The sequence below is a fragment of the Leptosomus discolor genome, chromosome 3 (genome assembly GCF_034619465.1).
Source record: "Leptosomus discolor isolate bLepDis1 chromosome 3, bLepDis1.hap2, whole genome shotgun sequence".
Classification (NCBI taxonomy): domain Eukaryota; kingdom Metazoa; phylum Chordata; class Aves; order Leptosomiformes; family Leptosomidae; genus Leptosomus; species Leptosomus discolor.
The window spans coordinates 14,958,692-15,030,780 of record NC_141393.1 but is presented as its reverse complement, the minus strand read 5'-3'; the positions used below and the strand labels follow the sequence as shown (position 1 = coordinate 15,030,780).

Here is a 72,089-nt window from a genome sequence, read left to right as displayed (position 1 = left end):
TGCCTGCTTAGTCAGGCCTCATGCCTATGGCTGCAGCTAAATCAAACTATATATGAAAGCATGACTTTAAAGGGACTGGACCCAATCACATGACACGTTTTTGTCCAAGTTCCACTATCATGTGACAATCTACAGTAGATTTATGAAATTAAGCACAGATGGCTACTTTGTTTTTGTTCTTTGAACTGACAGCTGCTGGTGTAAAAATAAATTAAATTAAATTTCATATAAGTCAGACTTTGAGATTATTTTTTTTGGTTAAATAATCTTTAAGGTCCCCCCCCCGCACACACACACACACATACATTTTAATGTTTTACTGGTTCTCGCCTCTCACCCCACGCTCCTGGCATACCCCCAGGAGCCTTCCCCAGCCACCCTGACAGTGACCTGCCTCCTCCTCTGGGCACACACCTCCCAAGGGACACCAGACATCCAGTCCCCATCCCTGAACAGATACTGAGTGACAGTGGGGACAATCCGTGCCATGCATGGCCAGTAGGCATAGCTGAGGTGGGGCCATTTAAAGCCACTTTCCACCAGGAAACCCAGCTAAAGAAGGGAAAACCCCATGAATTCTCCACCCTGCAAGCCTGTGGGAGAGTATTCTTAAGCCCTTAGGAACTGTCAGCTCTGAAAGGCTGCATCTGCCAACAAAAGTGGGAGGATTGTTATTAACCGAGCTGCTAATAATCCAATGTATAAGGAACATGAAGGAAGTCACTTCTAGGTAAGGAAAGTAATGGCAGGTGCATAAAAGAGAATGAGCTGACTTTTTAAGAATACAATGTTTCAGGATTAGCCAAAGGGTTCGCCTGTATTCACAAATCTCCATGGAGCACTTTAAAGTCTTCTCTGTTTGTATCACTTAAAGTGCTGCTATTTTAGGTCAGTGTAAATAAGTCATGTGTGCCGTCAGCCTTGTACAAGTGCTTTCTGCTGCTTAATAATACATGTGCTTGTCCATTATAGGGGCTACACTGGTATGTGTTGGGATCTAGAGGCAGTCATGCAAAGATCCTGTCTTTGGCATGGCTGCTTAAATGCTTTGAGTGAGGGCACAGGGTATATACTTGTGATGACCTAGAGCAGGGCAGAGGCTAAACCTAGCTCTGATCACAGCACCAAATAAATCATTCATAAGAAACCATCCCATGGTATCACTGCTTTCCTCCCCAGGTATGCCAACAATCCAGCACTATTACCTTTCATTTTATTTATACACAGATATCAGAGTTTGAGGCAGCAGGGTGTTAATTGACCACATCAGAATTCTGTTATTTCAATTGCATTTCAGCAGTTTGTTGTGATTTGGTGTATGTTTGGGAATTATAATGTCTCAGGTTCGCTCATGGAGGTGCTTGGCAGAAATGATGCTGCTCAGATGCAGCACCCTATAGGACACAGCAAGCAGAGCACCTCAGGCCTAACATTCCCTTTGAATACACATAGATGCTGAGCTCCAATCTCAGCTATGGTGTGGGCATCCAACAGACTCCCACCCCTTCGAAAGCTATTCAGATGATTGGCCTCAAGTGGGAGCAGGACATTCTGAAGCCGAGATCCCCACTGACCCGATATTCGCGGCTCCTGTATTGTTCACTCCCTTTTGTGTCCCTGCTCTCTCTGGGTCTCTTTTTCCATTTATATAATGGATTCGTCAGTATGGGGACTCTCATTATGTGCTTATCCAGAAATTAGCACAACGGGGTCTTGTTCTCCACGGCCCTCTAGGCAGAACAGCAGCAAAAACAATTAGTTTCACTAAGGGTCTGAATTGCACAATAGTGTCATGCAGTAGTCTGAGTACAGGATAGAGAGTGTGAACTTTCTAGCTCTCAATCATTTGATCATTTTGCAAAGTTACAGTGAAATGCAGAAGTGATGGTGAAAAAGTAGGCCTGTCCATGTTGCATACTGAGTTAGTGCTGAAAAAGCACTCAGGTGTTGGGAACCGCGAAGTCCTGTTAGGAAGTCACTGTGCCACATTTTCTTCAATCCCTCTGCATGTTGCTGCATCCAACCAGGCAGCCATCACCTTGAATTACAGGCAGGTTCTCATATTCTGAGCCAGCAGCTTTACCTTGGAGTTTGTGGGGAGAAAATGGGTTAAAGTGCCTGTTTTTCCTGCTGGGCATCTGCGAGAGTTAATCAGGTGATACTTGTAAAGGATTTTGCCTTGTGCTCCTCTGATTTCGCTCCCAGAGAAGACAATTCAGATTTGCCATTCCTCTAACAGAGGGAAAATTCAACCAATAAAAGAGCAAACTATCGTACTGGAAAAGCCACATCTCTGAGTCTGACTTGCTGGGAGGGAGATGCCAAAATACCTTTACAAATCTGCCTTAGTACCAGTGTCAGGTTTGCAAGGTGCAAGCACCATGCTTCTGAGAAAAAAAACAAAGAGCGTTTTGCTAGCAAAAGGATTGCCCAATCACACGTCAACAGACCTCTGCAGGCTATTGAAACTGAGCACAATGTCTGTGAAATTAATAGCAGAAGAGTAATTTGGTAAAAGAAAATGGTGAAAAGAAAAAAAAAATAGTTTAAAATGGTCCTTTTCTTTCCCCTTCAAATGTTACAGATCTGATTTCTTTGACAGAAAAATAAGTATGTGTGTGCGCCTATATGCTGAGTTTTAAGGAGAGGTTTAGAAACAAGATTTTTAATAGAAAACAAAGGCACGTCAGTTAATAAGCATGCATTAATGTTGAAAAAGCCCCGTAATAGTGTTTCTTGTGCATATGTGGGAGTGAGGGATTGTAAGAACAAGTGGTGGCTGGTTGCCTGGGTTTATCAAAGCCCAGTAGGGCAGGATCACCTCTTTGTCTTTGCTGTGCTCAGAGTCATCAATCCCTCCTGTTCCTTCTGGAGCTGTGAAAATGTCAAGGGAGAAACTCCTCCTCCTCTAACAAACCCCAAGTGCCGTGAAAGCCCCAGCTCCAGGCGAACACCCACCGTGCTGCGCGGCTTGACGGGGCCTGGGGGAGCCCAGCTGGCCGGGTCCTGCCGGCTCTGCGGGGCAGAGGGGATGGGCAGAGCTCCTGGCTGGTGGGATCCCACAGCCCGGCGGCTGGGCTCCCTCCGGGGCTCGCAGCCCGCTGCAAAGCAAGCAGGGGCAGGCCTGGCCTGGGCACCATGGGAAGAAGAGGGACTTTATGTTACCCCTGAGCAGGGGCTGGCCACATTTCCATGCCCTGACAGGGCAGTGCTGGAGGCAGTTTTGCTTTATGCTTGTGCTCGCACCTGAAACCACAGCTCCCAAACAGCCTCGAGCCCCGAGCGCGCCCTGCTCCTCAGGGTTCCTGCCCCTTGCTCCCCTTCCCACCGCCTCACCCACTCAATCACAGACCCCAAAGTCTCCCCCTTTTTAACAAGCCAACCCCCCACCTGTCCACCCTGCCTCCCCCAACTCCCGAACAAAATCCTGCTGGGGGGGAACACGCTGCTGAACTCCAGCTCCCTGAGACTGCTTCGGTGCTCATGGAGCCCCCGGGGAGTTACAAGCCACCTCAAATACAGCAGGAGGGAAACGGCCCTTGCTGCTGCTGGGGACCAGCACCCCGTGGAGAGCTGTAGGTGACTGCCCTGGTCATTCTGCAGAAAGGCACAGTCTGACAGATGCCGTGGTCGGCAACAAACAGGGCAGACAGAGAGGAATGCAGACAGGGGAGCGGGGATGGCTGGAGGGGCGTAGAGGAAGCATGAGGGTGGCCCAGGGTGGGAGGAGAGAGGAAAGGCTGGAGGACAGGGAGGAGGGTGGAGAGGGCGATGAGGTGCAGGATGACGTGGGAGATGTAATCTAAGGCAGAGCTGTCCAGAGCCTCCAGGCTGGGAACCAGGTGACTGAACGTGATCTGGGGGAAACAGATGCCTTCACAGCACCTGGGGCGCAGCCCCCACCCAGAGGTAACAGAGCTCATTAGCTCGCTGCCAAAGCGCTCGGAATCAATGCAGCCCACCTGTGAAAGGCTGAACACCAAAGGAAGAAGTTCACACAAGCGTTGCTCTGTGCAGTAGTGTTGACAAGCTGGAACCAGACACTTTCTCTTCTTCCTTACCTGGTGCGATGCTGGGACAGCATGGCAGTGGGGCGGGGGGATCCCCAGCAGGACCAGGGCCTGAGCCGGTGGCTGGGAGGATGCTAGTCCCTTGCCACGGTATGAAAGAGTGATAGATTGCAAAGGCATTTGTGCAGCTCTGTAGCCTTCTTCCCGCATTCAGGTAGGGGCTGTGGGCAGAAGAGTATTTTCCCAAGTGTGCCCAGCCTGAGAACTCAAATATTTCTCTGCCCTCCATCATTTTATTGCAAAATGATTCTACCAAAAACATCCAGCCCAGGAAGTGATTTCATGAGGAAACAGCCAAAGACGAGAATCTGAACCTGGTAAAACCCCAGATCAGTCACACAGGATTAAGCATAGGATTTGCCCCAGCTTGATAGTGTTACTGTGGTTGTAATTAAAAGTCTCTTTTTTTTCTGATTGCAAAGATAACCTTCTAAGTGTTGCCGACCATAATCCAAATCAGCCTCATATACTCAAGCCCGCACATATCCTGGAACAACAAATACCTCTGAGAAACAGATATCATCCTATTGCTGTCAACAAAGCATCATTGCTAATCGCAACAATTCACTGTTTCATTGTTCAGCTCATGTTTTTCCTTTGCTGCTGCTGGACATCGTGGCAGACACCATGGTGGTAAACTTTTCAGTGTGGTGCTGTCTTAGCCAGGAGAGCTCATGACCCTCAAATATTTTAGATCACATGAAATCATGTGTTAGGGACAGAGAAAAAGGATTCCTACTTCTCTGTAAATGCTACTTCCTAAAATTTCAAAATCTGACATTACCTCCTGCATCACCTACATTGCCCAGATCCCCTCCTCTCATTTCAAAGCAACCAATGGCTCACAGCACACACACACCACACCCCCCACCCCACCCCCCCACCCGCTTTGTCACTACGAGTATTGACAGTATAGCTTAGGAAGAAACAGAGAGTATTTACAAAGTAAAATATAAAGTTTCTACAATGCCAACTGAGGAACCAAGTGAGTTAAATGTATCTCTTGAGGTGCATCCCATACTAAGGAATAGGGCCATGTCACACTTTCTTCCCAAGGGATACTGTTAGACACTGCACCTGCTATGCTTAACATGGCCCATCAATCCTAAGGATCTCATCTTTGAGAAAAAGAGCCGTATCACCATATTGCCTTCAGCATTTGCAGGGAGAGCGGACAGGGAGCCACTCTGAAGGGCAAGTCAATAACTGCCTCACCACACAAGCAGAGATAGGGAAGATAACCTTGGTAGGTGGCTCAACAACAGCCAGGACTGGCCCACATCCCTTCTCCCTGCCCCTGTGCATGCTCTTGGCTGCCTTTGTCAGCCCCTGTTTCTTCCTCTTGTGCCAACCACCTCCGAGCAGGCAGGGGAATAGGTCAACCCAGTTTCCTAGAATAGAGACGTATATTTCTCCTTCTGCACCACGACTAGCTGCTGCTGCCTTTGGGAGTTGTTATCCTCCCTACACAGGAAAAATACAGTGAAAGGAAGAGGCTCATGTCCCACACAGGTTTAGGAAGGAGCTGTCTTCTAGCCCAGGGGAGCAGAATGTGAGCCCCACTGTCTCCAATGGCAACCCCAGCTCAAGAAAGCAAAACCTGTAATGCTACTGCTGATTTCATTGCCTTCAACAGCTACTGATAAGCTGTTAAAAGCTACTTCAAATAAATCAAACTAAAAAATAGCCCTAGATTGGCTCATAGCTTCAATACACATTAAGAATTTATGCCTGCCAGCCCAAAGTTTGTAGTAAGAGATGTTTCTTAGTGACCTGGGAGTAGGTATGTAAATAGTGAATTAGCAAAATGTCCGGATGACACAGAATTTTTTAGGTTACTCAAGACTATGGGGAGCTACGACATGTTCCAGAAAGACTTGACCAGACAGCATGATGGAAGATGAAATTCAGCATAGACATGTGCAAGCTAATGCACACTTGCAGGAAATAATTCAAGCTTTCATACACGCCAAGGGACTGTGAATTAGTGATGAGAGGCATTATGGTGGACACACAATGACTTCAGTGAAGCTGGCTGCTCAAAGTGTAGCCCCAGTCAGAAAACGAACGAGGGAAAATTCAGCTATCTAAAGGTCAGTGCGCTGATACTTACATTGGAGAAACCTTCTGGGTCAGGCTGGAATATAATTTAAAGCTATCTGGGAATGAGGAAGCTCTGGAATCAGTTCTCTCTCTTTGCCTCAGCCTTGTCTTCCAGAACTCACGTTTTATACATCAAGAAGGTCAGAATTAGTTGTCAAGCTGTGTAAAAGGACTGGACCTCAATGAATTCTTTATCCATCCATGAAGTCCTTAAAAATGATAGATATCCTGACAAAGGCTCAAACTTGGCGATTAAATTCCCATGAGCTGGAATTAGAAAAGGTGTCCCACTTACATGAATCGATTGCATAAATTGTATTTGGAGATAGTTTCAACAAGACAGGTTCTCTGGGTGTTGCTGTGAATGAGCTAAGCGCTCCTTCAACATAAGGCGCTATTGCAGTATCACCAAAAACAAGTCCCCCTTACAGTGTGGAGTGGGAAACAGATGACCTTTTTTTTTTTCTCTTTAAGACAAGGGGCATAAAACAATGGCTGGGAATGAAAGCTCTGTAAATTAATTTGTATTATAATTTCTGCAACGCCTTTGTATATAAATGGAAGTTATGTGCATAATTTATGGAGGATGGTATATGTGAATTAGAGTCTTGAACCCCCTCAAACACACTCGCTCAAGCGTGATGTGTAGAACACTAACACTCTCAGACAGTGTGCAGATTGCAATAGTAAAAAAAAAAAAAAACACTCTAATACTGTGCATTACAATAATGCAGGAATTAGAGGGTTTTTACCCCTCTGTAAATAAATTATGCATATGTAGTTTTAAATTAACCAAATTAAATGATTAAAGACACTCCATTCCTTCATAAACTTGTCTCATGAGTAAGGAATGCAGCATACACGCAGAGGTCTCTTGTTCCTCTGAGCCTCGCTGTTTCATTTGAAGCAGTCTGAGATGCACTTCCCTTTCCTCCCAGCTTTGCAAGGATAGAAGGCGTTTTATTTTCCCTTCAGCTTATTATTTTCAGATAAATGCAAGTGTTGAGACTAGAAGCACCACTTTTGTTTTCATCCCCTCGGTGGGGTGTTGCTGGTGCTGAAGAAGTACTGCATGGCTCCTCAGAAGTCAGCCTGCCCACAGCCACCAGTTCCAACATTTCTGCCTCTGGATATAACCAAGGGAGTCAAATAGGTGCAGCTCTTCTGGCCTGGGCTGGCAGAGTAAGTGGACGACATTCCTGAAATGCAGGTCTGCACGAAGTACCGCTGTGCTATTTTGTCAGTGATGACACAGTTTGTCGTGGTACATGGCACCATGGTACACGGTACCATGATTCACACTTGGTTACAAACATTGTTGCCCATTTTAATGTGGGAGAGAGTTTAGGCCATAGCTCAACAGACTCATTTCTTACTCATTTTGTGAAATGGCACTGTAGCCTTAAGCCTAAACTCACCAGACGCAAGGAAAAGAAACTGCAGAGATTTGAAGAGTGTCTCTTTCCCAGTATTACCAGTGCTGTCCTACCACCGTATTACCAAACAGGGCTTGACCCTGCTACATCCTGGGTACTGAATATGTCCAGGGAATCTCTGGACAGTATCTGTTACTCTCAAAGCACTTAGCTCAAAATGTCTTTTTACAGGCGGAGAAGCAGGCACAGAAAAACAGAGCACCTTTCTCGAGATCACAGGGTAGGGCAGTGGGAGAGCTTGGACACTTGGTTCTCGATGTTTCTCCTACTCCTGGGCAGCACCACCTCCACACACTGTGGTCATTTAATCAGCTGAGCCACTGAAAGATGTTGTTTAAACTTTGCCCAACAACCCTGACCAACTTGGTTCCTAGACAGCTCAAGCATTTACAGAGGTTAGAACTTCCAAAGGCTGTATTACCAGAAGGGTCTACTGAAATCTGCCTATTAAAAAAAAAAAAATCAGGAATGTCCACATAATATAACTTTCAACTGGGCTTTATGTGTCTCTGCTAATGAAGAGTACACAAGCTTGTCACTGTAAAAATGTGTGTTTTAGTGCAACTCTCTCCACACAAATCAGCTCAAATGTGATGCTTGAAGCAGTGTGAAAGCAGAAGGAATTTAAGTGAAGGCAGTGCAGGTACGTCACAGTTCACAGAGCTTGCTAGTATTTCTTCTTTGATTGCACCTGTAAGTACAGTGTGCTGATATATGCTTTCATTCACTTCATTTTGACCGTGTTTTCCCTTCTTGCTATGAAACCAGCCTCAGACTTAAGAAGTAGCATGTAAGATGCCAATATCTCTCAAATCATTCTTGGAGTTTTGGAGAAGAAGCCCCTTTTCAACAGCAGAAGAAATGGACTCTTCACAACCACATCACAGGGCTTCGGGAAGCAGCTCCTGTGTACAGGCAGTGGGATCAAGAAACATACTGGTTTTAAACTGTAACTTCATGAGTTTACGAATGGATTATGAATAAATATGAAAACTAGTAGCTTCAGGGAGCCAGACTTAGTAATAGTGCCCATCCTTGGTGCAGTAAGCATGCCACCCATCTTGGGAATCAGGGTAGCTATTCCAAGGTAAATAAATATTAAGATTTCCATGATTCAGACATTAGGTAGTTATAACGGACTCAAGTCAAAATGAAAAGAGTTATTTTCAATTTTTTTTTTTAAAAAAGTATTTTTTTCATTTAGTTTAAGCTTTGGAGGAAAGTAGGGAGCAATTTTCATCTCAGAGTGCCAATAATGATTCTGCTTGATTCTAAGCAAACAAGGTTCAAAATTCTTCCAGATTATTTCCTTAAATGCCATATAAATCTATCATTGAGATCTTCACTGCAAGTTTCTGAGTACAAATACAGCCTCATGGTGAAACGAAGATTATTAGCTCATTTTGTTCATAGAATGAACCAGGCGTTTTGGATATTAATGGGGCATATACACTGAAAAGAGTTTAGAAATATTTCATTTAGAAATCTTCTCTTCCAGAGCTTTACACCTCTCACTATCTGACTTGTCATTAGGATTTGGAACAGTGGAATGTAACGTTCACACAAAGCAATGACAGCCCATTAGGCTACGAGATCTTTGGAATTTGTTTCTAGTGTGATGGGTCAGCAATCTGCCTGTGGCCTCCAGCATCAGTACAGTACAAATAATTAGCATTACATTTTCCTTTTCCCAGCTGTTTGCAAAACTTACTAGTACGCATTTTCACAAGAAGCTGCTACAAGCTGGCATGTGAATCATATGGCTGTAAAAACCAAGAAATACTTCACACTTTTAAATCACCTAGGTTCTTGGGTTTGTGTTTGGATTCTGTGTGGGATGTGTGTGAAGGATGTATGTGAAGGACAAAGACTACAGCATCTGTGATGGCAGGTACACAACGGGGTGGCTGGAAGAAAATGCAGGAGGACATGAGAAAAAAATGTCTGAAAAACAGAGGACATGAAAAGCATGGCTCAGGATGGAGAGGGGTGGTAGGGCTGCACCTTTGCTCCACACGTGTGTGGTTTGACAGTATCCCACTCAGATCAGATCCCACGCTTACTTACATGACTTCGGATCACTCATGGCCATGGTCTTTTCTGCAGGTGAGCTTCAGGCAATAACACAGGGGGTTATCCACCCCTAGAGTTAATAAGGAACTAAATGTGGATGGGCTGAGCTTAATGCTCACCTTCAGTGGAAGGTAAACAGGGCCTAGTCCCACTTTTTGTGTCACTTCACAATGTGTTAGGAAGTATTGGAAACTGATGGCCAAGGGAAGACAGATAATAATCCAGGGCAAACTACTTTCAGCAAACACATACAAGAAAACTTCTGTTTAAAATTCATCTAAATATTCTATAACATTGATAGAAAACAGAGAATATAAAGGCTTTCCTCACTTATCAGAGCTTTCCCATTCTCCTTTTCATGGTCTCTGCCCATTTCCCACTCCCCCAGGGAATGCTTCTGCAGTGCAACTTCAGCCCAGAAATGGCTTTAGGTGAGCAGCTCCTAACGTCCTTCCAGAAGTTCCCAGTTGTTAAAATGAGTGCTGACTTAGCCTTCTTCTGTCACCAAGGGCCTGCCACCCAGCAGTCCTTCATACGAGCATGTTTAAAACCTGCATACATTTGAGATTTGTAAGTCAATTTGAAGGTGCAATTTGCCTTTGAGAGCCCAATCACTCTTCTCTGTTGTGAAGGCTTGCACAGTCCCTGGCAAGAAACCATACAACTCTGACACAGCTTGTGAATGTCTCTGCCCTGACACAGCCTGACTGAGCAGAGGCTTTTCTTTCAGACCATTTCTATAAACACCCATGCTGTGCAGTCCTTGTCCACAGTAAAAAGTGAACGTACCTGGAAAGACAAGTTCTGCTTCAACCCACTATTGGGAAAACTGAATTTGGAGCTGAACTTCACAGACTTTGCAAGCAGTTCTGTACTGTTGTTTTTCTACAACTAAAAATGAAAAGTGTGGAGTTTAGCAATCTCTGTTCCAAAAAAATGTACTGGAGAACATGTCCCTATTTTTATCTACGTAAGTAAAAATACTCCAGAAGACATTAAGCTTGACTATAGAGCTTCTTGTCAGAACATGGCATGCAGCACACGAACTTGGGAAGATTAAAAAAAACCCAACACTGGACTTTCACAGAAATAAGAAAATTCATCTGAAGAAAGAATTGAAGAAGACATAACAATTTCAGGCATGATAAGTGAAGATAATCATGGAGTTCTTACATTCTGGTCCAACGTTCTTGCTAAGATGGGATCATGAAACCTTAGAACTTTTTAATGCACCTGAATTCAAAGCCAGATGTCTAGAAATCAGAATGTATGCTCCACCTGCGAACTGTGGAACCTGTCTCATCAATAGTAGTGATTCAAATGATGAGCATGGAGCTCAATGGGAACTTCAAAGAAGCACTTAGACAAAGAGGACAACTGAAACACTTTGGTATTTCAGCAGACAAAATGGCAATTAAAAACAGAAATACCAACATAAACAAGCTTGGTATTACAAATTCCAACATATACTCCAGTGGAGGAATCTTTAAGAGTGCTGAAAAATTAGAAGAACACAGAGGGGACACCCCAAAATGACTCTAAGGATGGAGGAAACAGCTTACAATGGGAGGTTTCTTTGCCTGTCTCATCAAAATAAGAAGCCTGGGAGGTAAACTTGATTATTCCATAAATGTATATTTACAGAGGGAAATTTCCAGGGACTAGAGAGAGAACTTTTGCATCCAGCAAAACAAAGCAGTACAAAATCTACCATTAGGACCTGAAGCAACAGGAATGAAAGTGAGAGTGATCAAACATTGAAAGAAGCTGCCAAGAATAGCAATAGAATCACCATGTTTTCCTACCTTTGTATCAACAACTTTGTCTTAGCCAAATGCATATTATGGACATGTACCAGGTAAGTGGATGCAATTGAGGAGGTCAGGGTCAGTGATTTAGCAGACCCTTCCAGCCTCAAGCTATAAATCTAGAGTTGGAGTGGTTACTCCTAGTGCATTCTGGAAAGGAGCTAATAGCTTCTGCTTGTGCTTCAGGGCTTTCATCAATCTCTTTAAATGCTCAGGATAAGGATCTTCGCAGAAGCGGTTTCACAAATCTGCAGGTTCCTGAGCTACTTGTTCTACATTTCCATTAAGGATCAGCAGTGTAGATCCTCCCTCCTTGTGCTTCATCTGTCTTTTTCATGGTCTTTTCAGCTACCTGGACCATGCCTCTTCAGACATGTCCCTAACTAACAGGAACTTTCTGGGTTATGTCTGCAAGACTTCTCATTCCTACAAAATTATCCAAGATTGGCGGAGTTCAGCTTGTTTCTATAGGTGTTCCTCTGCAGTCCAGGGTTAGCTAACAAACACCTCGATTACAGCATTCGTGAGAGATGATTTACATTTTTTCATTAAAAATGTCACTGGAAGTCCAGTCATCTCATGCTACAGTATTTGAAGCCACTGCCAACAGCATACCCAGCTGATATTAATTAAAGTAGAAGATGACAGCACTTGGAAAATGAACACTTTTCTCTGCTCAGATAAATGACCTTTAAGGAGTGCTTGTTCTTTAGTTAGACTAGGTCATTACTAGAGATTACCGAGCATTTTCAATAAAACTGGAATCTCTGACTCATCTTTGGCTTTAAATTTGAACGCTGAAAAGTAATGGAGATTCCTCTCTGTGTAGTATACAGTGTCGTCCACTGTTGTCACTAGCCTGCCCCGCCACAACACACAACTAGTAATCCCCGAGTATCATTTTGCTCCGAGCAGCAGAAGGGAGGGGGTGAACTTAATTTTCTCCCTCACAAGTAAAGCCTTTCCTTTGCTGCACAGAATCAGGCTTGGGAAGATTGAAGACAAACATCCCCTGACACAGTTCCTTTTATCATCCATGCACAGGTTATAGAAAATGGAAGAAAAGTAAGCTTGCAGTCAGTGCTGTCACAGGTTGCAGCCATGTCAAAAACACAGGCAGAGTAAGCTGTAAATAGCTGCACTGCTGCACCTAACCCCTGGGTAGTACCTTCTCTCCACCATGGCTTCACTCCGGGGCAGTCAAACTGCAGTTGGTTGTGATCTGAGCTCCTGATGCCATGGTTCCTCCTAGTTTCTTCTAGGGTGCCATTCTTCTTGCAACACTGGAGTTTCAGAGCGCACTGCTGGAAGAAATCCATTTAGAGAAACTCCCCGTGTTCGTATCTCAGTGGCAGACACGATCTCATGGAACTGAAGACAAAGCTGCAAGCATGACACCATGCAGAAGAAAGGGCCACCACTGTTCCAGCACTTGTGGACAAGATGAGGCAAGGGAAACAAAAATCTCCCACCCAATCTCTTTGTTTAGAGCGGAGGGCTTCCCGCCACACTAGTGGGCTCCATCAAATCCTGCAACTTGCTCCTTTCTGTGCAAGACATTAAATGGAGGTTCTGGGCATACACCGTGCTGAGAAATTATGCTGCAGTTTAAGACAGCCAGAACAGAGGGCCTGCTTAGGAAGCAGTTTGAAATTATTGAGAGCAGCACTTCACATTTCCACAGTCGAAGCCTTTATAGGCTGGAAGTCTCAAGCCTTGATCACTTCCAATTGAGCCACTTATAAAAAATGTGCACTGCTGGAATATTTTAAATGACTGTGTGCAGTGTGTACTGACTGAACATTAGGGGCTTCAATTAAATAACAGTTCAGAACATAATGAACTGAAAAATTTCACACTCTCTAAAGTGAGATAAGTATGAAGTGAAGGAGAGAGAATGAAGAAATAGTGCTCTGAACATGGCACCAGCCACTGCCTGATGAGATTCAGCTAGAAACACAACAGAACAGCTTGTGAATTAGAATTTTTTTTTCCAGACCCCTCAGAGGGCACAGGAAACGGTCAGGTCCTTTTCTGAAAAAAGGCTGATGCTACTTTTGCTGAAATTGGGGATGCACCTACCCTGTGAGCTTGGCTCGGTCATGTCTGAATTTAGGTACTTCTGGATGCACATTTAGAGTCAGCTGTACCCTGCTGCCAGCTGTGGATAATCTGGAGCCCACGTCTAAGGTTCTGGCCTGAAATTCAGCTAACACCAAGTCCTTCTGCAGTTCTTACATTTACTAATGAAATAATCTTCTCTTATGACCGATCTGAACCAGTCTGAAACTCTGCTTACAGGTATGGTGAATGATGCAACAAGGACTGTCCATGCTGTAGTTTTCTCTGCATGTCAACGAAAGCAAAAAGAGGGACAGCAAAGGTAGAGATCCTGCACCACAGCATGAGGCATTTGCTCCAGAACACTGCAGCATCCTTCACAAAGGAAAAAAAAATGGCACTCAGAGTGCCAACATACTGCATTTTGGTAACTACTGACTTCAAACAAGGGCTATTCTCCCTTTGTTCCATGGCCAGTTTGTTAGCTTTGGAGGCAAATCCCTTTACAGACTTCCCATGATCTCTAAAGCACACTTACTTGGTTTGAAACGGAACAAAATGAGATCTCTTTCCAGTAAGTACCGTATTTATCCCTTTACCAGAGAGGGCATGGGTGTCTTTAGAGATCTTGCAAATACGAAAGATGTTAAAAAAACCCACAGAAACCCAAACAAACAGGAAAATTGACACACTTCAGATTTTTAGGCTTATTAGGCTTAACATTTCTGTGTTTGAGGTTACGTTTTCAACTGACTCATTACTATTACTCTGTTTGCATTATTTCATCCCAGCCTTTTCATCTACTTCAGTGGCACCTGCTCTGTGCATGTTCTCCTCCTTCATACTAGTAACTGGTGAGGTCCTATAGCCAAATGCCAGCTGACCAAAGTGGCTGTACTCTCTAGTACCCTGTAAAAGCTGAAGATGATGGCCAGACGTATCAACCCCTAGTGAGGTTGGTATACCACTTACATACTCCATTTGACTTGTAACTAGACCAAAAAGGTCAGTGTCCTGGTTTGGCTGGGGCAGAATCCCAGCCCAGCCATGCCAGGGAGGTAGTTAGCAGTTTCAAGCCAGCCAGGGCAGCTGACCTGAGATAGACACGGGTGTAGCCCATCCTGTAACGTCATGGTCATTATAAAGGGGGAACGTTTGCTGAGGAGAGGAGAGCTGAGCTCAGCTCCTGTGGGGTTCCTTCTGCTCCTCCTCCTCCTCTGACTTCTGAGGACTGCTCTCCAGTTGATTGTGACGACAGGATATTCATTTGGCTGATTACAGCTCTGTATACCTCTGCTGGTATTGGTGGTGTTTCACTAAATGTTTCACTTCTACCCATGGGTCTCCTCTCCTCTTTCCTGATTTCCTGCCGTGGTTGGTGAGGGCTTGTTGGGTGACAGAGTGACTGTTATAGTTTAGACACTCTAAAGTTGAAAACCATGTGGACCTTATTTAGTGGTTATTTCAAGTGGTAGAAAGGAAACTCAATTTGCCAGCATGGGTTCATGGGGATATTGTGAATCAGGTGGGAGTCAGGAGCTTGCATTTATTCCAGTTTACCTGATATAAACCCAGCATATGAAAAAACTGAAGCAAATTACAAAAGTCATTTATAAGCATATGCGGTAGGTTCAATGATTTAAGAGTTCTATAAAAACTGTAAGTGTGCTCTGATCTTCAAAAAAAGGTTGTCAAATAAAATAAAATAGGAGGGAAACTTATGCACACTTCCTCAAGCTCCATATTGCCAAACTGATGAGTCTGTTATCAAAGACTCAGTCTGACTGGTCTTTTGAGGAATGTAGGAAATCCAGCTCAGACCACTGAACTTCCATTCCATCATGCACAGAAAAAGCATCAAAAGCAATGCAAAAACCTTGCTCCTTAGACAACTGCATAATTACCTTCCCCCCTCAATCTGAGCCTGCTTGTCATATTAGGGCTGAGGGCTAATAATCTTTTAATTTTGTCTATTTCCTTTAACAGAAATCTGAAGCGTTAAGACCAATGCTTTGCCTTTTCAGACTCCTCCTGAGTGGTGAGTTTCTTGTGTTGTTCGTTACAGCATGAAGTATTGGTGGTCAACTACGGCTTATTAGGTCAGTTTGAGGTTCTCTGCCTTTCAGACTGCCCCTGAGAAAGATGAATGGGACTGGGGCTGAACCGAAAAGCAACTTTCCAATTCAGATCCAAGTTTGTTCTTAAATTTGCAGCAAAATTCATTCTAGACTATTTGCACCAGAGGACAAAAAACTATTAAGATATTGATCACTTTGAATCTTTTACTTTAACATTTCAAAGAAATGGGTTGAAGTCTTTAAATCATACTAGCTTACACTCTTAAATAAAGGTCATTTCAAACCCAAATCAGAGCTTTTAAATTTAAGTTGTTTTTGTGAACAATGAGGCATGGTTTTCTTCTGTCTCTCAGAGTTGACCATGAGCTGAGATTAGGGCTGTCTCAATATAGATTTTCTGCAGGCTAAGAATGTATAAACTTATGAAGCGGGTCTGTCCCTAAAACAGGGCACTACCTGGCTGGTGATTTTCGTGGGACTCTGCAGTCACTAAGCTTCCCATAATTTGTCAAATTTGAAGATAACCAACAAATTATTGTTACTTAAACGCTTAAGTAACATATAGGGAAATGCAAAGAGATCATGTCACTGCCCAAGTTTTGTTTCCTTAACAATTCAGCTTTGAAACATCAAAATAGGATGCTTTGGCAGATCCAGTGTTTTCAGAAGCTTTCAATGTGAGGAAGATATGCTAATTCTCACCCTTTCCTGCAGATCTGTGCAGCTTAGACCAATGCGTTCCTCAGAGAATATTTTTGTTACTAAATGAACCAGCTATGCCTTTCCCTACAGCACTTTTTCTTACTTCATATATCTGTATTGCAACTACTCTTTACCTTAGAGAGTTTTTAGAGGCTCTTTCATATAGAGGCTCCACTTTGACTTTGTTGTCTGTATTTGACTCTTTAGATCTTCTTGGAAATGGGATGGCCAGGCCATATCATTATGTGTTCTTCAGCATTTTCCAAACTAACACTATTTGCCACCACCAAACCCAGAGAAGTAGTCACATTGGAACAGGTACAATTACACCCATGAATGCCAGGCTGTCCTTGGAGGAGTCTAAGCACTGCTGTTACAGCATTACTTTCTTCCCTCAGTCCATGTCTACGAAGAAAAAAACTCCCAATGCTTAATGATCTTCTATTCCTAAAGATGAACTGCTTATTTTAGTAAACTTTGGTTCTAAAAAAGTAGCAGGCACATCTTTTTTTTCTCTTTCTAAAACCAATCTTGTTGTTCGTTCACAAAACTATTACACGTTATCCTGAAAACATTTAACAAAACCATCTCTTCTGACCAGAACCACAAGTTCAGCCTCCACCACCCCATTGTAGCCCCTTCTTCATGTCAGAAAACATAATAATGCTTCTTCATCTCAGAAAAGTACTGCAGAAATTCAACTTTGTGAGAGCTGCAAGGCATTTGGAAACCATTGGGAGAAAACGTGCCGTGAAAGCGAATGTCTTCACTGCATGATGCAAATATATGTTAAGCAATAAAACTCTAGTTCCTAAATAGGCTTGTCTTGTTTTGATATTCAAAGATATGAAAAAAGACATACATACTTCTCATTTAATCCTGACAAGATACAAAACTTGCTTATTTTTATACGGTTGCCCAATATGGACAACAAAAATAGCTTTCTTAATAAAGAGAAAGAAGAGGAAAAGGCTAGGTAATTTCTCATGCTGCAAAATCATGAGGTCCACCTCAAGACGAGGCATCATTTTTAGGCTGAAGTTCTACCTGTTCAACCTCATTTCACTGAGGAAAAATGCTGCTGCTTCTTGAAACTCATCTTAAGATGACTGAACCATTCTGTCAGGGAATATTACTACTCCCAAAAGTAAAATCTGAAGAAAAGATTAATATACTTTGCTGAGAGTAAGCTTGATAACTATCATTGTGCTGTGTATTTGCTTCTTGTGGCAGAAGATATTTGATCATTTGAAATGATTACTTGGCTTTAGCTGAAAATCTTTTGAATCAAGTGGCTATAAATCATCTGTCCCATAAGTATTACTACTAACAAGTGAACATTTAGACCGCATTAGCGCAGGCTAATAACTCCTCTCAAAGGTAGAAGGGGCAGAGTGTGTCGTACACACACGCGTGTGTGTAAAAACCTCTGGAGACAATGCAGGAGTTTTTGAAGCAACAGCCAGACCTCTCCCTTGAAAAATAATCCACCTAAGTGCCAAACTGTATTGCAGTATTTTAAACTCAAAAGCCACACTTTTTTTTTTTCCAGGGGGCAAATAATCTCATCTTGAGTGAGGATAGTAGAATATGAGTGCAATTACACTGGTGCACACGTTAATAGTGCTGGATACTTCATAGCCCTATACTCAAAATGAGCCTGTTCCGAAGCCCGGAGCTGCAGCTTCCACAAAACAGGACTGAGGGGTTGTGGCAACGATGTCTCCATTTCTAAGGTTTGGGTAACAGTAACTGTACTACTTCATGTAAAAATTATACAGAAAACACTATTATTCTGAATCCACAGCTTCTTATTATTTGAAAGATTTGTGTGTCATTCCTGCATTGAAGTGTTCGGCATAACCTATAAAACTGCTGCAGTAACACTCCAGAAGGACACACAGTCTTAGTCAAAAGCTAAAAACTATGCAGAAATGTATGTGAAAAATAGGTTTTCCAAAGTCACACAGCACTGACTAATACTAAAGGTGCAACGATTTTAACGTAGAAAATGACCGCTTCTGATTCATCTGCAAACACTTCTTCAACAGATGATGCAATTTAAAATTAATAAATATGCTTTTTGATGGAAATTTTTCAGAGGTTTCAAAAACGACAACATACTTCAGTTTAATTTTTAAGTAATAGCCTAAGAGACTCAACATACCAATGTATCCTTTAGGAACTGATGCTACTACACAGAACCAAGGGTTTATTTTTATCCAATCCCGTGACTCATTGAAATCCAGGTTTTATTAAAATGTGGTATAACTGTGCTTTGGTCATCTGAAAACATCCCCACCATTTCCTTATTCATTTTGCTTGTTTATGCCTCTCATCTGTGGTTAGATGCTGCTTTAAAGCTGTGGGAAAAATCACACTTATACATGAAAAAAATTAAAGGGACAAATTATAGATTTGCATAATGAGAAGCTAAGGTAGCATAAGTTACAGGGATGTTAGTGGAAATTATTTTAAACAGCTTACTGTGATCTATACTTTTCTATTTCATTTTCCTGTAGTCTGTTTTACGCTATTCCTTTTACTTCAAATCCACAGCAGTTCTGGTCCTTTTGTTACTAACTGTTCAATAGTATCTTGACAGCAGAACTACATCTTCGTTCTCATTTAATAACTATTTATCATTCTGTATCTGCCCATTTTCAAGAAGGAATAAAGTTAAGTGTTCCAGAAATTGGAAAAAATTGAAACTTGACCTTTATTAAGTGGGTTAATTGTCACAATCTCAGCATGTACGAAATTAATGACCAAAAAGTGGAACTTCAGAGTTTCAGAAGACTAGGTTAATGTCCAAAAAAGTCTAAACTCTGACCTTCTTGACATATGCCAAAAGAAACAGCCACCCTAATAAATTACTACCTGTGTGCAATTATAATAAACCATTCCTAGCATCCAATCACTTGAATTAATTGCTGCAAGGCAGTGGGGCTTTCTTACACATATTCAAGTTAATCTAAAAATTCCTTTGTACTTCACAGGAGGCTGTTTGTGCATGCCCGTTTCAGTATGGAGATTTAGTTTTAAGCACATTATTCATACCTTTGGACCACAAATCTGTATGCAACCCCACTTACTAGTGCTGAAATTAAGAGCCTTGGCCGAGTCACTTAACAGCACTGAAAGTGGTGAACCAGCATGGAATAAAGCAAAGGGAAATGAATTTGCCTTGCCCATACCATAAAGTAATTGCTGGATGCAGGACACGTACAGTTCCCAAATTTCAGCCTTACAGAGGAGAAACAGGCAACTTTCGTAAATATGACAACAAACTGCAGAATATTTAAATCAATCAGCATTCACAAAAAGTTAAATGCTCCATTTGCTCGGATCCAAGTCAGTAGCACAATGCGAAACTCACCGACTTCCACACCACTGCGTCAAACACGGATGAATTGGCCAGGACAGGCAACGCTTCTTCTCTGGATAGCAAGTGCAACTAGGGAATAGGTAGGTAGCCCCAGCCTAACACAAAGCAAGAGGCTACCTGGTTGGTAACATCTGTAAGTGAAACAAGGCACCACGCTGGAATTCAGCTACTCTCGGTCTTGCCTCGCATGGGCAACTTGCTTTTTGCCTGTTGATTCCATCCAAAGGACAAATGACTCGTGTGTTCAGAGCTGTCAAGTTGGCCTGTTTTCCAAGAACAATGTATGCTTATCATTAAGTAAAATACTAAATGTCTAGGTTCAATTATCTAATTCTGCTGGTGTCTGAATCTGTGCATAAGTAATGGTGATTCACTTGGGAAATCAACATTGCTCACATACACAAGATTTTATTCCCTACCGCATGAAGATTTTAAACACCTTTCTGAAGAAGCGAAGTCAAGTCTCAAAGGGCTACAGATCTGTTTCACTCCAACTCATGTTAAGATGCTCAAAGGCACAAGTTGTGGTGGTCAGCATTACTTATTTTGCTACGTCTGAACTGGATTTAATTGGAAAATGATTGTCTAGTTTCTCCAAATTGGGAAATTAAAAAAAATTCTGCATGGACATATCCAAAAATCGTTAAATAATAAAAATCAGAAAAACAGAAATAAAAGGAGTTCAGAGTACAGGCAACAGAAGGCATCACCTGGAAGACGGAAGATTCAGGTTCAAAAGCCTCTTCTGTGCTCGATCAACTTTATATAATAAAATAGTCCTATACACAAAAATATTATGTGGACAAAGGTCCCGAAGTCTAGACATAATACGTTTCAGGTGAGTGTCTTGAATACAACACATATTGCTCTCTGTGGCTTTGTCCAGTCCTTCCATGCTGGATCCATAAAGCCTTTCCTTACCGCCTCAGTGTTGAGTGGTTTTCCCACAAGAGGAGCAAGTTAATGGACAACAGTGACTCCAACCCAGACTTCGCTCGGGTTGGCCTCAGCACTGTACGGACAGCAAGGCAAGCAGCCATTTACATCTGTTCTTCAGTGCCAGTTTAACACATTACAACAGTTCGTAATTCATATGTTTTCACCTGTTCCTAGGGAAAATGAAGCCCTTGCCTAACTGTGAAATTAAAAATCCATAGTAATTACAGTATTAACTGCAGATAGTCTTTTTTGAACACTCACTGAAACAATTCCTAAACTTCTTGTTCTTCAGGATAGCAACCCTTGCCTCCAAGACAAGATGACTAGTGTTCAGTTGTCCAGCTTTTATTTTCCACTTCAGACAGGACACCTCCTTGCTTTCTCATCCAATCTAGCTGAATCTTTCATGATGAACAATGGCACCAGCTCCAGCTGTTAAGGCTTCCTAGCATGACAGACAAAAGCAGAGGTCAAATGCATTTCGGTTTCCAACTGACTGTGCAACGTTTTCTGGGCAATGCAAACACTGATGACCATCTTGATCGCTTTTGTGAACTGCCAGGTCCAGTTCATGCTGCCACCAGTGTAAAAAAAAAAAAAAAAAAAGATATTATTTAATTTGTAAGGGAAGTTTGATGCCTATGTACACTGAAAATAAAGATAACTGTTAACGACTAAAGACAGCGTACAAGGCAAAAATCATATTTTGTTAGAAGTACATGAGTACCATACACCACCCAACATATGCTGCTACACAAAGTGGCTTATTCAAGCATATTTCAAAGCCTGTTACTGATAATCCAGGAGTATAAGTACTAGAGCACTCCATATTCAGCAAAAGGCTACCAAAAAAAAAAGAAAAAAAAAGAAAAAAGCTAGGTGTTCTAGTTTCTGTTTGGTACCATAGGATAGGAGCTTTGGCATCTGGCAAAATTCCAGCGTGTTTTTCACTAAATAATTATCATAGATTTCATTTGTTAAAGCTCAAGTTTAGGTCATGTACACTAACTCGATGGCAGTCATTCATTCAGTTTTGAAATACACTGAATTCACCAGTGAACCTATGGAGACACAAACCCCAAAAGAATCCAGGACCATTTGTGGCTTTTTTTTCTTAAGTATGGATTGAGATTTATTTATGTTAATTGAAAAATCCCCCACATGGTTTCCAAACTTGTGGCATTCGTTAGGAAATAGATGTAGAAACTGAGAAGTGCTAAGGAAGCTCTTCTAACTGTGAGTCACCAATTTACATGCTGTACTTTGTACAACAAGCAATGCACTCGAAGAAGGAAGCATGTTAGAAGCTATTAAATATAGATGGTAGTTATGTGACAATTGTGTGATCATATCTGACTTCAAGAAGGATCAGTGAAAAATCTAGAGAAAAAGGATGCTTCATCAGATATATTTGGTAGAGCAATGTTTTGTCTAAACACTCCTCTTTGGCGCAGAGTACAAGAAGTATCAAGGACTGATTTTCAGTCCATAAAAACCAGAAAGAGCAGTGGATTTTGGGAGAATCTGTGGTGTGTCAGACTGGAACACTTCAAATTAAGTTTCGTAATTATTTCACTTGCCTTTCTATAAAATAAGGGTGATGGAGTGGCAGCAGCAGATAACAAATACTGTTTCTAAGTATGTAAACTAGAGAAGAACAGTTTGTGTAACCTAAACCTTCCAGTGTACCTTTGAAACTTGCAAGTTTCATGACTCCATGATGATCACTCCTCTCTAAAGACAAATTAGCCTCAAGAATGCAGCTACAGTTGGGTTGCATAGATTTTCTGTACGTACCACCTTTTAACAATTTCTGAAGGAAGGAAGAGTTCTAGCCAAGATGCTAAAACAGAACTTATTTCAGCCAAGATCCCAAACCGTCTTACCTCCACAGCCATAAGGCTCTCAGCTCTCGTTTACTCATGACAGCACCTAAGTAAAGGTTGTGTTTATGCACTTTACAAGCATTTTTTCAGAGTGGAGGTTGTTGCTCAATTTTGCATATTTGACTTTATCAACAGGGCTATACAGACATCATCGTGCACTATAGAGCCAAAGTAGTTATAGGTTGTTAGGGAAACGACTCATCAGTAGGTAGGTTCATGTAAAATTCAAAAGGTTTTTTTTCCCCCTGTTTTGTTTTTGGAGAGCAGTCCGAGAAATCCAAGTGATGTCTTTCTTACAGGAATACTTCAGATAGCTAGCTAAACAGAAGCAAGATTTGGCATTTAGCCTGGGATTAGTGTGAACAGCCTCTTAACCAAACACTACGAAGAAAGTTAACTTTAAAATGCTTTGAAAGGTCTGTTTTCATGACAGATGGTAATAAGGGCTCATCAGTGCCAATTTTTTTGTTTCCACCTCAGTTTTCAAAAGCTTAAGTTTTAGGTTAGTGCTTCTGAGAAACCATTATATGCATACAGGAAAAATGCAAATTACAAAATCAGATTACTCACTATTTTTATTGTGTGCAACATATTTTTCAAAGTAACACTAACAGATGAAGAGTAAGAATTTGACCATGTGCTTGATACACTAGAATCCCTCTTTTTTTTTTTTTTTTTTGGACAGCTATTTCCCCCTTAATCTTTACCTGCACACCTAGACAGTTACTCCTCTCCCTCAGACCCCAAAAGACACAGCAGTTGGTAGCAGGCAGAGGTTTTGTTTGTATAATGCACTCACTAGGGAAGACATGGTAGAACTACACTTTATTCAAGAAAACCCACACATTCTGTCCTGTGGTGACCACAGGCTTTGCTAAGCCATAGATATCAGCAAATACTGAACAAAATACAGTGTATCAGATTGAATCAAAGCATTTAAATTCTGAATTACAGCTACAATTTTCAGGGAAGGCTAGTTTCAGAATTGCATCATAGTATCTAGTACAATGTTGTGCAATGTAAGTGGCAGAAACAGAAATGGAATATTGGTCCTAACAAAAACTGAAATGTAATGACCTTTGTATGACATCTAAACTGTCAAGACAACAATTCATAACATCCTACCAAAGGCAGCATATAGTTACAAAAATACTGGTCCAGCATCTTGTTAGTGGTGAAGCAATATCCAAGGTGCAATGGCAACTGCCATTCTGAGCGAAATACTTTTTAGAAAACTATTTTTTTTCTATTTTCCCCGCACTGATACTAGCTGAACACCAAAACTGCTATGACAACCTGAAAGAAAGTCACTACTTATCATGTGTATTGCACCAAAGATTTATGCAAAAACACATTTTCCAAGTTGCAGTATAAAAGAAGCAAAACCTAATAAAACCATGAATATGCCAAAAGACATTTTACTGCAGACCAACTGATCTTGGATGAGCAGGTTTCAATACCTATTGAGCTTGAAACAATTGTCCAAGCTTGTCCATTCTACCCATTATCTTGAACTTAAGGATACAAAGGTAAAAGACAAAGTCCTTAATACTGAGAACAGAATTAAATCACTTTATATTCCTCTCCATTCACCCATAAAATAAAAACATTCCACCCTCCTCTCCTCCCAATACCCAGGTAATTTCAAAGTCAAGCCTTGGAATTACCCTTGTTCTGATATTGCACTGTGCTAGGATTGTATTGTTTCCACACAGAATGAAGGCGACCAAAACTGCTGAAGACAGTAGATCTGCTTAACTTGTGGAGGTGTCCCAAGAAATGTGCATCAGACAGAGACACAAACCAAATGGCAAAGCATACTGCAGACTTGGCTGTGGTCTGGACTTGGGCCAAAAATACATTAGCCTGCCTGCTATTTCCTTCAAAAACCAGCATCAACTAATATCTTAACCAAAGGACAAAGCTGAGTAAGATCAGGTAACCATGTCACATTCAATGTTACATCCAACAACACAGAAATGAAGGAGTAGCAGACAGGAATATTAATCATATTTTCCTTTTAATAATAGTTTAGTCAAAAGTGTAGCTTTGAAAATCTCTAGCTAGTTGTGAAAACCTGAAGAAGCTGGGAAGCAACCTCACTTTGAACAGTACAGTTTAAAGCTGTGGCTTGGCCTATCTGCTTTCGAACTCTCCAATAGCACTGCCAACCTTGTAAATAAAAGGTACCACCTGGAAATAAAAAAAGTCAGCCTTTAAAAGTTAGTGAATGTTGTACTGTAGCAGCCTAACTCTGACTGAAGAAGAAAGATGAGATATCCTTACACAGTAAACAAAAGACAAAGTAAACTGAAATCTTCAGAGATCACTTTAAGTGTATACAATTTGGATTCTCATCAACAATTAAAACTACCAATCATAAGGTTGCCACCTTACCTTTTTCTGGACTGGCATACCTGATTTTAAACAGGTTTTCCTCCAGTCTCCCAAGTTTCTGATCCTCTTATCCAGTTTTCTGCTGTACTGCTCTCCCACCTTCATGCTGAATACCGAGTCAGTCCTGCCTTCTGCTTTTCTTGGCAGGAGGCAGAGCAAGCTTTTAATTTCGGTAGTCAGAGTGACAGAACAACAAAAGCACAGCAGATAGAAGAGCTTAATTCTTCCCCAGGAAGAAAATACATTTGGTTCAACAAAGGGCTGCAAAATCTTCCAAAGGCACCTCTTTCCCCAGTTTTTGCCTGAAAGCAAGATGGCAATCTTAATTGAAAAGGGATGCTAAATCTTTTAAATAACTTAAAAATTCATTTTTATATAAAGCAGCAAAAACATTTTTCTCTGCAGAAAGAGAAATGTTAACAAAGAAACACACCAACATAAATGCACTGTTCATAAACTTCAGCTAATGTAATTCACAAGAAAGTAAAATTTTAGGACTATTCTTTAACCTCATCAGTACTTTCTGAAGAAGATTCTTTGGCATCTTCAGTCTCTCTGTTGCTTTTCTCTTTATTTAGATTTTCACTTCCTGATTTGGTCCCATTAAATAGAGAGTTTTCACCATTTACAAACCCATTCTCTGTGACTTCAGCATCAATAGCTTCATCAATCTTTAAGTCCCCTGGCTCTTCCACATCTTCTAGGTTTCTCAAGACAATAGGGAGTCTAGAGTCTGCCACAGTGTTCTCCAACAAGGCAATATTGCTCTCTTCATATTTAGGAAGCAGAGCTCCATCTGCCATTTGTTTGGTATAATACTCTCGGCTAGCAGCTGCACTCTTCACTGCTTTCTCCAAGATCTCTTTTTCACCTAAGCGCAATTTGATAGCCATTATCGCATGTGAAGTAAGGTCATGGGTCTCCAAGAAGGACTTATCATCCTGTTAGAAAAGAAAAAGCAAGTTTGTTAATAACACCCACCACAAAAAAAAACCCAACAAAACCCTCAGCTTTTCTCTCTAGGAGTTAACAATAAGTGACACAGTAGGTTCTTCAGGCCGAGCCAAATGGACATAGATGAATAAGGGGGTCTGCATGGAGTCCCAGTGAAATTTGTCAAGAATTTACAAAGAAACCAAAAATTTCTCCACACAGATCAGCCTGCACAACAAGGGAAGTCAGGAGACTTCACAAATACGTGAAACATGTAGGTTCACTTCTAAGCTTGAAATAGTAGCACATTTCTTTGCAGTCTGGAGAATGCAACTAATAGACAACAAGTTGAAACTGATTCCCCATTTTACTTGCAGAGAAAAAAAGCAGGTAGCCTCTATTTGGAGAATCAAAGAAAAAATACATTAACAAAATTACATTAACAAAATTTTCTTTTTTGCAATCTTATTTGATTTTCCTTAGATAATGCAAATCTGTTTCTACACTTTAAAAAGTACAGACTGAATTACGTGCTAACATTCAGATTAAAGTTTGTAAAGACAAGATAGGGGACAAAATATCTTTTCATACAGTCATAACACAGAACATTTCAGACATTTAAATTACATATAATGATAACTTTACCTCAACAGTTGTTTTATAGGTTTTCAAAAGAAGGGATGCTCTGGCTTCTAGGAATGTCCAAAGTTTAACTTCATTGTCCCAGCTAATGGGAAACTCAGAATTCCCCAGAGTGAAGATTTTACCAATGGCATGTTCGCCTATCAAGTGCTCCTTCAGCTCTTCTGCAATAAGTATAAAACCAATCTGTTAAAAAACAATCTCATCATTCACTTTGTCAGTTGACAAACTGCAGAAAGATTTATTTTCAATAGCTTTGAGCAGCTAACAAAAAAAGCTCTCCTCAAATAAGAATTATCAGATAGGCTGGGTTGCTTTTAGGATTCTCTGCCAAGAGGCAACAGAAGTTTTGGGATTAGCAGAAAATGGACCTTCTACTCCACCCAGGAATAAAGACACTTCGTATGTTATAGCCTCTCACATACAGTGTAACTCTGTGACACTGAGATGCAACGTTTTGCATAATACTTGATACACAAAAGGGAGTAATTCTTTAAAGAGTTCAGCGAACTTTTTGATAAACAAAAGGAACAGGCCAGAGAGCGTGAAAACAGCAATGCAATTATTTTTCTTATTGTTTTGGTAATCTTTTTCAGTAGCTGTAACTCCGTACAGTTGGTCAGAAAAGACACCCATCAAATGAACCTCACACAGAGCAGAAAATGTTTAATCAGCTCCTTGACATTACACAAATTCCATTAATCTTTTAATTACCAAATTTCACTCCTGCAAAGCAGCTATAACAAACTTCACAAACCACTTGCACGTAGTTTCTCACTAAACAGTTTTCTCATACAGTATTTAAGACATGAATAATCCAAGCACAACCATGAATCAGAGAAATGCAATTAAGATGTCCACTAGCTGCATTTTCTTCGCTGAGCCAAAATTCACCCCCTCAGCATCCTAAAATTTTCTTCAATTGAATTTACTTCCCTGAAGTGGTCAGGCAGTTGGACCAGATGATTGTTGTAGGTCCCTTCCAACAGAACTATTTATTCTGGTCTAATTTCTTATGAAGTTCTAAAAGATGGATGACTGGATGCAGCGAAGGCATGACACTAAATAAGGTAGCTTGTTTTTATTAAAGAAAGTAAATAGAGCACATGCAAAAATGTACCAACTTCAGTATTCCTCCTAGTATTAAAATCCACATCACCTGCACAGCTTCCCTAACTGCAAGGGAATTCTCTCACTGTCATGAAAAACTGTCACATCTATAACCTCCAAAACTGCATCTAACCAGCAAGCAAATATGAGAAACATTTAATCAGAAGTTTCACATGCACAAATTAAGGGAGTATTTTTTAATTGTACACATATTTTCCCCCCCAAAACCCCTAATGTAACACTACAAAGTTTGCAAATACGTAAGTTGGTTTTAGATTATGAATTACTGAAATACTGAAAATACTCAACTTCAAAATGTCTCTTCCATATTCCTCCTACAGCATAGAATATTCCAACTCCATACCTAAATGATTCTAGCAGTGATGGCTAACATGCTATGATTTTAAGCATGTAAACCCCTAGGTCTCACATGATCTTGTTCTATGAACCATTTTTAAACCTAAGAACTGAAGATCAAGCTCCAAAGCTCACTCATTCACTCAGCCTGTGAGGTTAAAAAAAAATTAAAAAAATAAAAAAAAATTGCATCACCTCATGCTTTAGGAGCTCCAGAAAGGTCTATGTTACTCAAATAGTCCCTCAGACAACATGGCCAAAGACTGGGTTTCTTCACTAGCTTATAGATCCCTTTTTAACCTCAACTCCTCAACTTTTCTGATCTTCTAGCTTAATGTTTTATATAAATGTCTATCACATTCCTGCAGTAAAAAACCAAACAAATAACCAAACAAAAACCCCAAACAAACATAAATTAGGTCAGCTTTATAAAACATCTTACCTTCACTCATACAAAACACTCGAAGGAAAGCCAAAAGCTGGGCAGAGATTGGAGGCTCAGTAGAGTGCAAGGCAAAAACACTAGAACTAATAAAAGAAATAATCAAACAACAGTAAATGCAAGTTCTGCTATCATACCTTTGAACTTATGTCAACACAAAAGACCTTAAAGTATACAACAAACTCCCTGTTACAAAAGTAACTTTAAAAAAATTAGCTAATACTAGTTTAAACTGCAGAAAAGCTTCCCTAACCTGTATCTGAAAAGAACAATTATCTCTAGAATTTTACACTTACAATTATTTTTATACAGCTTTCATAACAAATTAATGAAAAAGCAATGTTTCACATCTGCTGCTCCTAACAGTACCCTCTGGACTGAAAAGACTAAAGGAAAATGCTGCGGTTCACATACTGAGCATCGTAGTATGTCTGCAAGGGATAGGAAAGAAAGAAAAACCACAGATTGCTTCAAATTAATCCTTGCTCTGTTTTTGTTCAAATGGTTATTAAAGCAAAGGCTTTTTTCCTTATACTTGGTCTAAACTAGATGATAATATAGCTCTGAGAACTTCTGTAAATATTATGACAATAACTTTAATTTGTTATACAAACAGGATAAATATTACACATAAGAAAACTATCACAGAACAGCTTTATATATGCTCTACTGGACACTATATACTTTGGAAATGTTTTTAAAAACCCATGGCATTGTGTTTTACTTACGTTGGGATACCAGCACGAGCTAAGACCTCTGCCTTCATAGCATACAGCCTGTCACTTTTACTCACGCCAAGCTTTATTTTCACTCTGTCATGTGAATTATTATCAAAGAAAAAACCACTGTGGATCACAAATTCAGCGTTTGACCGAGTGCCATAAAAAATGTAAATCTAGAAGGATGAAAAGAGAAGTGAAGGGACAGGAAAAAAGCTTAAGATCAGCTCACAAAACTGACATAATTTGAAAGTTATTTCCTGAAAGAGTTACTATTCTGAGTACAAGGTATATTTAGTTATATAAAGAAACATGCTTTGTTTTCTGGTATGGATTCGAATGCCACATATAGTGTGGCAATATACTTTAGAGGCAGATATAAACACATCCATGCAACTGAGAGAGGTTCTTATTCTATACCTTAAACCAAAAATACTTTGTTTTCCTCACTCTGTCATAAAATACCAGTATACAGAAATAAGCTTTCAAAGATCCTATGGCTTTTAAAGGCTAAAAAAACATGAGACAAGGAGGGCCCATTAAAAGAAATGGTGTTTCTGGGGTCATTCCCCCCCCCCCCCCCTTATGTCCACACAAAAGAGTAACCTACACTGCTGATCAACTTTGCTTTTGTTTTAAAGTCACCTTAAGGCATGGATATACCAAAGTATATCATACAGAGAGACCTGACCTGCATTCAGCCAGTTAGTTATACTCTGAACTCTTTATCTAAAGCATACAGGTTACTTTAATACACATTAAAACTAGTTTCCTAAATATAACCTTCAAAACGTGTTTCATTCAGGGCTAGGCTGTATGAAGTACATGGGACAAGAGGACAGAGTAGCAATTGTCTTCTCCCGCATCAAGAGGGTATTTCCCCCTTCTGTTTGATAACAGAATTGTCAATCAGAAAAAAGTTTCAACAGTTACAGAACTCCCTACTTAACCTTAGGGTACAGCAATTCTCTGGATACCTGCAAGCTTCTGCTCCTCCCTAGCTGACAAAGAAAGGCACAGTGTTCTTTAGGGGATCAACAACAGTGACTATGCCATTTACTTACTTTGTTTTCAATTTTAGATTAGAACTATTTATCCTAAGCAATAAATGCTTAAGTGTGATACTAAATTACAGTTAACATTATACTGTAACACACTTGTATAATGAACAAGTGACCTGCCTAGGTATGCTAAGGCAGTGGTTAAGGAGAGAGTTGCTAACCTTCTCAAGTTTTAAAACTACTGTGATACATCTCATACTAAACTAAAAGTCACATATCATGTGTAGATTATACAGTATGCTCTTACACTCTAAGTCTGTTTTACAAAAAAGCCAATTAAACAGATTGAGAAAGAGCCCAGTGTTTGATAGATTCTGTGGACTTCCGCTGCCTCACGTTTTTTAGTAGTAAAAGCAAAGATCATATGCTCTTCCTGCTGAAACTGTAAGAAGTAACATCTGCACAGTGCATTAAAAGACTGAAGCATTATATAATAAAAGTGCTTTAATGATGTTGGTAACAGTTAAAGTTTGCACAGAGATTTTTTAAAAAACTCTGATAAATAGCAGACAAAGTGAAACTACTGAAATAAAATCAAAATAGAGGAAGCCTCTATAACTGAAATGGAGAGCGCAGCCAGGAGAGCTACATGACACATCCATTGCCAGCTGTGGAAAATTATAAATTGGATCACTTCTGGAAAAACTGTGGACCTCTTTTAACTCACCATACCAGTGCTGGAAAAAACAGCAAACGTTTGACTACCATAACAAATTCTAAGAGCAACACAAAAAAATATACAATTGCTGTAAACCCCTGCACAGCAATGAAGATAAATATACCTCTGGAAAGACTTACTTAAAAAACTTTTCAGACACATCTTTGTTAAAAAACAATACACAACAAAATGAAAATAAAAATATTATAATCTGTAAGACTGGCAAAATCATACACTAAAGGCAATACTCAAGAGACTGAGTTACAAAATATTTCACCATGTTTCACAGACAAAGTCTTTTTCTGGCCATGCTGACTGCAGCTGTACAAGCCGTAGGAAAAACGGAGTGCTACTACACTTGAGGGCTTGGGCTGGCTGCTGACACAGCACGGGAACCCTCCTACCAGAGATTTCCTACGCCCCTGCAACCACTGTCTTCAACGCATCACTGGTCTCAACACTCGTTTTGGTTTCCTAGCAGTTCTGAACAAAATACTGGATTCTGAACTGTCCCACGCATCTTTGCAAGACTCTCCCTTGGTACTCTCTGTTTACAGGATGAACGGGTGTGTACGTGCGCACATGCCTGCGCGGAAGGGAGGGAGGATATTTTAGGTCCTTTCTCACCTTAACTAAGCATGGGAATGACAACATGGTTAAAATGACCAGCAACTATACTGCACTTAACTTTTTGTCAAATGAAGACTAACAAGAAACATAAACCAACACCATTGTTTAGAAAGACTCTACAATCTGCTATTTCAGACAAAGTGACACCCAAAGTCTAATAATATTTATCTTTGGTCCTTTGTACACAGCCTTTTATCAAACTCACCCAGAATACCAAACTCAGCGTCTGTGTATGTGCATTTACCAGTGATTAAATATTTCAACTGGTTCTCTAAAATATGAGGAATAAAAACTCTCCTAAATTTGGCATCTACCAAGTGACAGAAAACATTTTATTCTGAAAAATGCGCACTTATTTGGTTTGGTAGTATTTTCACACAAAATTAGTTCAACATAATAAAATCCACACCACTCTGCAATTAAAATTTTGTAGGGAGTTACCAAGTGTCCATAAAACTTAATTAAAGAACAATTATGTAGATAACTGTTCACACTACCTGTTCTCCAGCCTTGAAATCTTGAAGGGCTACACATTCACACCGGTCATCTTCTAAATTGTAGCCTGTAGTGATCTATCCAAGGAAACAGTAACAAAAGCAACTTTAGCATTTTATATTTATCTCTCCCACCACTGACAAAATATTGTCCTATGGGAAACAGATATTAACAATAGCAACTGCGTACATTCCTTTCTCTGCACAATATAATATAGCTGGTAGTGATCGTTTAACAGTTCCTAAGCAACCTCTTTTTTTTAAAAAAAAAAAAAAATAATCCCTGCATTAAGGAAATCTAATGAAGGAAATACCTTACCTGAAGTGAACAGAAGGTTCTGAGGAAAGTACCCTCCATAGACCACAGACAGTCCTGTGCTAAAGCTGGCAACTTGTTATAAAGTTCTGGAACTTTCAGTCACTCCCACAAGGCCCAAGGGAGCAAGGCACTGTCAGCTCTACACGCTGTGCTTTATCCTTCAACTACCAGCACATTTTTGATCTCTCAATGAAAAACGATTAGATAACTGTGGATCTTTAGGGAATACAATCTTCGGAGGATTATAATTTACTTGCAAATAATCCCTTTATCTAAAAGTTAAGTAATACTCTCAAAAATGCTAAAAGGATTTTTTTTTTTTTATGGTAGCAGGCAATGGAAGAGGATAAACTTTTCTAACAAACCTGTACTTCTCTGAAAAAAATTATGAAAGGGTAAAGGGGTCACACTAACAAGTAAAACTATCCTAAAAATGTAATACTTTTAAAAAAAGTGACAAACAGCATGTTCTTATATAGTATTACCAAAGGTGCTGGCACAGATGCAGGCACAGGATGGATCCTAAGCTGCTGAACAATCGGGAAGCAACTTTTACAATAGGCATTCTGAACTTAGTACCGATGGAGCTAACTTAGGGAAAAATATGCTCTGGGCCTGGGGAAAAACCTAAAAGAAGCCAAAGATTCTCTCTCAGCCTTTGTAAATGAAAATACTTTTTTTGTAAGCTGACTGACACGCAAGTTGTGGTATACCCCGATTCCCATCTTGGATGCAGTTTGTCCAAAGACAGAGCTCCATGGATTATTTTGAAAGCTTGGTTGATAGTTTACACGTTAATAGTTTTACGCTGCTTGCATCATCAAGCATGCATTTGTCAGCCAAAACAGTGCCTTCAAAGCGAGCACAGAGAACTTGCCTCCGACGCAAATCCAAATCCTCCGCAGCCTGGCCCTGCGGAGGCCTGCAGAACTGCTCTGCACATGGATGCCACCACTTCAGGTCTGTTAATGGGTTTGTGGTACGTTGAGATCAGAAGAGAACACAAGAGTCATGCAATACGGCCTACTGCAAAACAGAGGCTGCGGTACTTGAACACAGAAATTCCTGTACATTCACTATGCTGGACTGAACAATTTTTAATTAAGATCTCTCATTTAGAAAGTTATGTAACCCTGAATTGCAAGTGAGGTTACAAGTGCCAGAGGATTTACCTTCACCATGACAAATGTACCTTCTAAGTTCAAATATAGTCATCTTCTAAAAATCTGTAACTTCCATTCAAAACAGAGAACTCTTGACAGCACTTGACCTGTCCTGAAATTTTCTTAGTGTGCAAACTCAATGAAATACTTTTGAATGTGAAAAGTCCATTACAGTCTCTTGAAATGCCTGTTGGAACAGGAGGCTTTCAAGGACTGTGGAAATTCCAGTATGTTAAAAAGAAGGATTCTGTCAGTTTAAGTATGCTTCACTAGAGTACTGCTCATTTTTTAAAATGCGGTGGTTTTTTTTTATTATTTTTGCCTTTATATAAAAAAATAAGAAAACAAAAAAAGCCAGCAGCACTTCTGAAAGGCTTTTCTATAAAGCATAATGGAGTGCTAGACTCTTATTTCCTCTTTCTTTTAATAGCAGTCATGTAAGAGAATTAACAGGGTGTTTACTTCTCTTCCCACATGATAGCTGACAAATTGCATCCCTTCAGTTTTATTTCTGAAGCAGAGTGATACATGAATTTCGAGTTGCATATAAAGCATGCAATATTCTGCTTGGTCAGTGATTAAGGATGGACCCAGCCCAACAGGCAGAATGTAGCTTATTCAAAGCTCTGTCAGAACTGGTAATCAACCTCTGACTGTCAAAATACAATCCCACTAAAGAATAACAATGAGAAATGCATGAAGACAACCATTTTGATATAGTTCTTAGAGGTAGGTTGATCTAATTAATTGTGTCAGAAGCAAGAAAAAGCTGGATGGACCTAGATCCAGTTAAAATCCAAAGAGCATTTTATTACCCAGCTATGGAAAGAGGCCCTGTGGAATTAAGCAAGAACAGGGATATATAGTAGCTGATTGACTCAAGAAGTTATTTCAGCACTGCATTTGGGATAGACCAGACAGGAGCACATACAACGCCATCTTTTTTTTTTTTCTTGCTTTTCTGCAATAAAACCCAATTCCCTTCATGTATTTTAAAGGTATGCACAATGATTAGAGCAGAACCCACCCTCATCTCGCTCTACAACAACATAAACTACAATACAGACAGCTTACAGTTATCTTAGCAGATTTCCCCCCCTCCCCTCCTATTTCTAATAGTTCAAGGAAAATAACACACCACAAAAACAGGTTTAGCAGCTTTTCTTAGCCCATTATCATAGAATGGTTTGGGTTGGAAGAGACCTTAAACACCATCTAGTTCCAACCCCCCATGCCACGGGCAAGGACACCTTCCACTAGACCAGGTTCCTCAAAGCCCCATCCAACCTGGCCTTGAACACTGCCAGGGAGGGGGCAGCCACAGCTTCTCTGGGCAACCTGTGCCAGGGTCTCACCACCCTCACAGTGAAGAATTTCTTCTTTAGATCTAATCTAAATCTACACTCTTTCAGTGTGAAACTATTCCCCCTCATCTATTCCCCCTACACTCCCTGATAAAGTGTCCCTCCCCACCTCTCCTGTCGGCCCCCTTTAAGTACTGGAAGGCCTCTCTAAGGTCTCCCTGGAGCCTTCTCTTCTCCAGGCTGAACAACCCCAACTCTCTCAGCCTGTCCTCACAGGGGAGGTGCTCCAGCCCCTGATCATCTTCATGGCCCTCCTCTGTGCTCAATCCAACAGGTCCTTGTCCTCCTTACATTGGGGTCCCCAGAGCTGGATGAAGCACTGCAGGTGGGGTCTCACCAGAGCAGAGCAGAGGGGGAGAATTCCCTCCCTTGACCTGCTGGCTCCACTTCTTTTAATGCAGCCCAGGATGCAATTGGCTTTCTGGGCTGCAAGCACACATTGCTGACTCATATTCAGTTTTTCATCCACCAACACCCCCAAGTCCTTCTCCTCAGGGCTGCTCTCGATCCACCCATTGCCCAGCCTGTATTTGTGCTTGGGATTGCCCTGACCCAGTGCAGGACCTTGCACTTGGCCTTGTTGAACTTCATGAGGTTTGCACGGGCCCACCTCTCCAGCCTGTCCAGGTCCCTCTGGATGGCATCACTTCCCTCCAGCATGTCAACCACACCGCTCAGCTTGGTGTCACTGGTAAACTTGCTGAGGGTGCACTCAATCCTACTCTCCATGTCACTGAAAAAGATGTTAAACACCACCGGTCCCGATATTGACCCTTGAGGAACGCCACTCGTCACTAGTCTCCACTTGGGACACCAAGCCATTGACTGTGACTCTCTGAATGCAACCATCCACTCAATTCCTTATCCACCGAGTGGCCAATCCATCAAATCCACATCTCTCCAGTTTACACAAGGATGTCACGCAGGACAGTGTTGAATGCTTTGCACAAGCCAGGTAGATGACATCAGTTGCTCTTCCCTTATCCACCAACGCTGTAACCCATCATAGAAGGGCATCAAATTTGTCAAGCAAGACTTGCCCTTAGCGAAGCCATGTTGGCTGCACCTCCTTATTTTCCATGTGCCTTGGCATAGTTTCCAGGAGGATCCTCTCCACGATCTTGCTGGGCACAGAGGTGAGACTGACTGGCCTGTAGTTCCCCAGGTCTTCCTTTTTTCCCCTTTTTTTAATGGGGGTTATCTTTCCCCTTTTCCAGTCAGTGGGAACTTCACCAGACTGCCACAACTTCTCAAATATGATGGACAGTGGTTTAGCAACTTCATCTGCCAGTTCCCTGGGGACCCACAGATGCATCTCATCAGGTCCCATGGACTTGTGCACCTTCAGGGTCCTTAGACCATCTTGAACCTGATCCTTTCCTACAGGGGGTAGTTTTTCATTCTCCCAGTCCCTGCCTTTGCCTTCTGCAATCTGGGTGGTGTGGCTGGAGCGCTTGCAGGTGAAGACTGAGGCAAAAAAAAAGTCATTGAGTGCCTCAGCCTTCTCCATATCCTCGGTAACTCTGTTTCCCAGGTCTTCTCTGTTTCCTTCCGGAGAGGGCCCACATTTTCCCCAGTCTTCCTTTTATCACCGATATACCTGTATAGAAGCGTTTCTTGTTGCCCTTGATATCCCTGGCCAAACTGAATTCTGTCAGGGCTTTGGCTTTCCTAATAGATCCCTGGCTTCTCGGGTAGTTTCTCTGTATTCCTCCCAGGCTACCTGTCCTTGCTTCCACCCTCTGGAGGCTTCCTTTTTTTTGTTTGAATTTGTCCAGGAGCTCCTTATTCATCCATGCAGGCCTCCTGGTGTTTTTGCCTGATCTCAATTATCATTATTGCCATTGTCTATCCTTCCTAAATCTATAACCATTTAAACTAATTTCTGTATAAACATGAAACAAACAAGTGAAGTCTGTACATACATACAAAATATTTAAGTTCAGCATCCCCACCCCCCCACCCTTTAGGATACACTTCAGCACAAAAAAATGCTTCCAACCCTGATATACTACTGCTTTAGCAGGTTTGGCCCCAGAGGCTGGCTCCATATCAAACCCATTGTAAAAGAGCATAATAAAAACAAAAACTACTTTATCAATTTAAATAGAAGTTTGAATGATTAAAACAACGTAACTAGCTGCTTTTTTTAATACAAGCTACCTATTTTTTTCCCCTCCCAGAGCCTTAGTTCTCTTCCTCTTTCCTCTAATACCAACTTTGAAGGCATTCATTAAGAGTTGTCTAATGAATACAGACAAGTCTCTGCAAAAGCATCTGAAGGAGATGCCCAGCAGGAAAAGGGTACAGGAAGTACTGATGCTTGCAGCTAAGACTTATATTACAAAAATATAAATTCTGAATTTTAAGCAATTTTCTTTATATTGGAGACTTTTATACAAGCTTTATTGCTAAATCAAAGTTATGAGATTGCATAACAAATCGTGAAAGGCAAGAATCACTGTTAAAGAACAACACATAACTGCTTTTTAATAGGGAGAAATAAATAAACAAAAAACCTCAAACACTTGCAACTTTGTGGCTGAGCCTACCCTGCTGTATTTGGTAGATTGCAGTTATAGTAACAATAAATTAGCTAAGCGTCCAGTGAAAGACAACTTGCTTTACAGTTTGTTCGTTTAAACCAGGCTTTTCCTATACCAGCAATACAAACACACGCTGCTGTCCTAACACTCAGGTCAACTCTCCCACAAAAGATCCAGATTACTTGAATAGTATGGTCATATTCACTGCTTACAATAAATAATATTATCTCCTGGAAACACAATTAGAGGGTATGAATTTTGAAGCGTACACAAGACTGGCTAAATAACACTGATAAACCATCCTCTTATTGGTTTCCATTTCCTCACTTCAACATTAACTAGCCTGTTAACGAAATCAAGACCTCATCCTCTGAACTAGCTCATGTAAGCCAAAATGTCAGCACATCTGACTTTCTATATACATATGTCACCTTTTAAATGTTTAATATGCCCTGAAGTAGTATTTTTGCATTTTGTTTCTTTGATGTAGTAACAGATGTACTGTTTTTGTTGAACTAGGCTTTGTTCTTGTTGCTGTCTTCATAACAAGGCTCTTTGGGCATGGTTAGGAGAGCAGGCAGTTATTTCTTAGTTGCAAATTTCTAACCACTTTCCCTAGTGGTAGCTACAAGAGGCAACCTCCATCACTGTCTGCTTTCCTATTCCCAGAACAAATCTGTCCAGTATTGCGAATATTTGGCTGGAAAAAAGGTATCATGTAACTCAAAACTTTTAAAGGTACACTATATGTATGTGAGACACAACTTTAGGCAAGTATGCGATGACTTCTGAAGTTTTCTCTAGATGAAGAAAGATCTCCCAGAAAAGCTACCGTAAGACATTTAAGAAAGAAATCTTTTTTTCAGGTATTAGGTTTTTTATCACTTGGGAAGATAAAATACCTGGGTTAAGAAGCATAATGAAAAGTGTTATTAAACTGCTCTTCAGCAGTTGGAAGACTTAAGCTTTAAAGCCTTTCAGCAACACTGAAGAAATCCTTACCAGTCCATTAGTATGATTACACATGTCCCATAAAGGTATTAGAGCCAATGTAACTCTGGAACCATCTTCTGTTGGAATCTGGTTTTGCCGTGTCATGACAGAGGAAACCGCCCATCTACAAAAATCAGAAACATTAGATGGCCAATGATCAAACATCAATATGTGACTGGCTGTAGTCCAACCTGAAGCAATCACTTAGGCTGGGAGGTTCCAAACTTAGTTTTCTTAAAGACCATACAGGGCACGGTCACAGTAGAAGGCAATACAACTTGCTGGAGAAGCAGCAGCTCCCAAGTTTCCAAGACATGCACATAGACCAATTCCCAAATCAGGATTGCAATCCCACCCCTCTTCTGCGGTTTTTGCAACAGGTCTCTTATACTGTCCATTACTTCAACCAGGACCCACTCCCATGTCACCTTCTGCTTCCCCAACCCTTCACTGCACACATACCTCTCACCACACATCCCGAACCTGGGGTCAGCTATTCCTATGGGCTTCAGAGTAGTTCACAGCTACCACTTGGCAGCAGTAGCTCTCATCTATGTGCAGACTCTTGTACGAGCCAGGGCGTATTCTTCCCCTTGTTCCCTAAAAAACTTACGTACTGCATGAACTGGAAACCACTGTCATCACCTGACACATGCATGGTATTTTGGTAAATATTTTGGGAAGCGCTTCTCTTCAGTTTGCAAACTTTTGGCTTAGATCAGCATTGCTAAATTTTCTGCTAAACAGAATAAAGAGAGGAAAAAAGTCCCAATCTAAACAGATATCCAGCTAAAAAGAATGAAGAAAGTATAACATAGTTCAGCACACAGGCATCATTCAAAACCCTTCCAAGGCAGGTTAAGAAAATGAAATGCCAGCTACCTATTCAAACAGGAATCTTCAGAAATGCTTAACATTTCAGTATTTTCTAAAATTTTGTTTTTATTTTATTTCAGACAAAAATGAATATCAAATGCCAGAGGAGGAAAAAAAAATTAAAAAAAAAAAAAAAAAATCAATCTTAGTTCCACTATGTTCTGGCCTTAACATATATTTGTTGTTGTTTTCTAAGGGTGAAAAAAAAAAAAAAAAAGGAAAAAAAGGAATACTATCAGAAGGCCAAAATAATTTTATCTCCCACAGACTCCACTACTAACAAGCATTTAATACACAGAATTAGACTTTCAGAACAATTTTTTCAGAAGGACTCCAGATTGCTTAGAAATACACCATCAAATTGAAATAAATTAATTTCTAAAAAGCAAGTTAAAATTGTGGATAATTCTGATATACAAACACTGTCTGAAACTTAACAGCAATATGTTTCTCTAATTGTTGTAATTTAACTGCAAAATTTTAGGCTACTTCACGTGTAAGTTGGCATGTTCCTCAGTGACCCTGCAAGTGAAGGGGATGAGCTTTGGAAATCCCACTTTCATAAGCTTACCCAGAAGAACGACTAGGCTAAAGAAAAAAAACCCTGTAACACCTCATAAATGCCTTTTATTCATGCTATTTTAATCACTTAAGAGAATTAAAGCTCTCATCTTAATTACTCTTATTTTTATCTTAAATCGTCACCCCCTATAGCACCTCCAAGTGACGCTCATGCTTCACGTGTACAACTTAAGTTCTCCAGCTCTCCTGTTCAACAGCCACTGTAAATATTAGTTTTTACTACTATGTGCTGGTAAAGCCCTTTATAAAAGAAGAAATTAAAAAAAAATCCCCACACCCAAACCCCAAATCTCCTGCAATGTCAATGGAATTATTTTCTTAAGAAACAATGAACTACCTTATTAATCTCACACTATGTGTGTCAGTTAGCTAAATTAACAGCTCATAATGACTATTCCTTTGTAACAATTAAAATCTGCACATTTATTTTACTTTCTTCTTCATTCAGAAAGTGTATTAGTATCAAATCCTACATTTAACATTTCAATAACAATAGGGCATTCCCACCAATGAAGTATTTCCAGGTCTCCACAGTTCACTGTATTAAAAAAAAAAAAGAAAGAATTAAAAGACAGACCAACCTGTAGTCGTCATAAGTGAAAGAATCCTTTAAGGGCAGTTTGCTGGCATTAGGATGGGTCTGGGAAATGCAAGTTTCAGTAAAAGGTGAAAAGAGAAAGAAAAGAGAAATCAGAAATCAGTCAGCAGAATTTCATTATTTAGCTGCCTAACAGATCCTAACAAGAGCCAAATGAAGCAGGAGGCGTCCAGCCGCGCTACAGAGGGATCATCATGCTATTATGCTCTCATACATCACTGTCAACTTAATTTGTTGTGCCCAGCAGCCGCCATAAATCTGCTGCTTCATATTTCAAGACTAGAACCCACAGACATCGTACAAAAATAAAAAATTTAAGGTGGACTGAATACGTGAAGGTAAGACGAAATCCAGCCCTTGATGCAGGGTGGGGGAAAGAACGCAGACAATAAGCATACGTTAGTTTTCACCAACTTCCACATTTTCCTCTTCACTGGGATATCAGTAAGGTATTTCATAAACACAAGAAAAATTACTCAAGATTTTCCATTCTTCCTCAACACATGCAAAGGTGTTACTCAGTAAAAGTTGCGTTACACCTCTGAAACAAAACAGATGAAAATATGTAAATAGTTTTGGTGACAAACACCAATTAGACAGTATCTGCGTTAACCTACCTACACGTGCTACTATCTAAAAGCAGAGTGATGTCATTTGAGAATGGGTACTGTAGTTGCCATTAACAAGCAAAATATTTAGATTTTAAAAAGCTGCAATACCTGTTACTTTTACGATCAATTAACTTATTAAAAGCTTCAAAAATACAGGTAGCTTTAAGCCCACGCTCACACACTTTCTTTAGGACTTTGTTCCCACTCACAAATGGAAAGCCGTAATAGCATAAATTTTAATCTTCAGGCTCAATTAGGTCTCAGAGATGAATTGAAGTAAACGATCAAGCGGTTATTTCAGAAGATACAAATGATTTTTTGCATAGCACTATCTCTGCGACACTCTTAATGCATGAAGCTCCATGTAGTTCTCAGTTTTTTACTCTTGATGCATTAGCACCACAAGTGCACAGTAATTTATCATTTCTCGCTGTAATGTACTTGCTGGCACCGCGCGCAGGACAGTAGGGGAGGAGGTAAAAGTGGCTCAAACCGTAAATCAATTAGAAAACAAAAGCTCGTGCTCAGCGCGCAATTTTAGGCAAATTACATATTACAAAAGACTGACAATGGGGTGCTAGGTCCCAGGTGCCCGCTCCCCCCCAGCCCCTCCGGTTAACCCTTTGGATGGGCGAATTGCTCTGAAACGCGACAGAACTTTCCGTTCCGGCGTCCCCCGTCCCTCCCCGCACTCTTCCCTTTATTAAAGCACGCCGCGTTTCCGCGTGACTGTCGTTCACACCGACGACACGGCCACCGCACAACCCACTCTCTCGGTTTTAACGGCAGCAACGCACTCGACAGCGTCACTTCTCCCCACGCGACCCCTCGAGAGCACAACGCCGGGGCCGAGACCCGGCCCAGCAAATGCCGGCGGGCAGCGCTGCAGCAGCACAGCCCAGGCCCGGCTCGCCAACGTCGCTCTCAACTGGAAAGAACACTTCCTCGAGCCCACCGCCGCCCCCGTGACGCCTTCAGGACGCCCACGTCCCGGCGCACCGCCGCCCCCCAGCCCGCCCCGCAGGCAGAGCCCACCGCCCCAGCCGGGCGCAGAAGCCTCGGCGCCACGCGGACGGACGCGGTGACGCCGCGCTCCCTCTCCCCCGCGCCCGGCGCTCCAACAAGGCAGCGCCCGCCGCACCGAGCGCCTCGCGCCCCCCGCCACCGCCCGCCCGGCCGCGCGCACCCGGCACGGACCGGCACTGCCCCCTGCCGGCGCCGCCGCGCCCCGGCCGAGCTGCCGCGGCCCCGACACCCCCCTCCCTCTAGCTCCCCTCCCCCCCAAAAAGGGGGGCGCACGAAACTGCAACGAAGGGCCCGAGGGTACCACTCCAACACCGGAAAGGCCGCGCCGGGGCGACCTCCCTTCCGCGGCAACGAGCGCTGCCTCCGCGCCAGCCGCGGGGCTGGCAAGTGCAGCGCGGGAGAAAGACCCCGCAGGTGCGCAGGCAGCCACCCCGGCCTGCCCCCGCGGCCCTGCGCTTCTCCTCCCGGCCCCCGGGCTGCAGCTTCCAACGGACCGCAGCGTTCGTCAGACGGCGCTCAGGACCGCGGCGGCGAGGCACTCCGAGCGGAACGGCGCTGCGGGGCCTGCCACGGGCCTGGCCGCCTCAGGGGGATCGCTACAGACCGCACACGGGACCTGCCCGCGGTTCTGCCCACCAGACTGCCGGCCAACACGCTCACCCCTAACTTGGAGCAAATAGCCAGAGGAAGCAAGACAGACACACGTCGCTACTGTCCCCTCCATGAGAAACAAAATCTGTATTAAGCCAGCAGATTGCAGTGAGGTTCATCGTTCATTTGACGTTAGTCCCTCTGTAACGAGTCAATTTGAGCACACAACCCATGGGCAGAGACTGGATGGCACTGAACGCTCTGCAACCCTCCCTCGTTTGTAAATCTGTGAAACATAGGGACTGCCCCTATATGGAGACCGTCCAGACATAATTCACATAAAACCACCAGTAAATTACAAGAAAGGACAAAATATATAGTCTTAAAAGACACAAGGCAGAATAAAATCCCAGTGTACATAATTACCATATTTATAACATTCTGTGGTACAATATTCTAGTAGCTATTTTAAAGTTAAGTCAGCACATTTGATCATGTTAGATTTCTGACTTGGACTATTTTACTACGTAACTTAAAAACCCTATAGATTACAAGAATCTGAAGACACACAAAAAAGAACAATATTCTGATTAAAAAATTGATTTAGTATGCAGCTTCTCTTTATAGTCCCTTGGTAAAAATGAAACCTCTGTAACAAACACTTAATAAAACCTGTCAATATATCTAGAAAGAAAAATGACACAAATGCATTAAGTATTAAATACCCTTGAAAAAAGTCACATATTCCATGAATTTTTGATGTACTATCTTGACATTAATGTAAAACCTTGATATTTATAATTGACAGATATTTAATAAAGTATAGAAGATGACTGCTGCACAGCATGCAAATTGCTCAGGCTGATCAAAAAAAGATACAGACATATTTAAACTAAACAAACACTTAATACATAGAAAAAAAATCAGAGCTAGCTTTTACAGGTTCATGTAGCTAAGTCCCTACAGATTAGCTTTGAAATGTGACATTATCCACTACACGAACCCTAATTTTAACCTACCAAGTCTATATGAAGTAGTTTCAGAAAGTTGGTAGAAGAAGCTTTAAATAAAAAATGGGAAGATGAAAAAGGGAATATATTAATTTAGATGCAGGTCCTGACATTCTACTGAATGAGTTATTATAAAGAACAAATACCATCTATTTCGTTAGCCTTTCTGTGAAAATATTGTCAGAGCTGGCAATCAGGGTGATGACCACTGCAAAAACAAATAGTGGCATGCTGAATTTAATTTTCCTCCTGATGCTGCTATTCCTAAAAAAAAAAATTTTTTTTAAAAAAAAAAAGCTTCTTCCCCTTCAGCGTTCCAAGCCTTCTTTGAGACATTTGGAGGATATCTCAAAATAACCAGAAATATTAAAAAGTAACAGTGATTGCTGCCAGATTGTCTGCAGCCACTGCGGAAAGAGACAGACTGTTATTCTAGTCACCTAAAACACTATCAGACTAGAAGCCAGTTACTCAGTATGGCAACCAGAGAGAGAGGGGGGGGGCAGGGAGAAAAAGACACTTTCAGACATTTTTCTCTTTCTGGGAAGCAGTAATATCCAGGGGTTTGTGTCTCACGTTCAATATCTCACAACTCCTGATGCCCCATAGGGGCCTTTGCACTAATAATTTCCCCATCTATTTTTGGATGGACATCACAAGACAATGTTTCTCAAGTCTTACAAACTAGATGTTAGAGGAGGACTCCACTTTTGAGAAGGCTTGTTTTTATTTGGACAGCATGAAGGCTTCTGTGCAGAAAGGGTGGGTGCCTCTCCAGCTGAGAAGCTATCATAACCTTCACTTCTATCCAGCCTACGAGGGGATTAACCTCCTGTAAAAGAGTGGCCAGACAATTAGAGGCAGTAACCCCTTACCCCACTCAATCACAAAATGCCAACGCTCATTTATCAGAGCTCCTAATCTTGACAAGGAATTTCCATTAAAATTAGCTTAATATTTGCTTATTTACCAAGTGATGCAAAGTGCAAGTCCTATTACTGTAACATGCAATAAAATGTCTGAGTAAAAGTTAAAAGTAGAGTACAAGTTTACATAGTGTTAAATTTGCATTCATACCTATGCTACTAGATGTCTTGAAAAGAATTAATGTATTTTGGAGTGAAGTCATACTGGCCAGTATATTCCTTCGTACCATTAGCTCTGGTATACTCCGAGTAAGAAAAAGTTAATTGAAGCACTGGATGTGATCAAGGTTAGTGGGTTTTTTTGAAGAGATACCACCTCTCAGCTGAGATAAGGTGACCATTGGAGTCATCCATTATGCCACTGTAACAGATAACTGAAAAAAAAAAACAAAACCCAAACCCCCCTTGTTTCTGTCAGTTTCCTGAGTTCGTAGGTACAGAAATGGTTGGATTTCTGTGAAGAATATTTCAAGTACTCACAAGTCCAAGGCAAGGTTGTGGGTAGTCACTGCATCAATATTACTAAATCAGATTTCAATATTCTCAAAAACCTCTTGTGTACCCTTGAAGTAGAGACAGCTCCATTTCTATCTCAGGAAAGCATCATATCAAGTGTTGAGATCATACTAAGGCCACCACTCCACACCCCTCCCAGCCCCCAAAACACTAAGGGTGCTTGAAACAGTTAAAGCCAAAACCAGTTTAAGCTTCCACCTTGTTAACTTTCATTCCTTTGAACATAAAGCCCAAGGGTTCGTTCCTTTTGACCAAACAATTTTTTCCTCCTCTTCTTTGCAGATTCTCCCCTCTTTCCAATGTACTCATTAACATGGGGAGTTTTCGTTATGAGCCTTGTTGGATGCTACTTGATGGTTTCAGGCCAATGTGTAGGTGTACAAAAACACAAACACACACCACACACACACACACTTTCAGGGCCAGAAGCAGGAAGATCTGTCAGCATTTGCTGGTTACTGTCCCTTTCCCAGCTCTGGAAATCCTTTGAAGCAGCAGCCTTGAAAAGAAACTCCTCTCTGCGGAGCTGCTGAGGCTTTAACTGCCCTAAAGCTAAGTAAAATAAAGAATTCAGAATGGAGGATCCTAGCGATCTACAGGGAAACAAGAATTCACTTTTTCCATTGGACATATGCTGCCTAACCTAACAAGGGAAAGCCAGTTCACTGTACAGGACAGGAGACAAAGCCAAAAATTATTTTACTTTGTAATAACAGTTTATAACTACAGAGGCATGCTCTGGAATTTTCAAACAGCCCACTTCATGAAGCACTAGGAATTACATCCACAAACCTCTGCTGTTATATGACTTTTCTAATGGAAGAAAGATCATTCTACTTTGCAAAACCTAATAGAACAAATCTTAAAATTAAAAAGGTACCACAGGATTGAAACTTATTAAATCTAAACAACATTCTTGCTTATTCTTTATGTCAGCAATTTTTATTTACTTTCTGCCAATATACACAAGAAAGCACTGTTCCAGACTATTAGGGGATTCATGCAGAGGAAGCAGAGTGGAATGACTCCTTCTGGTGCAATGGAATTTAACTGCACAGTCCTTTTTTCTGTACCTTCTACCTGCAAAAATTGTTCTTAGTTAATGAGACAGCAGTGGCACAACAGACAACTCAAACCATGACATCAACTACTAACTCAAGGGTCCGAAGGACTGACAGCCCACTTCACATGCAAAGCGGACGCTACCATTGGGCTGACGGAGCACACAGAAGGAATTCCGAACCGACTGCAAATGAGTACCCTGCCTACAGTCCTGTGGCACCACCTTTATTAAACAGGGGCAAGACAGTGATGGACCTTTTAATATCCACTAATATTAATACACTAATATTCTAAAATACTAATCTTTCCCAAAAAGGAAGGCACTCTGATACAACAAATTAGCAACCAAGTTTTCTACACCTTTGCCTGTCCTTTCACAAAATCACTTAGAGCCGAATGCAGCCCCACTAAGGGCTGAAGGGACGAAACGGGAGAGCAAGCTGGCCTGAGACTGGACATGTTTTGCAATGAGACAGCCTTCCGAGTCCCTCCCATCCCCGTTCATGTAACATATCAACAGAAAGACACGCTAGGTCCCTTATCTCCTGTGGTAAATCTCCTCACAAAATAGGAGTTTAGTATTCAATGCTGAGCCTTAGATTGATAGGTTCAGTCTGCAGTCCTTCATTCACACAGGTACAGTAAGATAGCTACAGTAAACTGTTTCTTCACAGAGGTCTATGCCTGCACATCATGACATATCATTTACTCTTTAGGCTCCTCCTGAGGTACAAGGTTTACCTTGTTCATTTTGTTTAGTGCAACACGTGCGCCATGTTCATGCACAAATTCACCATACAACTCTACTACTAATTCAGTGAATCACAAGCCACAAATAATACACTGTGATGGAAAGCCTGAACTGCTTTAAAAGGACAGGGACAGTGTTTCCTAGTCACAATCACTCCGCATCCAAAGAGTTTTCTAACAAGCTTTAATATTATGCAGTACGGCCAAAGTTTTGTTACCTGTGAATCAACTACTCAAGTTTACAGATAAGTCATACCAGGAGCCACTTAGGTGGAAGCTTGGATCATGATCACCTCATAACCACGGTACTGCGCTGCACAACCGGCGTGGCACGCAGGGCATGGCAAGTCCTGGGGCCAGATGTACTGGGACTATAGTGCACACATGAAATGCAACTAAACTAAACTGAAAACTTACCACTTCCTCTTCAAACCATAGTACAAGAAAATAAACTCTGGTTTACTTAGCAACATATCAATCTCCTACTGTGTGGAGTATTAGCATTGGGTCTGACTGAAGAGGATAATCCACTTTGTAATTTAGTTAAATTACTAATTTTAACAAAGATAAGTCCCCTGTATAATTTTGCAGTGCTTAAAGAATACATCCTTTGAGTATTACATTCTAAAAAACATCAGCTTGTTATCATATTTTAAATTTATGGAACATTTGTAACTGCTGTTATATCAGGAAATATATTAAATCTGCACAATAAGTACAAACTTCATATGAGAAAGTATACTTGTAAGTGCATGATGATCTCCTGACGTCTGCTGAGGCACTCACTTCCACAAAAGACACAGACATCATCTCTGGGGATAAACTCAACTGCCCCAGAAAGTGCAACTCAGTTAAAAAATAAAAATAAAAGCAACTAACAGGAAAGCAAACAAAAAACCCTCTCCACTCTATTGGCTGTAAAACCAGATGCTTATCTGCACTCTCAATCAGGAGAGTGGTTGAGAACCCCATCTTCCAAAAAAATGCCTTAAAAGCCCATAATACTAACAAGAGAACACATTATTCCTCCCAAATGTGGTTTAAACTGTGCAGAAACAAATTTTGTTTAGCACTGGCATATACGTCTTGAAGTACATCTCTGCTTCTCTAGAGGAAAGAGGGCGTTTAGGCTAGTATAACAGAATCCAAACCATTCAGAATACAAAATAAATTAAAACCTGCTGATGAGGAGATCTTAACAATGAATGTCCAAAGAAAGATAACATTGATATCCAAAATGAAAGATATGTTTTATCCTGTCTGTCCTCCAACTCTAAAACATTTTGACTGTAAGAAACAGCAGACACCAAGTAGGACGTGCCTGTATTTCAATCCAGGCCAGCACGGCCCAACAGTCCAACTGGCGCCCATTGGCTGAATCTGGACCACAGGATGCCTCCATATGGCCTGCCACCTTTTCCTTGGAGGAGATGGGGAACAGCTGTTTGAGGAGCAAACGCTGCCCGAACAGCCAAACACCTCCTCCTGTGTCCGGCTGGCTCAAAGCCCAGAGCTGTCACCGTGTTCCTGTGGAAGGCAAGGAAGGAACGGGGGAAGAAGGCAGCAGACCTCCTGCCCACGCAAGGACTTGAGCTCTTCATTTGTCTGAGGCAGACACACACAACCCAGCGAAGCCTGTAGCTGCTTCTGCGATGGAGAGGGGCAGCCACAGGAATGGCCCAACGAAACCCCAGGATCTGCTGTTACTACTGTCATCATAGCCGGGGGTGGGATATACCAGAAGCGACACAAAAATCAGGAATTTGGCGCATGTTTGCAAAGTCTAAACCACCTTACGGTAGATACGCTAAGTGGTACAGTACGAGCACACAATCAGTCTTCAGTTTGCTGCCAGCAAAACAGATTAATACAATATTTTGGCCTTCACAGAGAGGAAAATCACAGAAAGGCATAAATACATTCCATTATTAACTGCCTATTGATTTATTATTGATCAAGCAGAACAACACAGGCATTGAAATTCAGACAAAGCAAATTAAATAGCAGCACTATTTTACCTTTGTAACCGTCCAGTCAATGGAATTTTAAATCTCTCCTTAAGGTGACACGTACAGTAGACAAGTAAACAAAAGGGAAAGATTTTACAGCACTTACAACTGTGCCATCTTTCTTCTACCCATTTTTTACAGCGTCACTGACATCACTTCTGAAAAAAGCTATTCGATTGGCATGCCAATGAGTATAAATCAAGTGGGGGAAAAACTGAGAACCCTAAGGACCTAGCTGGTGCACAATCAAAACTGTATTCTTCCAAATACATTTGCTTTTGACTGCATATCGGTTGAACTCTTCAGAAGCATTAAAATATTCTCTATTATATCAACTTAAAAATAGTAACTTCCAAACATTTGAATAGTTCAGAGTGTTTTAAAAGGCAGTATACTTGTCTGCATTCAACTCAAACATTATTTAGCACATGAAAGTTAAATGGTGGTATCAAAGCCAAATACAGAGAGACACCAGACGTTCTACTTCACGCTGACCTGGAAAATCATATGCTTATTGGAATAGGATAGATTAGAAACAGTGCAGAAAAATAACGTAAGAACGGCACAAGTCATATTGAAAGTTTCACCACAACTTCAAAAATTGGTGTCAAAATTAAGCTAGAGATGTGAAATCTCACCTAGTAGACCCAATATTGAAGAGTCAAATGTGATATCAGATTTGAAAGATGCTATAATATTCTTTTGAGATCTAGAACTTAACGTGTTAAAACAACTAAAATGATATTCTAGTGCCCAACAGCTAATAACTGGATTTTAGAATTTCATTCACGCTAAATCAATTAGTCAAATTTTATATGAATAATAAATCAAATTTAGTATCTGATCAAAAGGGATTACAGCCCCAGGAAATTAAGTTCTCTGTCCAATAGTGCACACAAACAGATCAAAACATGTTTGGATAGATTACTGCAAGGATTGTATTCACAATGGGACTACAATAACACTTTCAAGAGCACTGTCCAAATGTCAATACACACTAGTCAGAAAATTGGTATGAGAGCATTCCTGTGGAACACTGGATACAAACCAGACTACAGATACTATCTAAAAGTATCAATGACTTCTACCAAGCAGATTCTATTAAAAAAACAACAAAAAAAAGGCGATTCACGGGGCAGCTTCTGCCTTCCTGAGTAACAGCAGCTTGACAGAAAGCAAAGAAAGTATTTGCAAGTATTTGCTCATTAATGTAGCAAAGAAACATAAAACTGAATCAAAAAAAAAAAAAAATTTACTTGCAAAAATGTTACTTAAACAGGTGACTTTGCTTTCTCCATTCAGTTTAATTCTAAAATTCTTACTTACCGATCTCTCTTGTACTGGGGAGCCCAGCATTGGACACTATACCCTAGGTGTGGCCTCAGCAGTGCTGAGTAGAGGGGAAGGATCATTTCCCTCAATCTGCTGGCAACACTCCTAATGCAGCCCAGGATGCCATTAGCCCTTTTTTGCTGCAAGGACACGTTGCTGGCTCATGTGCAACTTGGCCCCCAACATATTCATAGGATTATTCCACTCCAAGTGCAGGACTTTTTACTTCTTGTTGAACTTCATCAACTGTCAGCCCATTTCTCTCCGGCCTGTCAAGGTCCCACTGGATGACACCTTCCCAGGGATCAAAGTGAGGCTGACAGACTTCTTGTTTCCTGGCTCCTCCTTCCTGCCCTTCCTGAGGACAGGAGTGCCATTTGATTTACTGCAGTCCTCAGGCACCTCTCCCAGTCATCAGGATTGCTCAAAGACCACTGACAGTCACAGAATCATAGAACAGTTTGGGTTGGAAGGGACCTTTAAAGGCCATCTAGTCCAACCCCCCCCCCCCCCCCCCCCCCCCCGGGCCATGTAGGTCTCCCTGGAGCCTGGTTTTCTGCAGGCCGAACAACCTCAACTCTCAGCCTTTCTTCATGGGAGAGGTGTTGCATCCTTCTGATCATTTTTGTGGCCCTCCTCTGGACTTGGTCCAACAGGTCCATGTCTTTCCTGTGCTGATGACCCCAGAGCTCGACACAGTACTCCAGGTGGGATCTCACCAGAGTGGAGTAGAGGGGCAGAATCACGTCCCTTGACCTGCTGGCCACGCTTCTTTTGATGCGGCCCAGGATACGGTTGGCTTTATGGACAGCATCCTGTCCCTCAGGCATGCGAGTAACGTCACAGTAACATCAGCCAGCTCCCTCAGCACTTGTGGGCACATCCCACCAGGGCCCACGGACTTGTGTATGTCCGGTTTGATTAAGTATTCCCTGACCTGATCCTCTTCCACCAAGGGTATTCTTCCTTGCTCCAGTCTTTCCTCCTGGTGTCTAAGACCAGGGATTCGTGAAGGCTGGTCTTGCTAGTAAAGACTGAGGCAAAGATGACTTTTGGTACCTCAGCTTTTTCCATGTTCTGTGTCACCAGGCCTCCTGCCCCATTCAGCAGCAGGCCCACATTCTCCCTAGTCTTCCTTTTGTCACCTATGTACTTATAGAAGCCTTTTTTGGTTGCCTTTGACATTCCTTGACAGGCTCAATTCCTGCTGGGCTATAGCTTTCCTAACCTCATTCCTGGACTTCTGGACAATGTTTCTGTATTCCTCCCAGGTTACCTGTCCCAGCTTCCACCCTCCTCTGTATGCTTCCTTTTTGTGTTTAAGTTTTGCCAGGAGCTCCTTGTTTATCCATGCAGGCCTCCTGGTATTTTTGCCTGACTTCCTACTCATTGAGATGGACTGCTCTTGAACCTGGAGGAGGTGATCCTTCAATATTAACTATGTTTTTTTTCTCGGGTCCCTCTTCCCTCCAGAGCCTTATCCCTCAGGACTCTTCCAAACAGATCCATGAAGAGGCCAACACTACTCTTATGAAGTCTGGTGCTGTGACCTCGCTTTTTGCTCTGCTCCCTCCTCTCCTCCCTGAACTCCACCATCTCATGGTCACTGTAGCCAAGGCTGTCTTTGACCTTCACATCTCCAACAAACCCTTCCTTGTTCGTAAGTATGAGGTCCATGAATGCAAGTAGCACCTTTCCTCATTGGCTCCTCTATTGCTTGGGTCAGGAAGTTGTCATCGATGCTCTCCACAAATCTCGTGGATTGCTTATACTCTGCTGTGCTATCCCTTTAGCAGATACCAGGGTGGCTGAAGTCCCCCATGAGGACCAGGCCCTGCAAATGTGAGGCTATTCCTAGCTGTTTGCAGAAGGCCTTATCCACACCCTGCTTCCTCCTGATCAGGCAAGCCTATAGCAGATGCCCACTACAATGTCATCTATATTGTGGGGTGGTTTTTTGGGTTTTTTTGGGGGGGGGGTTTTTTGGGTTTGTTTTGTTTTGTTTTTTTTTTTTTTTTACACAAGCAGCTAGCTTGCTGGTGCCCTTCAGAAAAATCTGCGGTCCTCCAGTGGTCCAGAGACTACAGGCTGAAAACATTGTCTGCATCAACGCCAAACTGCCATCCTGGACAATCCTGCAAAACTGATCCTTCTTTCAGCACATGAGAGGCAGCTACATACAGATACTACTTTCACAGAGTGCCACTGAATGCATTCAGCTGGCTTCCATGGCAAAAGCTATGACTAGCTGGTGGGCTCTGCTGGTTTCAGACTTACCACTTCAAAGATTTTAAAAGTTAACTAAAATTATCACAAAATTGTCTTTTAGTAAGGCAGGTAATAACAGCCTCTACTAAACCTGGGGAAAAGACGCAACACTGCTTCAGACCTACAGTGTCCAAAATGTAAATAGTCTGGGCACTGCCACCTTTTCTAAGAGCACTCCTTGACTTGATATCTTGTTTTGATTTACAAAAACTTCTCTGTAGTAGACTACAAACAGGCATGCAGATGCAACTGAAAGTCAAACACAAAGACCACTGCATATTCTTTTAAAAAAGGTTCAAACTTTATTGTATTTTCTTTAGGAATATAATCTCACCGTGAATGTCTGTAAACTATATGGCTCCCTCTTGTGCCTATTATACCACATTTCAGCATAGAAAAAAAATTTAACATTAACCCATAAATATTTCGGCTCTGTTCACCCTTCAGTAGGCATGCAATACCCATAAATGTTAATGGAAGTCACACGCATACCTTCCAGGGGAAGAGAAAACCCCACAGTTTACAAAATTTCCTTTGGAACAAACTACAAAACTACAAAAACATCTTGCAAACTACAAGTCTGCTGCGATGAAAGTACTCTTTTGACCATTCGTTGTATTTTGATAGCAATGCAGAGGCCAAATACGCCTTTAAAGTACATCTGTAGGAACTTTTAACTATTTTTTAGTTATCAAATTACATGTGTTTAGAAAGGTGTCAGTGTGGTTTATAGAGCCTGGCTAACACGCTCAAGGGTTTATTTTTGTCTACTCAACATCCCACCTGTTTCTGCTTATCAAACCAGACTACAGTTTAACTTGCAACAGCTGTGAAATTCATAAATCTGCCCATTCTTCATGTGTATCCAGACTAAGCACTTTGAGAAAGAGCTAGAACTGCAGGGTTCTGAGAAAGCCACCCTCACAGAGAAGCTAGGGAAATAAAACAGACCAGCACTTGTCAGACAATGTTTAAAACTGCACACCTATCAGAAGCCAAATTATTTTAGTAACAGTGTAACAATCCTATCTGGAAAGAATATGAAGCATTTGAAGAAATGATTGTTGACCCTTTTATTCCCCCGGCCATTAGAAACATTTTGCAGACTAAAAATGCTGCAAAGGAAGTAAAATATTTTGCCTGCATAAAATATTCCCTTTTTCAGTGTCTTCAAATATCAACAAAACACCTTTTGTTTCAGGATGCTACTAGTTTTACTTTCTGCAGTAGAACAGCTATCAAGAAAGTAAATATAGTTATAAGATTTCTGTATTACAGAAAGAGTATTTGTAAATTTTTAACAATATTAGTCTGCACACCTGAAGCAATATCAAAATTCTGGTCACACAGGACAGCCTTTGTTAAAATGCTTATGCAAAAGCTGCAGTAGTACTGAATGAAATGATGGTATACCAAAAAAAAAAAAAATCTAACATTCACTTTCATAAAGCTTGCAGAGTACATTGCCTTTAATAGGAAAGTGGATTTACTTTGCCTTTTTTAATTTATATGACAAATTTTTCTCTCTCCATCTCTTCTTTCCTTTTCCGTAGGCTCATGAATTACCCTTAGTACTAGTATTTTGTGGGTCAACTTTGTTCATAAAATGATATGAACGCATGCAGGATGATAGTAAAATTAACTTCAGCTTTTGTGAATAATGAAAAAGGGTACTTCGTTTTAGGGAAGAAAGAGGCTTTTTTTTTTTTTTTTCTATGAACATTTTTTCTCCACCATTTAATAAATTAGAAGCTCTTCTTTTTGAGAGCAGAAATAGAAATAAAAAGTTTTTAAAACTTTTCCATGAGTTTTCATCAAAAGTATTAATAATAGGTACCCAGTACATTCACTTGGCATTTGTGGGGCCAGATGAAACTATATATCTTCCTAATGTGACATTTACTGAATACTAGTAAAGAAATATTCAGCTGAAGTTGCAGTTATGTTGCAGTGCTGAAACATGTCACCAAACAACCAGAACATACGTAAAATTTACCTAATATTTATTACCGGTCATTCTCCAAAGAAAAGTAAATAAAGCAAATGATTCCTACCTGATCTACCTTCATACTCACGTTCAACATGAAAAACACAGCTATATTATATAAGAACATAAATCAAGCAATAAAAGCATTTGTCAGGAGAATAATAAAAAAAATCTGGTCTAGATTTCTGACCACAAGTGACCAGAACATACATTTTAACAGCTCACACAAAAGGCAGCAGTACAGTACTAAACACTTTCATGGGTATACTAATATAAAGCTCATTTATTTAAACACTGTTTCCACAAAGGTTTCCCATTGCTGCAGATCAAACTAAACTGAATCAGTCTCAACAATATCAGACTGAGAAGTCCTCCTCCATATTAGCTTCCACAGAATTGCAAATGTAAAGCAGAAAATTTAACAATGCAGAGCATTAAAGGCTTGTTACCATGTAGAGCACATCACCATCACTGGGGTTCTAAAGACAGCCTGCCCCTAAAGTCATCTCACATGCCTTCTTTTCTTTGCTCAAACTGTAGCTTTCCTTACTGTTGTCTACAGCATAGACTTTGATTCAGAATATAAATTAATTCTTAGTGATACATTACTTTGTCCACATTAGCTGAAATGCTATACAAATGATCTTTGATTAGCTCTAAGAGACAATAAAAGAAACAGTGTATTAGCCACCCTTAAGCAGATTATGTGCCACATGAAACTTTCATAAACAAAAAAATGTTTTGTCAAACATTTAAGCTGATTTTCACATAACATATCTCATGCTTCAGATGATGTTACACCACTGCATTTTATATACACTCTTCAGCTGTGCTTGCATCACTTTGATACACGTATTCAATTCATCAATCACTGAGAAGCAGGTCTGAAATACTGGACCCATGGCAGTCATAATCCAGGGTTCATTCCAGATTTCACTTCTTTGTAAAACTGTATTTCAGGGGTTTTTTTTTTAATTAATGTTGTGACCACATAACGTCTCACATAACACTACTGGTGCAGGATTAATCAATGCAAATGATAGAACCAGTCATAGCGATAGTTTAGCTATCTGATTAACTACTGCCAGAGCAGGAACAGCAGTTGGAAGAACTGGATAACGTTACACTATATTCTGCTAATAACTCTTCAAAAACAGTAGAACTATCTAGGAGTAAAAAGATATTCTAAAGAAATAAAATTTAGGAGTTCTGTTTGCTCAGGCAGTATACTTCGAGAAACAAAGTGAAAAGCTGGAAGGTCAAGTGTGGACAGGCAGCCTAAAATAGCACATGTCAAGAAAAGAGAGTTGGCTAAACTATTGTTTCCTGAACTGTGACATCTGGAAGAACAATTTTGTTCCTTCTGATATTAAAGCCATTCTTCCTACCCTACTCCTTGCCACAAAACGGAGTGCATCTTATTTGGTTTTCACCCACTATTTTCAACGACTTTGGTTCTCAAAATGTATCCCTCCGCTCCTTATACTTGGTAAATTGACACTGTTTGAAAACATATGAAGTTCTTCAAACACCAAACAACTATGCAGAATAATTTAACTTTTCTTGACTTAAAACAGTTAAGAGAGAAGTTTTCAAACTCTGATAACATTAAAGTAGAACAGAATTGTCTTCTGACCTCTCCTATGGTCAAAAAAAGCTCCTAGATCACACAATTAAGGAAGTTCAGTACATACAGTCATATGCTTTTTACATAGATTGTACCACAAAAAGCTGGATGTTTGGACATTGAGCGTTACCTCGACAACAACACATCACCATTCAGTTACATCAACTATGTCTAGACATCAGAGTAACAGTCCTATCTTAGAAACTCAGTTTAAACCATTACTTCAGAACTTGATGAAAAGTTCACCCATCTCAAGCCTCCCCATACTCAAATTGTTACCAGATGGGTTTATCTTTGTATTTGAAAGTAATCAGAATAATTGTGTTAAATAGAATAGAAATCAATCCATGGTCATTGTAAGTACAACATATGCAGTAGTTTTATTCTAAGTCAATTAATAATTATAATTTTACTTTGTTTACTGCAAGCTACACATTTTTCAAAGAGTCATAGAGGCATAGGTTGTAGATCTCTGCAGGTCACCTAGCCCAGTTTCCCACAGCCTAACTTCTGGAGCCTGGCTACCAGTAGTAAGTTGAAAGCAGTAATTGGATCATCCCTCATCTCCTTTTCCCCAGAATAAAGAAATCCAGCTCCCCCAGTCTCTCCTTGTATGGATAAAGGGCTGAAGCAAATGACATCTTAATAGCCCTCTTCTGATCTCATTCCAGTTTGTCAAGCTATCTCTTGTACTGGTGGGCCCAAAGTTGTACAGTATTTGAGATGAAGCCTCACCCAATGCCAAAGGGCAGTAATCACTCCTCTCAATGAACTAAGTACATTCTTATATACCCATAAGCCTACTGAACTGTGAAATTTTAACAGCAGTTCAAAAAACAGCAGGAAATTGCTTTAATGATTCAAACCTTTAAGAGTAATACACTTGGTCTACTACTTAGCATCACTGTTTTCACACCTTCCTCAATAATCATAATGAGAACTACATTTAAGATGCTTACCTGAATAACTTTGTAGAAATAGGCATACTGTCGAGCTGTATTTTTATATTGGCTAAAAACATCGTGTATGGCCTGAGTGGACTGAAGATACTGCACTTCATCTTCTTCAAAATAGAGAGGAGTGTCATATTCACTGGGCAGTGTCTGGATGTAGGGCAGCCAGAAAGAGTTGGGGTTGGCTCGTTCACAAAGAAGATGGAATGCCAATGTTATATTGCCCATGGCTTGAAGAATTCGATCTTGAGAATACAGGGATCCTGAATTAACCCAGAAAGGCGAGGCACTACATTAGCTGACCATGGAAAATATCATCCTAGATTTACTTTAAATGAGCATGATGAGATAACATAAGATTTTTCAACAAAAAAACCCAACCTCTTCAGGTTTCTAAAATATTTATCTGCACATATTGTATTCTGCTGCAAGTTATTTGACACAGTAAATGCCTCATGTACAACTGCATGACAGAAAACATGAAGGAACTACAACAATACTCTCAGTACCTCAGAACATTTTATCTCCTAAGTGTTATAAAAGCTACATGACGTGTTCAAAATAACACACACACTTCTGGAAGATACCTAGTGTGCTCAGTCAGAAAAAAAGAGGAAAATTAAATTCTTTCCACTGACACTTCAAGCTTCTAGGTATTCCAAACCTGATGGTCAACATGACAAGCAAGTCCTGTAATAAAGGAGATTGGCTAAAAAAAAAGAAAGTCTCTTATTAAATGATCCCAAGCACATCAACTTCTTGCTTAAGAACTTCCTTAAGATCTTACCTAATACTGAATTTTTAGCTGACTCAACTGTCATCAACAGTTTTCTAGGAACCCACAGAAACAACTCTTCAGCCTACAGAAAGGAAAAATGCAGAGGGTCACAGTTAGCATTTATTTAATATACCACCAAGTGTCTCAAATATACATTGTCTTCAAATTACAGGTTTTGGGTTTTTTTTTAAATCAAAATTATTCTGAATCAAAATTCTTCCTTCTCTTCCACTGCAAATTAAACAAACATGCTATGTTTCATACTTCGGTAACAAATGTTCCAATCTGCATCACACAAAGCTTAAAACAAGACACTTAGATCACAAAATAAAGTACTTCAGTTTGGAACTGCTAACACATAGATTGCCCACACAACCTCAAACCTACCAGACACATTATATTGCTATTAGTTAAGTGATCAAGTATTTTCTCCTAGTAGAGGTTTTTTCACATTGACCATTCTTATTTTAGAAGAACTGTTCAGGATTTTTATCAACCAGTAGTACTAGCCTTATTAACCATGTGCTACTAAAGCCCTAAAATGAATATAACACACTTGTTTTCTAATATTCTTTCTATAACAGCTGAATGCTCTTCAGAGCTGTAAAATGAGAATGGAAAGAGGCAATCTTAAAATGCTTACCTTTTAACAGTTAGCTAACTCTGTGTGTGTCTATTCCTTATCTGATGATCAAAAGAAAGTCTTTACAATTATCAGATAATTTTGGGTTTTTAGTTTTCACTGGAAAACAAGTATTGCAAATACCTCTTTCTGAGGCAAAAAGACTAGTGCTTTAAAAGAAGGGTCATGAAAGAAGAGAAGAAGAGACTAAGCAGTTAGAAAACATGGAAGAGAGGGACACATCAATGGGGTAGAATACTGTGGTGATTAGGCAAACAGTACAGGCAACATAAAGAAAAAAAGACTGATTAAAAATTCACAATACTACCCAAGAGTCATCAAAAATAATACTCAATTTTATCAATAATTTTATTTCTTGAGTACGCAGAGTTGCAAGCATTTCAGAACAGCAGTTTCATAAGCAGGCAAAAGGGTGAAGGGAAGGTGGTGAGTGTTTCAGAGCCCTGCAGCTACATTCCAAACCCGATTTTCTAATCGAAGTCAAATGTTCACGTGCTCACCTTTATCTCTCTTGTTGCTTTCAAACCAAACCCCTCCTCTTCAAAGTTAGCTATGTCAAAACCCTCTGTGGATGCTCCATTTTCAGTTGCCCACTTTATCAACTCAGGGAAATAGTCATCTCTCTTTCCATCAAAGACAACAGACAAACCTATATAAACAATTTATTAAAAAACAAATGCAGAAATAAGAGGATCTAGAAAGATAAAGAAGTTCAATATAAAAGCACATGTAAAAAGCTATCTGCTATCCCACAGCAGTCCTACTTTGAAGTAGCTGAGTCAGAACTGGTCTTTGTTAAGCATTACTCAATAGTATACAAATGTCATACCCAATCTTCATCAACTTAAATATTCTGCCAAATTGGCTTACCAGTCATCTTAAGAACAAAACCACCTAAACTGAGTTGTGATGAAATACGAAGGTCCCTTCTTTCCCTTTTAAATAAGCTGAGTAAAAATATTTCCCAGCTTAATACTGACAATAAATGCAATCACCACAACATGTTAACACAGACACAAAGAGCAATTTGAAAGGCAAGCTGCAATTTCATTAATTCAGCACTGGAACTGATGATAAGCAGATTTCAAGCTCCTTCCCTCACATTCAAGGCAGTTAGCCTTTTCCTGTAGCATACAGATCTACTAACATAACTAAGGACTGATCATCTCCCCTGACATCACAGACTCATCCAAATTTTTACACTCTGCTTCTCCAGCAGGCATGTGGCCCTCCAGCGAAATTGAAAGCCTCATTCATTCCCTCAGCTTTCCCCTTTACCATCATCTGATTTGAACCTACGCATTTTAGAACACAGCTATGCTCAGCCAGCTCTTTTTGTTCCTCTCGGCCTCTGTGTTCTCTTCAACTCAAAGCCTAGTGTCAGATCATGTTAAAAGTGTCCAAAACCCCCTGAAATGCTCAGGCCATTTTATGAGTGACAACATGTCATCAGCAAGTTGCCTACATCCAAAGATATTTTGGTTAAGCACAGGTGATAAATACATCTTTAGATTAAAAGGTTTTTTTGGAAAGTAGCATTGGCGTATTTGAAATACTCCTTCCCACTCCAAATCATGCATTTCAAGGCCCAAAACAATCAAATCTGCAGTTAACATAAAAGCACAAGTGTCATCTAAAGCTATAGTCTTTGATGATGCAGTGTAAAAACCTGGAACTGATAAAGTATTTTTTAATGCAACTAGAACGTGGTGTACAGTGTTTTGGCTTTTTTTTCTTAAAGGATGGCATTTTCGCTTTATTTCATACTCCCTTCAGTACGCTATTTTCTGTGGCATGTATTCAGAGCTAAGGCCTCACAAATCTAGTAAGACTAGTTGCATAGCTTCTACAGAACTTGACAGATGTTTATAGTGTCCAGGATTTTGCTCTTTTGATTCCAACACTGACTACTATATAAGGCTAATGGAAGCTTTTAACATCCAGCTTGCATTTGGAACCATTCTGTAAGCATCTCTGAAATTCTACTTCTGTTTCTCATGTATGATATGGTCCAACACTTCCCCCATTTTTCCAAATTAAAGAGAAGAACAGCTCCTTTAAATTACAAGCACTATTGACCAACAATTTCTTTCTATACTGAACAAAATACAGCTATATTGATGAAAATCTATATTGAAAAAATAGCTTTATTTAAAATTTTGCTAATGAGTCAAACAAGGAAAAATTTTCTAAAGTAAAAATACTTGGTTTTCAAATTAAGGGGTTTTTTTTAATATCAAGTTCACATTCTGCAACCCAGTGATCTATTCAAGAAAAGTACAAAATATGACACTTTAGCCAATACATATTCATTTTTATATCTTAGAGTTCCCAACAGCATTTTATACTTTGCTAATTTTTAAAGCCTTTATTAAGCTAGAAAACTGTGTAGTATAAATTACTACGTTTCATTAAAAATAGTTTTGAAAGACACCATACTATTCATACTCACTCTCCACATAAAAATGTTACATTAAAAGCCATTTTTATGTCAACAGTGCCGTGGTTAGTAGGTTTTGCATCTTTCAAGGAAAAAAAAAAAATGCCCTATTAACATAATACTGTTATACTAATTCTGCCACAGCAGCCACTTCCCCCATGAATATTGCGATATTTCTGGCACAGAAGAAAGACACAGCGAACAAGTCAACCCCAACACAGCCTCTGCTCTTATTAACTTGAATTATGTTGTGCCATAACACATGTATTACATCATAAAAACCAGGGCATGTACCATACATTTACAGAAGTCATGGGACAGCAAAACAATGAATCAAGTTCACCTCTACAGAGCTACATGATGCAGTCACTCCAACAGTATCATTGACTCTTCCATGTGCCCTCTGCCCATAACTGGTGTTCAGAGGTTTAAAAGTCCTTTCAAGGAGTTAGATTATTATGCATTAGTCAAAATTATTAAAAACAGGTGTGAAAAGGACATTTCAAGTGTCTAACTACAATATTGTGCATTTTCAAGCAAGTACATGAACCGATAAAGCTCCATTTTAAATGCAGTCTGGATTTTTTGCCATCGTCATACAAATATCAGATAAGAAAGAATTGTTTCAGGACTTTTTCAGGTATGTCTAGCCCAAACTAATTCATTTCAATGTTAAAAAGTTACTTCTCTGCCATTAAAATACAAACAGTCATAAAAGAGGTTAATTATATTAAAATTACATGAAAAGCATTTTTTAGAGCATACCTCCAAATAAAACCAAAACTAGTATGAAAAAGAAGTATCAACAATGGTGTGTTGTTGCAGAACATACCGGAAGAAAACTGTTCTAATCTGAAAACTAAGCATATTTTAAACTCAGGAAAACTGGCAATAAAACTCCATATTAACTGTGGCACCATAAGCATTTCTTAAATTATATGCTTCATTTATAGCAGATAGATTTATTAGCTGATGTATTTATTTTGTGTTTTATATAATTTAATGTCATGATGTTGAATTGCTAAAGTTGTTTCCATGTTCAGTAAAATGGTCAAGTTAAAACAAAATAGTTACAAATTAAATTAGAAATGTTCAGATTTATAGAGGCAGAGGGGCAGCCTATGTAATCAGGAATCAATAAAGACCTATTATTATCAAAGGATTTTTACTTCCAGTCCTTCAGCCTGTCATTACAATCTGAAGCTCTTTTTTCTACTTATCAGTCAGAATTATCACAGTATCACTTGTCTGTGATATTCACTCAGAATGACAAGTATTAAAATGGTTAATGCCAGTGGTTATGCCCACCAGCACATTTCAGAAGCACCTGCAAGTGTAAAAAGCAACTGCATGTCACAGAATTAAGATTTTTGCCCCCAAATAATAGGATTGCATGATATTTATACAATAACAACAACAACAGTAAAAATATTCCTTTAAGTTCTCAACAGACAATTCCTTAGGCAAATCAATACTCTGAGCCACCCTTATCTTAGTCTTTCGCACTTACCTTTTTGCTTTTTGCGAATTTTCTCAACAAGCGAACGAATCTGCACATATTCTTCCCATTCCTTACCAGGACCTGGGGTAGGACTGCTGCATTCTGGAAATAAAAATGCCAAATGAATTTATTTTTTGTTGTTAAATAAAGTAAATAAAGTATATATATTTTTTAACAACAATGGTTTAACTTTAACTTAGTACTGCTTGTCCTTCAAACTTGTTTACATGGTAAACACCGTAATCTCTATTGTTATAAACATCCCATTCTTAAGCATGTAATTATTAATAGAGACTTTTGAGATTTTTACAGTATAACTTACATCAAGTTATTTTTTTTTAATATCCTTTCAGATATAAGAAATACCAAACATTTAAAAAGCTAGGAAGAAAAAAAAGGTAAACAACAAGACCATTAAGCAGATAGTGTCCCAGATAAGAAAAAGAAGTCTGTTTTCAATAATCCAATCAAAGCACTCTGTTTACGTTAGCCTGTTTGCCATCATTCTTGCTATAATGAAAGCAGATGATAATAGCACAGAGCTTACCTTAAGTAATTGAGAAATGTGCTGGAACATACATTTGACCTACCTAGTCAACAGCGTTTTCATAGATGCAAGCGTACCAGAAGGACAAGTAAAAGAACACCTAATGAAGCTTTAGCTCTAGATTATATCCACGGTGTCTTTGACAATATTCTAAATGCCAGTGTGTGGATTTCTTGATCTAAGCTGCATAAATCCAAGTAGACAGCTGAAGATTACTTTGCTCAACTGATTTGAAAAATCTTTGCATTGACTAAAATATGGAAGCTTGACAAAAAGAACAGCTGATACTTGTCTTTGCTTAGAAAATTCGATCTATGTTTTATTTTTGGTAGCAAAGCAGAGGCCAATTGTAGCGTAAGCATCAAACTGCTCTGCCAACTCCTTCTCTCTTCTTTGCAAGCAATGCTTGCAAATTCTGATTTTTCTAAGGCAACATTTAGATGTGTCCAGGATATGAAAATCTGGACTTGTGTTTCAAGAAGTGTAGCTCGGCACAGTTACTAATGACAGTAGCAGCAGTGAACAGTATTTTAGCACTATCATATGAAATTATGCTCTGCTTTTCATATTTACTAGAAATAATGGATGAGGTTCAAAGTTCCCCAACAAGCGAGACAATCTCTGGTCTATACACAAGAACTAAGCACTACAAAAAAGTTTCCAAACAACAACAAAACACACCCCTCATTCTTATTGGAGGGACAAAAATCAGTGCTGTTGAACTGAGTTGTATTGCTCCCTTCCACAGGTAATTCTCTACTCTGATATCAGTTCAAAGTACTATTCAAATGTTAAACAGAAATAGCATAGTTCTTGAGGTTTACAAGAAAAACATTTTTGACAAAGCTGCAATGTCATCTTACCTAAAGCAGACCAGTATTTATGTTTGTGTTGAGATGTAAAGCCAAAAGCTGCCAGTAATATTGTATTTCCAATACATACAGATATAAACAAGCCAATAATGGTATATAGTAACAGAGACATATACTCTTAGATATGTACCATACCATCTTAAGCAAGCTGAAATAACAAGCTTGGCAACTTATAGGAAGTTAATAGAATTCACTGGCTTCAATAAGAGAACAAAAGAATGTTTTTAAGTGGACTCCACACCACACCTTTTCCCAGACAGGCATAAAACTGAAACTTACTTTGCAATAACTCACTAATTAGATTCAACATTTCCTTTGGAGATACTGTCGCTGTGGCTCCTGTACCTGACTTCTGAGTTTTTACTCGGCTCTTCTTCCCCATCTTCCAACTAAAACAGATTAAGAAGCAAATTGTCACCAATTAGTAAGAAACAAAATACAATAATGATGAATGGGCACAGCCTTCTCTTATTAGTCACTTTAAAAAAAAAAAAAAAAAAGAGGATGAGGAGTTGTTTCTGGCACATATATATGTCCAAGTACCATTTGCATGACCTGAAGGCAAGACAACCATACAGTGCAATCTGAAACAATATTTCATTTAGTTGTACATTAATTACCTCAGGGTAATTAAAAACTAGAAATTATATAGAGAAAAAAAAACCATTCAGATCACTTGCAAATTCATTAGTTGTGAACAAATATTATGGACACCAAAGTATCCATGCTACACAAAACCCAGGTTATTTTACTTCATCAGCTGTACTGTGGACATCAGGAATTAGTATTTGTGACCACACTAAAGTAGTAATTAAAAATTAATAGAAAATTAAGTATTCCATTTCAAAATAAAATCAAAATATCGTATGTGTATCTTTGCAGCAGCTGCTTGCAGTTCAAGACAACCAGTTAAGGAAAACTTATTTTCAGTTACCACAAAAAACCAAAACATCATCCTAGGCTGGCTTTCCAATATTCAGAGCCCCTTGTTCTCATGGAGGACTTAAATCACACAACTACTACTGGAAGAGCAGCACAGCAGGGTGTGAAATAGCCAGGGAATTTCTAGCATGCACTGGGAATAAATTTTGATGCTGTTGCTGAACAGGCTTCTAGGGGAGAGGTTGTGCTCTGGTACTCACGAATAAGGAGGAACTGCTCATGTACACGATAGCCAACAGCAGCCTTGGAGGCAGCAATCACGAAATGGTAGTGTATGATCTTGATGGAAGAAAGGAAAGAAAGAAGCAGACTGAAGACCCTCGACTCACAACAGTAGGGTTGGGGCTTGCTCAGGGAATGGTAAGCAGAATGCCCTGGGAAGCTGCAAAGGAGCCCATGACAGCCAGTCATCTTCCTGAATGCTATTCTCAGAGCACAAAAATCAGGCTTCCCAACATGCAAGAAAATCAGCAGGCATGGCAGGAGCCTAGGTGACTGTACATGGGACTCCTCATTGCTCGAGCTCAAATGAAACATAAACACATGTAAAGTGGAAGTGGGGACAAGCAACCAGAAGAGAATATAGATGCACTGTCTGGGCAAGCAGAAACTGAATTAGGGAGGCCAAAGCTTGTCAATGTTACAGCTGCAGACTGGTCAGGCAACAGCTCTGCAGAAAAGGACTTGGAGACTCTAGCAGACAGCAAGTTGAACATAAGCCAGCAGTGCACCCTTAAAGCGATGAAAACTAAATGTAGTTTGAGCTGCATAAGCAAGAGCATAAACAGCAGGTCAAGGGAAGTAATATTCCCTTCTGCTGGCCCTAGTGACACCACATTTAGGGTACTGTACAGTTTTGGACCATGCAGCACAAGAGGTACTGGCAAATTGGATCAAGTCAAAAGGCCATTAAAACAGCAAAAGGGCTGGGGCCACTCCTGTTTAACATCTTTATCAATGATTTGGACAAGGAGATGGAGTGCACCCTTAGTTACTTTGCAGATGACACGAAGCTGGGTGGAAGCGTCGATCTGATTGAGGGTAGGGAAGCTCTACAGAGGGATCTGGACAGGCTGGACCACTGGGCCAAGGCCAATTCCACGAGTTTCAATAAGGCCAAGTGCCGGGTCCTGCACTTCGGCCACAACAACCCCCAGCAGCGCTACAGGCTTTGGGAGGGGCAGCTGGAGAGCTGCCAGGCAGAGAGAGACCTGGGGGTGTTGGTCAACAGCCGGCTGAACATAAACCAGCAGCGTGCTTAGGTGGCCAAGAAGGCCAACAGCATCCTGGCCTGTATCCTGCATTGTCAGCAGGAGCAGGGAGGTGATCATTCCCCTGTACGCGGCACTGGTGAGGCCGCACCTTAAATGCTGCATCCGGTTTTGGGCCCTTCTCTACAAGAAGGACATTGAGGCGCTGGAGAGGGTACAGAGGCGGGCTACCAAGCTAGTAAAGGATTTGGAGCGTGCCTCATATGAGGAACACTGAGGGATCTGGGGCTGGTTAGCCTGGAGAACAGGAGGCTGAGGGGAGACCTTATCGCTCTCTACAGCTACCTGAAAGGAGGTTGTAGCAAGGCGGGTGTCGGTCTGTTCTCCCTAGTAACAAGCGATGGAACAAGGGGAAATTGTCTTAAGCTGCACCAGGGGAGGTTCAGGCTGGATATTAGGAAGAATTTCTTTACTGAAAGGGTTGTCAGGCATTGGAACAGCCTGCCCAGGGAGGTGGTGGAGTCACCATCCCTGGAGGTGTTAAGAGATGGGTTGATGTTGTAATTAGGGACATGGTTTAGTGTTGTTGGTAGAGCTAGGACAAAGGCTGGACTTGATGATCTTGAAGGTCTCTTCCAACTGAAACTGTTCTATGATTGTGTGAGCTCAAAGACATGATGAGGGAGTTGGGTTTGTTCAGTCTGGTGAAGAAAAGGAGCCCACTACTGCCTTCACCTATGTAACAGGGATTCTCAGGCTGTCACAGCAAAAGGTCAACAGGCAATCGTCACATGATGCTGCAAGTGAAATTCTGGATATAAGGGAACTCCTCACCATGAGGGTGGTTGAGCACTGGAATAGGACAGATTCAACAGCATCTCCAAGCAACCCTGGAGAATTTAAAAATTTGACTCTGCAAGGCCCTAAGAAACCTGATTTAACTTTGAAGTTAAAGCAGAAGATTGAGCCTCAAGAGGTCCCTTCCCATCTACATTTTTCTATGATTCTACATGTTACTGCAACTGATATTTTGACCTCCATATGGGCAGGCTACGTACTCTAGATGGTATATAATACCTTCCTGTACAGTATAGAAGATTTTATGTCCAGTTAATTCTCAAAAAAAAGAAGAATCAGACACATTCAAGTAACTTCGGACATCTGAAAGATTTCAACTGCCTGTGTCATCAAGATCACCCCAGCCATAGCAGCTTTAAGTTATCACAAACTGCACAGTAAAACCCATAAAAATGCTAAAAATCACTATACAGAAGAAGTACTTTGGATTCCAGGTGTTCTAAGCACTCTGTATATATAAAAGGCATCCATTTATCCTTGGTCGGTCTAGCTAGCTTACCCAAAACGAAATGTTTCCTCCCAAACTCTATCAAAAACTTTTGCTCTTCAGCAGATGGTATTAATATTGGAATGTATTAACAAGCAGCTGCAAAGCTGCTTCTCCACACTGACCTAGGCTGCAACAGTTGCAATCCATATGTTAAGTAACTGTATAGGGCAGGTCTTTTAAATACAAATGCTGTATGTTAAAAAACTTCTAGTGGGAAAGGTACATAATCTGTCTGCTTTAATTTTCCACTAAGATTGCATTGAACAAGAAACTGCCAAGCCCAAGGCCTATTTTAAATACTGACTTTGATGATCAGGAAGCAAACTAAGGTCAACAGTGTTAACTTATATACTCAAAATTAAAGGAGCTCAAAACTGACTGAAAATACAACACCTTGTAATAAAAGGGAAAATCTAAGGCAAAACTGTAAGTTGTTTTCAAAGAGGCAAGCAAACAAACCAAATTCTTTCATCTTCCAACACTAGATGCAGTGCAAGGAACAAGACTGTCCCCGAGTACATGGAGACTGAAGCCCTGGGGCATACCTCCCCCCCTCCATTTTAGCACTCTCTAGCAGATATCAGAGGCTCAAACCACCCATCTGCACTGCTTAATTCTATTAATCCCCCTTGAGTTGCATAACTTACTTTCCCAATACAGTTGCTACCATGAAAAGTCCTCATGTGCAGGCTGGTTAGCAGAGATCTCACAGATTCAAGGTGGGAACCACACAGGCTGGTCACACTCCTTAAAGTTTGTAAATGAACACTGGACATCCTCTTGAAAGACATTGCTCTACCACAAGCAATTACATTCAATACCACAAGCAATTATTTTAGAACATTTTTCAGCTCATATGAAGCGGGGAGTAATGCTCGTTATGAGATCCATGTTTGTAATAGTACAAATTGGAAATAGGATCAATGTAAACGGCCAACTTGCCATAATACGTGTAAGAAAGACACAGAAGAACAGTATCAACAAAAAAAGAACGTGGAAAAGTTTCTTTTCATCGTCTTGCCGTTATACACTTCACTTTTTCTGTTTTTTTGTTTGTTTGGTTTGGTTTTAATTTTTTTTGTTTTATTTATTTTTTTTTTCTTAGTGATTTTCTCATACCTGTAAAAAGATAAACAGAGCTCTTGGTACAAGAGGTCACCTTCACAAAGACTTTATTCGCACATACCTATTCATTTAAGTGTTCCCCTCTCTCATATGCTATCCTGTTACATTTATTTTAGACCCTTCTGCTCTTAAGAGAAATCAAGTCAGATGGGTCTGTAACGGATCCAACGGCAGGTTTCAGGACAGAGTCCAAAATCTTCAGGGTAAGAACAATGCACTTCTGTCTCGATTCATACAAATGGTTTTCTACATTCCCTCTAAGCACAATCCCCTGCATCTCTAGAATCATCAGAAAATTAAAGTACACACAGTGTCTTCCATGTTAGAAGTTATAAATTACTATGACATGTAGTTTATATCAATCAAGATGTTCATAAAGATAAATAAGTTGAGCAACTAAAATAATTTTGAAGGGTTTTAGTTTCTCATTTCTAAGAACAAAGTATGTTTATTGACCAATAAGTTGAGGAAAAGCAGTCTGAGTAAATGTTCTGTATATACAACTACCAAAATACTGCAGGCTTTTTTTTTTTTTTTTTTTCCCTCCCCTTCTTTAAGTTGTATTTAGAAGGATCTGCTTGGAATAAACACATCCATTGGTAGATTTTATGAGAAGAAAAATCGCAAAGACAACTATGCACATATTGTACATGGAGACATGAAAAGTGCCACCACGCAACCAGAACAACGATACACCAATACACGAAGCTGCAGGAATTTGGTACATGATCAGCACTAAATGTTGGATTTTTCCCTGTATGAAACATGCTAGTAGTGAGAACCTATTTTTGCAGTGAAATCATTGCCAAGAGTTATGTCTAAAGATAAAGCTGATTTTAAAGTATGTGAACTTCAGCTTCCCAAATATGATGAAAAGAAAAATTTGAACAACACTTAGTATTTGTCTTACTATTCTAGTAATTGTTTTAGAGGCCAAAAAAAAGTCTCTAGCTGAAATGTGCTCTACGCAAGCAAGAAATTCAAGGCTAATAAAAGATCTGTCTCAGCTCCTACTGCTCAGGTAACATCCTGTAAACATACCACGTGAAAAAAAACAAGTTCAGTGAACATAACTCATTCGATTGATGGCACTGTAATCAGAAATGCATTTTTTCAGTAGGATGCTACCAGTATATGAACATAAAATAAGCTCCGTAAGAATCTTCACTCTCTCCTTTGATGCGTGTATCTTGTCTAAACTATTGCTTCTTAGTCATCAGAATTTCTATAGAGAAAATATGCTGCATGCATGATTAAATCAGCAAGTCTCTCACACAAAAAAAACCCAAAACCAGCGACCGATATCTTGCTAAGAAAGTATTTCCTTTTAAGGAATCATCAATTTTGATCAAAACCGTGGAGTTTTTTATTCAATTCCAGGTTTCTACTTCCTACAGTAGTTCTCTCCATTCACTGCTCAGTCACATGAAACAGATATGACTATTTAAAGACTAACGCGTCTGACAGCTGTATTGTTTAGTAAAAACCGTAATTCGAAAGGAATTGCTGCTATACACAGCTGTCTAGAAATGTGTTCCAAATACCAATCCAGAAGAGCTGTGTAGCATTAAAAAATAATAATATATTTTATATAATACATAATCTAAAAATAGATTATGGAAGTTTTTTCAAAATTTCTGAAAACTAATACACAACACAATTCAATTTCACGTTTGGCAAAAACCAGTTTGGTTGAGCAATGCTCTGCCATATTTCACCAGCAAATGATGAGTTATAATGATAACATGAGACTCAATGTGGAGAAAGTAAGTGTAGTTCCTTTGTGAAACTACCTTTTGGAACTAAGATTATATTAATAAAATTACAGTTCAAGAAACAGATTTTAGAGTTAGATTTGAATTCTATAGAAATTCCTGGAATTCCAAAAAAGATTTGTAACTTCAGAAAAAACAGTGCTTTTAAATTTGAAATAAAATTTCAGATACAAAGCATCTTTTCACAAGTGACTAAAACTATTGTTTAGAAAGAGATGAAATATGAGCCTGCTTCTCAACGCACCGATGAAGAGACAGGCTGTTTGCCAGTACCTGCGGGACAACAGAATAAGCAATACAAAATATAGCTGCACAAAGTGTGGAGAAAAACAAAACAAAAATCCTTCAGGACTGAGATGAACTGCAGACTTCATAAATATCTGAAGCAGCACAAAACACATTTCAGTGGAAAAGAAGTGGTTTAGGTTTTGTTTCTTTTTATTTTTTTTTCCAAGTTGGCTTTTCTGGTTGTCTTCTGGAGAATATTTTAAAGTACTATGCCATGCTTCCTTTCAAGTGAACATTGTTGAAAATTCCTGGAAGCATTCTGCAAAGAGAGTACTCTGACAGCAACGATGAATAAGCTTGGTAACACACAACACAGCCACATTTCCAAATATAGCGTATCAGCTGGCTTGGCAAAAAGAATCATTCCAAAACTGGCAGTGAGGGGTGTAAATGATCCATCTACCCCCTCTAATATTGCTATTAAAGAGCAGTTGTGTTGTGTCAGACTTTGAACCTGTTTCCATATCTCACACAAATAATATTTTAATGAGCTGTAAAATACACCACCCCCCCCCCCCCCCGACTTACAGCTTTAAAAAGTGAGCATGTTAATCTAACAGCTTTAGAAGGTAACCATGTGAATTCTGCATAAAAATCCCAAAAGTACTAAAGAATTGCCACCAAGTGCGTGGTTTTGGGTTGTGGGTTTGGTTTTTTTGGGGGGGGGTGGGGGGGACAAGGAAGGCTGCTTAAACATTTTATTTAAGAAAGCTAATATTTATGATATTAAAGAACTTGACCACATCACAGGACCACATTTCCTTATGGAAGCAATGCCAAGCTTGTATGATAAAACATGGATCTTCCCAACAACACTTCAGTAAAAAATAATCCATTTAATCATTAATAAAACCCTCCAGCTTTTCACATTCACGTGACCAACAAGGAGTTCACTGCAGCACTACGTAGGGCTGCAGTTAAGTTTGAGAGCAAAAAAGCCAAACCTGTCTTAATGCACTATCAAGTTAGCTACCTCTCACTCATTGGGTAAAAATACAAGCTTGCAACTTTTTTTACAAAGCTGTGAATATAATAATTATGCCAAGCAAACACCATATTATTTTTTAAGTATTTAACTGTGTTCATTTTAAAGAATTTATCCTTTATGATGCAGAACACATGAAGTCTGATTTCTTCTGGATGTGCATCTCCCTTTCTCATACATGCTTCTTCTAATGGTCCCAGCATCCAGAATCCCTGCAGTGCTCTCTGTTACTGTCCTTATCTCCTCCAGGACTCCACATTGCTTTCAGTTCCCTTCCCACATGACCCTACTAGCCAGGCAGCATCATCTTTTGCAGGTTTCAATAACTAAGCATGTTGAGCAAAACCAGCAGCACACATGTCGACTGGCTAACAAATAGGCCAAGCAGATAAACTATTCCCAACACAGCTTTTCCTCTAGCAAGCAGACCAAGTTATGCTTGAGTTCTCCCACTCTGTCAAAATTGATTAAAAATATCCAACAAGTTGATGGGTGAAGCGGGAAGAACTGACCAGCACATGGAACTGACATGCTCCTA

At 40.3% G+C, this 72,089-nt stretch overlaps 1 protein-coding gene across 2 annotated transcripts; it reads right to left on the bottom strand.

The window, feature by feature from the left end:
* Nucleotides 1-25,438: 25,438 nt before the first annotated feature.
* On the bottom strand, nucleotides 25,439-64,949 carry SETD3 (SET domain containing 3, actin N3(tau)-histidine methyltransferase). 2 transcript variants are annotated; one of them, XM_086462792.1, is made up of 13 exons: nucleotides 64,900-64,949; nucleotides 64,157-64,269; nucleotides 62,468-62,560; nucleotides 59,018-59,166; nucleotides 57,884-57,956; nucleotides 57,103-57,359; nucleotides 40,412-40,470; nucleotides 38,382-38,496; nucleotides 31,991-32,065; nucleotides 29,154-29,320; nucleotides 28,426-28,511; nucleotides 26,520-26,680; nucleotides 25,439-25,882 (listed from the first exon to the last, which is right to left on the bottom strand). In XM_086462792.1, the coding sequence occupies exons 1-13, from the start codon at nucleotides 64,947-64,949 to the stop codon at nucleotides 25,439-25,441; spliced, it is 1,842 nt and encodes a 613-aa protein (XP_086318918.1). The 2 variants fall into 2 exon arrangements, with proteins under 2 accessions (XP_086318918.1, XP_086318919.1); XM_086462793.1 differs by lacking the exon at nucleotides 64,900-64,949 and having other exon boundaries at nucleotides 64,157-64,283.
* Nucleotides 64,950-72,089: the final 7,140 nt, after the last annotated feature.

Coding starts and splice junctions, on each gene's coding strand:
- SETD3 (XM_086462792.1), bottom strand. CDS start 64,949: ATGCTAGAAATTCCCTGGCTATTTCACACCCTGCTGTGCTGCTCTTCC. Junction 29,321..31,990: donor ATTTCAAGGCTGGAGAACAG/GTAGTGTGAACA, acceptor TCATCCTTCTAG/ATTTACATTTTTTATGGCAC. Junction 28,512..29,153: donor GCTCGTGCTGGTATCCCAAC/GTAAGTAAAACA, acceptor TTCTTTTATTAG/TTCTAGTGTTTTTGCCTTGC.